The 72,089-nt window shown below is 44.2% G+C and overlaps 1 protein-coding gene across 1 annotated transcript; it reads right to left on the bottom strand.

Annotated features, from left to right (window-relative positions):
* Positions 1 to 18,419: 18,419 nt before the first annotated feature.
* Positions 18,420 to 69,368, bottom strand: Ngf (nerve growth factor). The gene is made up of 3 exons (XM_051199206.1): positions 69,291 to 69,368; positions 24,966 to 25,089; positions 18,420 to 19,319 (listed from the first exon to the last, which is right to left on the bottom strand). The coding sequence occupies exon 3, from the start codon at positions 19,305 to 19,307 to the stop codon at positions 18,582 to 18,584; it is 726 nt and encodes a 241-aa protein (XP_051055163.1). The 5' UTR covers positions 19,308 to 19,319; positions 24,966 to 25,089; positions 69,291 to 69,368; the 3' UTR covers positions 18,420 to 18,581.
* Between the last annotated feature and the right edge of the window lie 2,721 nt (positions 69,369 to 72,089).

Genomic DNA, 72,089 nt, shown 5'->3' with positions numbered 1-72,089 from the left:
GGGGCAAATAGGGGCAGTAGCAATGGCTTGTATGTTTTGTGAGTCTCTTGACCAAACCTGGTCAACAACTACAAAAAGAGTTTCTCATGCCTGATGTTGGGGGTCTTACTAAATGGTCCTTCGCTTTTGGGGGGGAACATCATCTGCCTTGATGGGAAATTTTTATTTAAATTATAAATGTATAGCTGGGCATTTGTGGCACATGCCTTTAATCCTAGCACTTAGGAAGCAGAGGCAGGTGGATCTCTGTGAGTTCAAGGCCAGCCTGGTCTACAGAGTGAGTTCCAGGACAGGGTCCAAAGCAATACAGAGAAACCCTGTCTCGAAAACACCCCCCAGAATTTATAAATGCATATTAATACATTGACTTATGTGTATTTTAGGTCCTTTAAGTAGATAGTTAATAGTATGATTCCTTGTGACTTTTCTAGGCATACTGCTATTTTGCCCTCCTTCTTTTGTAGTTATCTCCTCCTCCTTCCCTAGAATCCTTCTATTCTTCCCATTTTCTCCATCAGATAACTTGTACTCTTTAGTTGCCCTCTCTACTGCTCCCCCCTCCTCATCCCAGCAATGGCCCCCTTTAACTTTCCTGCCTTTTGAAGTTACTTCAGGATATGTACTCACATCAAAGATATGGAGCTAGGAGACTCGGGTGAAAGTTGATCTTTCTGGGTCCTGGTTACCTCACTCAATGTGATCTTTTCTCATTCCACCCATTTACCTGCAAACTATATGATTTCATTTTTCTTTATAGCTGAGTAGTATTCTATAGTGTTTATGTACTACAGAGTGAGTTCCAGGACAGGGTACTACATCTGCACTACCTATTTATCAGTGGGAGAACATTTATATTATTTCTATTTCTTAGCTACTATGAATAGAACGAACAACATGGATGATCAAGTATTTATGGACTAGGATGTCTAATCTTTTGGGTAAATGCCAAGGAGTAGTATAGACAGGTCATACGGTGAGAATTCTGCACATCACTTTCCCTAGTGGCTGTACCAGTTTGCAATCCCACCAACAGTGGACAAAGCTTCCTCTTTCTCTGAATCCTCTTTAGAATTGTTATTTATCCCTTTGACCTTTGCTGGGGTAGGATGAAATCTCAACATTGTTTTTATTTGCATTTTTAGACTTGCTATGGACATGAACACTGAGATGTTTCTTAGCCATTTTTTTTTTTTTTTATTCTTTTGAGAAATCTTTGCTTAGGTCCCACGCCCATTTTTTTTTAAATGGGTTGTTTGGTTTTATTTTTTTAAACGTTTCTTTTAGTTCTTTACATATTCTAGATATTAGTCCTCTGTCAGGTATATAGCTGTCAAAGACTCCAGTTCTACAGGCTTCCTTCACCTGATTGCTTCGTTAGATGTGCAGAAGCTTTTTAGCTTCATAAAGCCCACTGTTGGTCTTAATTCTTGGGCACATTGAGTGCTGTTTGGAAAGTCCTTTCCGACACCTGTATCATGTAGGGTCCTGCCTGTGTTTTCTTTTGGAAGTTCAATTGTTTAGGGTTTCACACTAGGTATTTGAGTTATTTGGGTATCTGGGTGATTTATTTAGAGTTAGTTCTGTGCAAGATGATAGATACAGGTATATTTTCGTTCTTCTGCACAACTTTTTGAAGATGCTTTCTTTTTTTTTTTTTTCCAGCGTATTTTTTTGGCATCTTTGCCAAACCTTAAATGGCTAAAGTTACATGTACTCATGTTTTGGTCTTCAACTTTGTTACATTGGGGTATAAATGTTTGTTTTGTACAAGCACTGTATTTTTATTACTATCTATCTGTAATATATCTTGAGATCTTCAATGGTGATCTTTCCAGCATTGTTCTTTCTCAGGATTGTTTTGACCATCTGGGACTTTTATGAATTATAGGGTAGTCTTTTTATTTCTATGACAAATGGAATGGGGATTTTGGTTGGGATTGCATTGAATATGTAACTAGTTTGTAGCCTCTATTGAGATGATCATGTGATTTTTTTCTTTAAATCCATTCATGTACTTTATTATTAAATTTACTGACTTGTGTTTGTCAAGTCACCTTATATTTAGAGATAAAGCCATCTTGGTCATGGTGGATAATCTTGATGGCTGTCTATATTCTGCTTGCAAGTATTTGATGGAGCAATTTTTAATCGATGTTCATCTGGGATCTTGGTCTGTAGTCTTTGTTATGTTCTTCATCTGATTTTGGTATTATAGGCATAATGGCTTCACAGAAGGAGTCTGAGAGTCTCCTGTTTGCTCTCCTACTTTTCTCTTCCTTCCCTCCTTCCCTTCTTCCCTCTTTCCCTCTCTTCCTCCCTTCTCCCTCTCTTTCTGAATAGTTTGAGAATGATTCGCTATAGATCTTCTTGAAAGTCTGGTAGAATCCTGTTGTGAATCCATCTGGCCCTGCCTTTTTATTTTTATTTTTCCAAGACAGTGTTTTTCTGTGTAGCTGTGGCTGTCCTGGAACTTGCTCTGTAAACCAGGTGGGCCTTAAACTCAGAGATCTGCTTGCCCTTGCCTCTCAAGTGCTGGATTAAAGGCATGTACAACCATGTTCTCTACACTCCACACCTTTTTTTAAGCTGGAAGACTTTTTATTACTATTTTCATCTCCTTATGTGTTATGAGTAGTTTAGGTTGCTAACCTCCTCTTCATTTAATTTTGGTGGTTGTACTGAATCTAGAATTTTTTTTCTTTTTCTTCTTTTTCCCCCCGAAGGTTTTTCCAATCTAATGGAGTACAGGTTTTTAAAGTATTCTCTTATAATATTCTGAATTTCTTTGATGTTTATTGTAATGGTTCCCTGTTTGTTTAGGATTCTGTTGATTTGGGTCCCTCCTTTCTTGGTTGTTTGGGCCAAGGATCTATCAATCTTGTTTATTTCCAGAGAACTAGTTCTTAGATTTTTTTGATTCTTTGTATTGTTTTCTTAATATCTATTTCATTAATTTCTACTCTGATTTGTATTATTTCTTGCCATTTTTGGGGTTTGGATTTGGTTTGTTCTTGTTTTTCCAACTTTTTGAGTTATATCATTAATCCATTTGTTTTTTTTTTTTTTTCATTTGTTAATGTAGGCACTTAGAGTTATAAATTTGTCTCATAGGACTGCTTTCCAAGTGACCCAGAGGTTTTGTTGTATTGTTTTTAATTTTCATTCATTCCAGGAACATTTTTATTTATTTTTGATTCATCCTCTGACCCATTCATCATTCAATAATGAGTTGTTTAATCTCCATAAGTTTTTATATTTAATTAGAGATTTGTTTGTGATCAATTTCAAGTTTTATTGTATTGTGGTCAGATAAGATATGTGGAATTATTTCAATCTTTTTGAATTTGTAAAGATTAGTTTTGTGTCTGTAGATATGGTCTATTTTGGAGAAGCTTTTGTGTGCTTCTGAGTGAAATATGCATTCTTTGATGTTTGGGTAGAATATTCTGTACATATATGTTAAGGTCAGTTGATACAGAATGCCATTTAACTCTGCTGTTTGGTTTGTGTCCAAATGAGCATTCTACTGGACAAAGTAGAGTACTGAAATCTTCTATTATTAATGGGTTGGTGTTAATTTGTGACTTTAAATCCAGTAAGTAGTACAATTTTATAAAATTGGGTGAAGCAGCATCAGACGCATATGTCTTTAAGATACCTTGTTTACAATGACATGTCTTTCTTATCTTTTATTGGTTTTAATTGGATGCCTGATTGCTTCTTGGTCCCACTGATTGGGATTTTTTCTCCATCCTCTTACTCTAAGGACTTTCCTGTCTTTAAAGCTGTGTTTAGTGTGGACAACAGATAGAAAAAAATTGTTTTTTGGTCCATTCTGTCAGCCTTTGTCATTTGACTGGAGAATTGAAACCATTAATATTTAAATTTACTATTGGAATTTGTGTGCTGTGGTCATTATGGTGTTGATTTCTGGTGTGTGTTACATTCTCAGTGATACTTTGTGTTTTGGTAATTACAGCTTTGTGCTTCTTTCCACAGTCTCTTGGGTGTACTTGGGTGTTTTCATCCTGACATAATGCTTCTTGTATTTTCTTTAGATTTAGTTTGTTGGATATAAACTTTTTAAAAAACACTATTTATATTCTGGAAAAAAATTCTTTCTCCTTCAATGATGGCAGATAGTTTTGCTGGGTATATTAATTAGTTCAAATTGTCTATCACAGACTTTTGCCTTAGGCTCTGGAATACATTGCTCCAGGCTCTTCTGGTTTTCAAAGTTTCCATTAGAAGCCAGCTGTTCTTCTAATGGATTTTCCTTTGTATGTGATTTGTGTGTATGTGTGTGTGTTTTCTCTTACAGTTTCCAATACACTTTCTTAGTTCTGTATACTTAATGTTTTAACTAGGATATGCTGTGGGGAATTTCTTTTCTGGTCTTGTCTATTTGATTTTCTGCATGTTTCTTGTATCTGTATGCATATACTTTTCCTTAGTTTGGCAAAGTTTTCTTCTATGATCTCTTTAAAGTCTGATCTATGTCATTTGCTTGGAATTCTTCTCCTTCATCTATGCCTATAACTTGAAGATTTGGATTTCTTACTGTGTCCTACATTTACTGTATGTTCCTTTCCTGTTATTAACATTTAAAAAAAATGTTCCTTGCTTAATTTGGCCTAGATTCTCTACTTTCTCTCCAAGTCTTGACATTCTATCTTCTGCTTGATTCATTATACTTATAAGGCTCTCCTTTGAGTTTTCTAGTTTGGTTATTGGCTTTTTCAGTTCCATCTTCATTTCTGTTTGAATCTTTTCCATGTTTCTATTTGCTTACCGCATTTCATTTTCATTGTCGTTGTCATTTCCCATCAGCCTATGTTTGTGTTTTCTTGGGCATTCATGGATGTTGAGGCATGGGTGTGAATTCATGTGGGTCTGTGGAAAGAAGACTCAGAGACATTTAAGAGTGAACCTTTCACAGCTGCAAGGGTCTTCAGCCTCGATGGACTGAAGCACTTTCCCTATGCCCAGGGCATTCTTATTTTTCTCAATATTTACACTTTAGCCAGTTGATTACTATAAGCTCGGAACAGCTTGAATGAGACTTCCAAAAATACAATGCCAAGTACAAAGTCTAGATTCATAGATACCACAATTTTCTGGGTTTCTTGAATCAAGTTTTGTATAGACTTTTGTATCCTTGGGTAACTCTCATAGGGAGACAAAAGGTATCTGCTCAACAAAGGATGAGTTGGGGCTAGATGCTAACTCTCTGGAGCTAGGACAGGTGTGGCCTAGTGGGGGTTAGGGCTAGCTGCTAGCACTCTGGTGCCAGACCAGCAGGATTCTGATACAATGCATATTCTTCTTAAGTTTTTTTCTCCTTGATTTTATTTTATCTGTTTCTTTGTGTCTTCTTTAAACGCCTTACATTTTTTGGTCAAAGTTTATGATTTTTCTTTTAAATTCCATGCCCTAGGTTTCATGTAGGTACTTCTCATTGGCAAACATTTTTTACAGGACTGGCAGGTTTTGAGGGGAGATGCTGGCTTGATCTTTCATATTGTTTGTATTCTTTGCAATGAGATCTGGACAGAGTAGGTTAGAACAGAAGAGACGATGTATAGGCACCATGGGTCTAGAAGTTGGAAATGGTTTAGGTGGAATAAAGTCAGGTGAGCAGAGGGGACTTGGAATAAAGTCAGATGTAGAAGATGTGGGTTCTGGTTCAAGCCTAAAGTATGGTGTTTGATCTGTCTGGGTACAGAGATTGGATATGGTAGGAGGAGCCTGTGGGTTGGGGAGGCAGGCAGGGCAGGTCATGTAGGAAGCCTAGAGACTGGTTGTGGTACAGGCAAAGGTGTCCAGATTTGGCTGGGCACTGTATGTGGGACCTGGGCTAGATCTGACAGGTTGATAGGCATGCATGGAAGGGAGGATCCCTGTGTTGTCATTCTTGTTATTTTGTCTTTGAGCAGGATAGGGGTGCTCTGGGCTGAGGACTCCTCAGACAACCTTCCCATGGAGAAACATAACAGAACTTCTGAGGACAAGACTTTGGGTGTGAATGTGTAGAAGTCTCCGCCTGTCATTGTATTCCATAACAGCTCCACCCCGACCCCAACACATGCTGTGGGCCAGGAAAGGAATGTGGATGAATCAGCAGAGCCTTGGGGTGTAAGCAGGCCCACATAGTCTCCTCCCAGTGGTCTTGGTTAATCTCCATTAGCTTTGGAGTCTTTCTTGGCCATCCACCTTCTTTTTTCAAACTCTAAACAAAAAAAAGTTTTATGAAATAAGGAATTTCACTATAATTCCACAAGGCACACAGTACACTTCAAATTTTCCCCCATTGTGTTTCTTATCATGCTTCCATACAGCTCTTTCCCTGTTCCACACCCTAGTAATCCTTTTACTTTCATGCCCTCTACCCCAGGGCCAATTCCACCTGTGGTATTTGCCTTTGTGAGTATGGCTTATGTGTTTAGCAGAGTGATCTCCAGTTCTGTCCATTTCTCTAGAGAGAACACAATCTCATTCTTTCTGGCTATGACTCCCTGTGTATACAGGCCACATTTCCCTTATCTATTCATCTGTTGGTGGTACCCAGGCTGACTATATGGCTTGGCTATTAAAAATAGTCTCATAATAGACTCTCGGGCATGCAATTATCTCTTTAGTAAGCTGTCTTTGATTGTTGGGGGTGGGTAGCCAAAAGTGGTGTAACTGGATCATATGGAGGAACTTCCATATTGATTTCTAAATTGGACAGACTATATTCACCTCAACAGTATGTGAGATGGCCCTTTGCCTGTTTCTTTACCAACAATTGTTGGGTTTTGCTTTCCTAATAGTAGCTATTCTAATACAACTTTTATTTCCATGACCATGGACAATATTGAACATTTTTAATGTGTTTGCTGATCATTTGTATTTCTCCATTTAGAAATTGTTCAGTTAATTTGCCCAACTCCTTTCCCCCCAGTTGCCCACTTCTATGTTTTCCTGCATCTCTATGTCTCTGCAAATGATGCCTCCTCTGCTAGAGATGGCCTGCCATGACAATAGCTTCATTTTCATATTTTGCCCTTCAGCTGCAACATGACTGCCTAGAACTCTGTGCTTAAATATACAGAATAAGTTTTTCTTACCTCAGTTACCATTTTCATGGTGACTTTCTAGCTGGCCTGTGAGACACAGACGTCAAAAATATGCATTACTAATGTTTTTATCTACTCAATGCAATATGTAGTAGAAACTCAATTCCATTATTAAAAGAAAGGTGATTAAATGAGACCAATAATAGAGGATGGCACTGCTTGGCTGTAAGTTTGTAAACAGTGCTCAGTGATCGTGGAATGATCTGTGGTCACATGTTGACACTTCTTTCTAATAAGGAAGAACACTGACACATGCAAAGTGTTGTTGAGTGATGGGATCCTTAGGGATTAAGTAGAACTGTTCAGAGAAAGACAGTGAAGTGTAGAGCCTAGCTTTCCTCACTGAGGACTGGTTTTTCCATCCACTTTAATCTTCTCTAGCACTTAAAGCTTCTCCTGTCTTCTTCCTTATGCTTTCATGGATGCTTAAACATTTCCTGTCAAACAAAGGAAATAAGCAAGAACCCTCTCCTTTGAAAGACAATTCCCAAGTCTGCCATTGTTCTATAAGGACCATGGTCTCATCTATTCAGGGGGTATTTGGTCTTCTCAAGGAATTGTCAGCATACAAACAGGATAGGGAATCTGCATTAAAAATATTGGATAGCTGGGCTCAAAGAACACTGGCTATAGATCAGAATTATTCTTGGTGACTGTCTTCTACTTCCTCATCTTCTGCCAGGCTTCCTCTGTATGTAATGATCTAGCTAGACGAGCCTCTTTGCTGCTTCTGGTACTTGCTGAACTCCCTTTCCATCAGGCCCTTTACATAAAACCATGGTGTTTGCTGGGAAGCTCCATCGCTCCCATCCTTACACAACTGATTGTACTCACCTCTCATTTCACATTCTGACCCAGCACGGTCAGAATCCATCATTGCCATGTTTAGGGCCTTAAGAATGTCTATTTCTAGTGTCTATTATGGCCACACTTCCACTTCCTTCTGGATTATTTTTATCCATCATTAGACTGTAAGTTCCAGATTTGATTTATTCCCCTACAAATGTATTCTTAACTTCTACACAGTCCTTGGCTTTAATGAACAAAGGAATGAACAAAAGATCTGAAGTACAACTTCTGTGACACAAAGTTCAGAAGGCTGTGAAAGGAAACCCTGGTTCAGACATTGGCAGGGAGCTAATACGGTAAGGTACTTGGTGCACAGTCAAAATGAACTTATAGTGACTGCCTTGGGCCATGGTCACATACACTGGTATACAGTTAAAATAGACCTGCAGTGACTGCTGTGGGCCATGGTCACATACATTGCTGTTATTTCTGTTAGCTTCAGGTCAGTCTCATCCTGTCTGGATTGGTACTTCTCTGGTAGCTGAGAGAAACAATCAATGTGTTGGATTACCAGATCAAGATTCAGAAAGATACCACGCCGGTGACCACCCATGTTGTTGAACATCCCTTACTTATCTTATGTTCTAACTTTTGAAAAGAGCCCAGAGGTTACTCTTCTCCTTCAGGATAACCAGAAGAGAAAGAACTTGTCTTGATATGAGGAAGAAGCAAAGCAATGAAAATTGGGGCTGGGCTGAGCCAGCATTTTTTCTCTACCCCTCAATTTGAACAGTGCCTTCTATTTCATGTTTGCATCTTCCCTACTGAGTTGGCCCTCAGGTGGGCTTGTCTGGATGAGTTCCTAAAAGTTCTATTGAACTGTTCTCCTCCAGAGTTGCCATTGTAAGGGTTGGTAGCTTATACTTTGGATTAAAAATAGGGCTTTTGCTCTGCACTTTCTCAGTGCCTTCATTCTTAAAGCTTGATTGTGGTGGGGGAAAGCACTTAGCAGAAAATAGAGCAATGTGTCAGCAGATGAGGTGTAGTGCTAGACTTTGGAATATTACAGTGAGTCAGATAGAGTTCTTGGCCACCCAAATCTTCTATCTTACCATTTAGTAAGCCAGATGACTTTGTTAAGGTCAAACAATCATGGAAAAAATGTAAGAGGGAAGAATCTTGGTTATAATAGTAAGAACCAAAAACAAAATCAAGGGTATTATAATATACTGTAAACTCAAAGTGGAAATTTAGTGTGATGTTGCAACTTGGAAAGTCTGTGTATTGTCAGTCTGTGTTGATGGAAATAGGTATGCTATGTGGTTCAAATTAGTTAATAGTCCAGTTATAGTTAGAGCTGGTCAGTCTGCAGCTAAAGTATTGTGTTTCCTTCTGGACACCATATTTACCACATTTTAAAGGAACAAATTAGAGTTTGCCCAGAGAGACTTGGTCAGGATAACAAAAGGTCTGGAAACCATTATACAGGGGACTGAAGGACCTGTTTAGTCTAGAAAATACTTAGGTGGGAGACTTATAGCTATTTTCAAAGATATGAGCGTAAGTCAACTCCTGCACTATCCAGAGAGTACTCCTGGGACAGCAGTGGATAAATGGGCAAAGATGTTGGAGAGGATCTTTTAGTTCAAAATGATGAGAAACTCACTTGATATGCACTATCCAATAGTGGATCAGGAATGGTCCTTTTGCTCAGCACTTCATATTCTTTCCTCCCTTTTGCCTCCCCTCCTAAGGGCAAGAACTTTGAAGAATTCTTTTTCTTCTCTAATGACCACATACATCTACCCCTTCCATGCCACTGCACTAGAACAGAAACTGAAGAGTTGACCCCTTCTATGTAATTAACAGATAATATTGACAATTAGCACTGTGAAGAACACTTTACAGATCTGACCCTGAAACTGATAATCAAAGGATCTCCAAAATGACAGGTGAAGAAACAAAACTTAGACAACCAAGCAGAGGCATCTAGACTGGTCTTCTGGAATTCTGCATCTATACTCTATTGTCCTGATCTCTCTGCCTCATTTGTCCCCCCCCCCCCATCACTAAAATACACATCCATAAAAAAAGTGGCATGTGGATTGGTAGTCTGAAAGAATAGGTTATTTTCCTAGTAAATGAGGGAGGAAGAAGTCAGCATGTGGGTTATTGGGTATGTTGAGCAGTGGGGTTAAGTGTGTCCCTAGGACCTGGCACTGCTTGTCATGGTGCATGGTGAACTATGCAGTGTTTTTATGAAGAGAAAGCAATTCCCAGCTTCATCTCACAGTTCCTATGTATGGTAGGCCGTTTTGTTGTTTTTAACTTTCTCATTAATCTGGGGTCTGGTTATTCCGTTTTAAACATGTCTTTATTGCTTCAAGTAGGACTAAGCCTTACACAATGAATAAAGTAACTGAAAAAACTTATTCCACTTGAAAAAAAAAAAGGGAAAACACTTTTGTGACTCACCCAATATAAACCACAACCCAATAAAGCCACGATTAAAGTGGATGTCTACTAAATCTCTCAATGAATGGGGTTTCGCTTTCTGTTTTCACGAGTCATCCGAGTCCTTTGATGTATGTTGGGCCCTCTTGCTCAAGGCTGTCTGTTCTTTCATCACTCTTCCTTTCCATGAATCTCATGCCTGGGATTGCTCAGCACAACCCTGGCCAACAAGACATGGAGGGAAGGCTTCCTGGAACACGTGGGACAAAGTTAGGAAGATGACCCAAGTGAAGGTAAGCCCAGAAGAAGATTAGCGGCAAGCACATGGCTTTTCCAGCTGGCCTGCTTGCCTGTGCTGACTCCAAGGCTGCTGGAGTAAGTGATTGACGCCGACTGGGAGGGTCTTTTACCCATATTTTTGTCTTCTGGCTCTTACTCTCGGTAGAACCACTTTGTAAAATTTAAAACAACAGCAGCAATGGCAGTGAAACTCCAGTCTCTGAAACAAGACATTTCCCCAGAAATGTGTATATACCTGAGGCTTACAGCCCATGGTACCATTTACTTCCATGTAAACCACAGAGATTCTGGGTGATGTTAATACATGACTTCTGGCACACACCGGCGTGTTTACATTGATTCTAATGCTGTGAGAAACTCTTAATGCAGAGTACTCACTGGCCTTTGGGTGGTTTCAATTCTTTGCGGTATTTTTTTTTTTTTTTCAGCAAATCTCCTCTTAGGGCAGTCATAAGGCTCATTTTTTATTGTGTTCATGATCTCTTACCCAAAATAGTGATATTTTTATGTACTGGATCAAAGAAAGATTGTGATTATAACAGGGACTATTATGAAACCAGAAAGGAGCCAACTAAAGAGGGAAGGGATAGAGTGGGTTATTTTTAAATGGCATTCTTCAAATATGACTGACTGTAAATAAACTGTATATTGCCCTTTGAGGGAAGAGCCTGAAGTGGAAACACCACATATGGCCATCAGGAGGCCTGGTGTGGGGCTTCTGAATGTTCCAAGTGACTCTAGATATGGCCTGGCCATGGGATTCTTCAGCTTCAAAGGAAGGGATTTTTCAGAGCACTGGAAACTACTTGTTTCACAGATTGAAATGTGGCATTTTTCATTTTTACCACTATTACTGATGTCTGTAGAAAAAAGTTATGTAAACTGCCCCAGGCTCAGGGCAAACAATCCCTCTGGGAAGCTATAGGATGGTCCAGCAGTCATCTAAAACAGTGATAGTTCATCTCCCATCATCTTGAAGATAACCTGAAAAGAGGGACTTTTTCAGAATTGTGTGAAGATGGAGAGCCTGGACCATGTTTCCATGGTGACATTCTGTTTGTGACCAAGTCTTTTGTTGCCCCCAAGTAGGACCTTGCTCGGTACTATGCAGAAGGTTCTTTCTCCTCACCCACACTGCTCCCTACACCCTGCTTCTGCCCGCTTCCCTTTGCTATGAGTTCCTGCTTTGGGGGAACTCGGTTGTCACCCTCACCTCCACAATCTTCCTTTCTGACTGCTGCCTTTCCAGGAAGGACAACAGAGCTGCCCTTGGAGGACATGGGCTAGTAAATTTAAGATGCGAGTCCCAGGACTGCTACCTAAGTCCAGCTTAGACTCTAAGAACTACGGAGAATGAACCTGACCCAAGTTCCTAGGTGAGACCTGAGGACCAGCCCACTGGGAGATCAGCTGGGGTCTCAGGCCTGGCTGATCAAAGTCTGGGCTCTAGAACAACAGCCCTGGCATCATCTGGTGTGTTTAGGATGCAGGAGCTCTACTCCCAGTCTCCACTTAACACATTAGACCTCTCAGTGCTTTTGGTGAGCATAAAATCTTGTGAAGTACACCTCAGAGAACCCGAGGTAAGGTCAAGGACCTAGTCAGGGTTGGTTGGGGGATTGGACCTCAGTAGGGTTGGGAATGAGAGCAGGTCAGAAGGAAACAGGGAGAGAAACAGGAGGGTGCAGGGGTGATGACTGCAGACACCAGGAATGCTTGAAGCTGTCTCCATGAGCTGTGGGTATACAGTTATGTAGTATGCAGGTATATCTAGACTCTCAAAGGGGTTTAATTCTCCAGTCAGCTGGGACTGAAAAAGACAGGGGCCCATCTTACTCCTCCATCTGTTCCAGTCCTGCCATGACATCTCATACCTCCAAGGAATGTACTCATGCTTTGTTGAACCAAATAGGCCCCCCCAGGAGCCCCACTAGTCATATATCCTGAGTTATTGTCATAGACAGTCACCTTTGATTCTGCACCTCCCTCGGGAATCTCCTAGTGAAATATCAGTGCTTGGGTGTTTCCTCCAGCACAAGTCAAAGCAAAACAAAATACCCTGCTGGGTCACAGCAGGTCCAGCACCACATCCCCTGAGGGTTCAGGTGGTTTCCCAAAAGAACTCATCATGAGAGTTGACCTGCTCATCTGTGATTTCTGCAAAAAGGCCAATGAACCCACTGGCTCCTACGATGGCTGTCTGAAAAGTTGCTGCCCAGGGGCCAATCCAGAGGTGCACTTTGTACTTGGAGAGACAGAATGGCCAGCCACCTCGAAGCTTCAGGAGCGGGCCCTGTGCACAGCAGCCTCCAACCGGCAAGAGTTAATGCTAAGGTGCAGCTGCAGGAATGCGAAGCTGGAGAGCTAGCTCGGGGAATTGCTATTGCAATCAGAGGACAGCCCAAGTCAGAGTTCCAAAGCCCTTTGAAGGGGTGCCAGCTAGGACACATGTTTCCAATTATCATATGCAATCTTGAGGCAGTGTGCAAGCTGCACTTTCATTATGTCAAAGTGAAAGGAATGGCGAGGGTGAGATAAAGCGGGGAGAGGCCGCCAGGCCGGAGACTGCTTCACATGGCACCAAATGTTAGCCCGGGCGCAGAGTGAGCCTTCCGCACTGTCTGTCCGGGAGCCAGAGGCGTGTGGCTCCTACTCTGAGAGTTTTTCTTTTCTTTTTTTCATTCTGAGGATGGAGGAGACCCAGCTGACATAGTCACAGGAGACCCTGTCACTAGGAAACTTGACCATCTCTTTGGTATTGGGTCTCACCACAGGTAAGATTCTGTGGAAACTTCACAGGGACATCCACTGCGTCCAGCCACAGGGTTTCAGGTCATTTCTTAAATTTCTCTGAGCTTTTTATTTCCACGAGGAGTTGGTTCCTTTGCCAATGTAACTCAGAAGAAGGCATGAACAAGGATAGCTCCTTCTCTCCTATCTATGGTTGGCCATTCCTAGGCTGGGTTTTGTCTTTTTTTTTTTTTTTTTTTTTTTTTTTTTTTTCATTCTGAACCAAGTCCTAGCCCAGGAGATCATTGCCCTTAACTTTGTTTTTCAAACACAGACCAAGACATTTTCCTCAAAGAAGTCTCCCAGGCTTATCCCTTCCACACCATTTCCCCTTAGGACCAAGCTCATCATTTGGAATGGCTATTTGGCTCATCTGTGTGTTACTCTTTTAAGTAAGTAAGAGGCATGGGAAGGTAGAACGTATACTTTCTGACTTCTTCTTAGCTCTCAAGAGTTATTTACACATGCATATTCACATAATTACACATACAGTTTTATGTATGAATATGCCTTTACATATTATATTTACATATGTCCATTATTCCCTTGTTATATGCAAAACTCCTGCTGGACTAAGAGCTTTATAAGATAGCAACAGAGTTCCCATTACCACCCTTGTTTTGCATGTAACAGAAGTGACATTTAGAGTGATAAGGAGCTTGCCAGCACCATTCAGCCAAGCTAGTGGTGAGGCCAGGCTTGGGCTCTGACAGTGTGATCACAATCTTCATAACATGTTCCTCCAAAAGCTACTCAGATGTCTCCCATGCTGTGTACCCAGGAAATGTCACCTGGACTAGTATTCCTTTTATCGCTAACATAGTGGGCATGCAAGGAGAGGAGACATGGTAGGGCCGGTGGCTGTGAACTAAGCTACTCCTTACCTGCCCTGAGATTATGCTTAAGCAGACACTTGGCTGCTGCATGCAAGATTGGGTCCTGGTGTGGAAGAGGCACCGCTGGCATGCACCCCTCACCAGGAAGCAGGCCTAGGTTAGAGGAATCTCCCCAGGTCTCTGCTGTGGTTAATTCTGGCCAACTTTGGCCCCTGGGCTCCCCGAGCCTCCTCTGCAAGCCCAGAAGAACTCTGGGGAGGTCAGAGATTTTTAGTCACCAATCCAAGTAAAACGCAGCAAAACACACTCCACATGCTTGACACGTGGAAACTCTCAGAGCCAGCGGTTGATAAATGTGCCAACCTTGAAGAGTAAACATCCCAGAGAAGACAGAGCTGCATGCAAGCCTTCCTGGCTTCGTCAGGTGGTTATGTTAGCTTCAGAGCCTGGAGGCTAGCTCAGAGCTAATCTGTACAAGGTGTTGAGTCCTGTGCCTGGTACACAGTGAGTAAACTCTCAGTAGGTGCTAATAGGCAGATCAGTACCACTCAATATCACTAGTGGAAGGAACCAATCACATAGTTATAACAACATTGGCAGCTGATGAGCTTACTTGCCTCATGGAAAACCACCCCACCACATTCTAAGGACCTTCTAGTGTACAACTGACTCTAGTTCTCAAAACTAGAATTTGTTACGCATTTCTTAAATGCTAGCTACATACATACATACAAATATATGTTCACACTGCCCTCCACACGAGTTCCATGGTATGTGTGCTAAAATAAACCACACACACACACACACACACACACACACACACACACAGAGAGAGAGAGAGAGACACAGAGAGAGAGAGAGAGAGAGAGAGAGAGAGAGAGAGAGTACATTTAACAAAAGAACCACACACAGAGTACATTTAACAAAAGAACCTTGCTTAAGGTAGTCCAGTCCAAATTCTCTATGTGATGTCAAAGCTTGGCTCTTTATCACTACTCTGGAGCTTCTGGAGCCTACATATGATCCCATGAACCCAGATTCAGGCAGGATCTGCTGAGGGCACTGCCTTTCTGCTTCTCCCGTTCTGAACCCAGCTGTTCACATCTGTATTCCATGATTCCCACTGAGAAGAAGACTTCTCTATCCAGTCTGTACACCCTCCCATAAACAAACATCCAGTGAACCCTAGCATGGCTGTTCCTCTCTTAAGGCAGCACAGGGTTGCTCATAGCTGTGGCTTCTGACCCTTGCCCAGGACTTAACCGGTTTCATGGCTTTACTTCATGCTCACAGTCCTGTGATTATTTTTCTTTCACAGATGCCCAGCATAAGGGGATCTGCACTTTGCCAGCATTTACAGATAGGATGGAGGGAGCCAGCCCCAGGACTCAGCTCTGCTGTCAGCATCCCTGAAATTGTCCCATTATAGGGGCCTGCTTTCTCTCCACTTGGGGCAGCTGATGGCTTTAACTCTGTGTGGCCCAGGGCCTCCCACTGTTATGTTTCTGCTTTTGGTAGGAGGACTATAAGGTCAAAGCCCAGGGCAGGCCTCTGTGTTCCAGATAACCTGTGCTTCCCCCTTGGTTCTGCTTTTCTTGTTTATTTCTTTCTCCCCAGAATACAGGACAGGCATCCTAGACTTGGCAGGGCCTGTTCTCTATCCTATACTCCTGGTCTGAGGCAGGTGTCCCTCACAGGGTTTAAACTTTGGGCTATACACCAGTGGTTCACAGCAATAGCCCTAGCCATTTGGTGGTCCTGAAGACCTGTGACTATCTCTGCCTTCTGATAGCAGTGCAACCACCTTTGGGTGAGGCTCATGTTCCGACTAGAGGCGGGGAAGTCCAAGGGGTAAACGGGGACTCTAACTAGAACCAGAATACCCAGTGCAGTCTGTCTGCTCCTGGAACAAAGAGAGGTAGCAAAAAAGGATCTTAGAAAGAAAGGCTGGATTGGGCCAGCAGAGGGGACAGCTGTGCTAGTTTTCTGGGGCAGGTCAGAGGATGTCTTCAGATGGAAGAAGGTGCCAAAGAGAAGAGGGAAACTGAGGTGGAAAAGTCATAGGAAGAAATGGAGAGAGGAGCATGGGATGGGCTGCTGCTTCTGCATGAACACAATGGGACATTTGGAGCTGCCTTTTCATTATGCTCAAGTCATTGGGAGCCTGGCCATGCAGTGACCTCTGGGGAAAGCCAAGACAGACTGCTATCTAGAACTCCCCCCACACAGGGAAAGAAGAGTTCAAGCTGTGGAAAGGCCCTGGCCTGGTTTGGGTTTGGACTGCTCACACTAAGTCCAGCCAAACTGATAGCTCCCTGTGCTGTGTGAAAACTTCAGCTTCCGCATTGTGTCCAGTGTTTGCCTTTGGGGGAGCAGTGGGGATGGGCTGCTCTCTGTTTCTATCAGTAACTGTAGTACATCTTTCCTGGAAATGGGATGCCATCAACAGGTCTCCATTAGCCCTGGTAGCAGGCCAGGGGAGCCTTTTTCAGATATTCCAAAGAGTCTGGCAGAACAGGGCATTGCTCTTTATGAATGGCTTTGCTCTGCCTAGAAGCTTCCAGAATGTTGCCCTCATCATCACTGTCCTCATGTCTAGGACTTAGCAGGTCTGTGTGGCCCTAAGAGAAAGCCTTATAATCTATCTGTTCATGAGAGAGACCTGGAACTTCTGAGGCCATGGAATGGGAACCCTGCATAACCCACAGACACAGGCCACTGGGAGGACCCCCTTTATCTGACAGAACATCTCATCAAGGAATGTTCTGGTTAGTGTTTCTTGAACTTAAATCTTTATTCCAACCGCAGTAGCTGTGAAGAACAGCCTATTTCATCACACTTTTAACCTAATCAAATGGTTCTCATCCCAAAGTTTGCTGAGTTTCCAACTTGCCCTAGTTGAATGAGAGTGGGGATACGGCAGGGCAGTGATGGTTGCAGAGGAAATTAACGCAACCTGTTCCTTTTTTAGCCAATGGACATTTGGGGATAAATTTTAAAAAGCAGAGTAGGCATTATCATCTTTGAAGGAGAGGTATGATCAAAAATCTCTGTGTGATGCTTTCTACTCTAGGGACAAAACTGAGGCTTGAGGGAAGCAATAACAGCAACAAAACAAGATGAAGGGGATGTTGACTACATAGAGCTTGGCCGTACCTGCTCCCTGGAGGATTCTGCTGTCTCTCTGTGTTACCTTTGTTGCTCTTGGGACATGGTCCTGAGCACATTCTGCCTTTCTGTTTCCTGTGTAGAGGAGCAGAAAGCAGCTGTGCCCACTCCCCTCTCCCCTTATCATCCTGGGGTGTTTGTGTTAGTCTTGCTGCATTTGTCTTTATCTGTTCTATCCCAACTCTCGTCTCTATAGGTCTTGTGGTCCCAGCTAGCTCTGGCCACTCATGGAAAGTATCTCAGGAAGAATAGAAAGTTTCAAAAGTTCACTTCTGACTGGTCACTGGCTTTCTAGTTGGAAGCAGATGCTGAGGTCCTAGTTCACTGACAGTTGCTGTTCGTGGGTGGCAAGAAGTTTAGAAGCCTTACTGTTTTTGTGGGGCATGCCTTTCTGCAGGAAGCCACAGGGGAATAGCAGAGAAGCAGCCATCATGCTAAGGTAATCTTAACATGAAATCAGATCTGCCATGACAGGCCCCAGGAGATGATTTTGTTACAGCTCCTTTAGACTGCCCACCTGACAATAAGCAGCCAGAAGGCCTTTCAAGGGGCCATCACTTACTCACACAGGGAGTTCCCTGTATCCTCTGAAGACCAGCCTGGGCCTCTCAGAAAATGGGAGACCACCTGTGAACATAGCAACCTGCTTTCTGGCCAGTCTCAACTACCCTTTCTGCTCAAATGAGGCAATCAAGGCTCATGGGTCTTTGCCGTGCAGTAGATAATCCCAGGATTTGGTAGACTTGGCTCTGGAATGTAGACCAGAGCCTGCAGGCCAACTTCCCTTGCTAATCATGCTGCACACTGGGTAGTGTTTGAAACCAGTTAGCCTTCCCTGGAGCACTGCTGGCTGGGCATGAGGGTTGCAAATGGGCTTTGGAGCAAGGAGAGGCTGGGGACAGTTCATTCCGCACCCTCCCAAAACTTGTGGGTGTTCTTACTGAGAAAAAGAACTCAGTGCGGGTACACAGGATGCTTTGAAAATTTAATAAATAATGACTTTTAAAATTGTATAAACGATAAATTACCATGCAGTCCTTATAATTTAAAATAATTTACAGGCTGAGGTAGGGAGGGGCCCAGGAGGATGTGGAGGGGGCAGGTGGGGAAGGGGGCTGCAGGCTGGTCAACCTCTTCTTGCAGCCTTCCTGCTGAGCACACACACACAGGCTGTGTCTATCCGGATGAACCTCCAGGCAGCCTGCTTGTCGTCTGTTGTCAGAGCCTTGACAAAGGTGTGGGTTGTGGTGCAGTACGAGTTCCAGTGCTTGGAGTCAATGCCCCGGCATCCACTCTCGACGGGATTGGGGGCTCGGCACTTGGTCTCAAAAAAGTACTGTTTGAATACACTGTTGTTAATGTTCACCTCACCCAGCACTGTCACCTCCTTGCCTTTGATGTCCGTGGCTGTGGTCTTATCCCCAACCCACACACTGACACTGTCACACACTGAGAACTCCCCCATGTGGAAGACTGGGTGGGAGGGTGAGCGCTTGCTCCTGTGAGTCCTGTTGAAGGAGATTGTACCATGGGCCTGGAAGTCCAGATCCAGAGAGTCCGAAGAGGTGGGTGGGGGCTGAGTGCTAAACAGCACACGGGGTGAACGGAGTCTCCGTTTCTTAAACAGTCTGGGGTCCACAGTGATGTTGCGGGTCTGCCCTGTCACACGGGCAGCTATTGATGCATCAGGGGTGCTGCGGGCTCTGCGGAGGGCTGTGTCAAGGGAATGCTGAAGTTTAGTCCAGTGGGCTTGGGGGACGGAGTCTCCTTCTGGGACATTGCTATCTGTGTATGGTTCTGCCTGTACGCCGATCAAAAAAGCTGTGATCAGAGTGTAGAACAACATGGACATTACGCTATGCACCTGGAATGACAAAGGCAGATAGGTTACTTGGGAGCAGCGCTAAGCACTGTCAGGATGGCGTCAGTCTCCCTGGCAGGGGCCCTTCCAAGAGGATGCTAGGAGTTTGTACTGGTAGGCTGTGGGTGAAGAGATCGTGGATGGGTACGTAAGTACAGCAATTGGGAGACTGAGAAGGGGTGCTGTCAGCAGTCACATAGGCAAGGTTGGCATTAACCAGAGCAGACTGTTTGTTGGCTCTGTTCTAAGAAGCAATCCTGAAATACTGCATAGGAACTTGGGGTCTCCCTTACAGAGTCCTTTGGGCTCTCTGACTGCCAGCTTGGAGAGTAGTGTTGCCTACATCCTGAATGTGATTCCCTTGGGAAGATTCTGGAAGCACTGCAGGGAACATGTCCTGAAGCCCCAGCACTGATTTTTTTCCCCTTCACACAGCAGGTCTGAACCGAAGACTAGACTTGTTTCCACAAAGACCCACACTTAACTGAAGATGCTGGGGGCCATTCGGGTTAGGAACTGCCATCTTCTTTTGCATATGAGGAAGCCACAGGGAATCAACTAACAGCCTTAAAGCCAGAAGGTAGACCAGAAGGAGAATCGGAAAGCTCCCCCACCAAGCCAGTCTGCACTTCTTCCATCCTCTCTCCATGTCGCTTTCAGCTTTCATCATTTAAGCAAGCCCTTTCTTTATATTGCTTGCTTGTGGGTGAGTAGAGAACAAACGCCAGGCTCTTCTGGGCTCGCCCTGGGCAGCACCAGAGTCAGCTCTGCTCTGGGGACCAGTGTCTTTCCCATATTGAGCACCAATCCACATTTACAGATGCAGATCAAAGGCCACCTCCTATGTGAAGCTCCTCCAGATCCTGGTTGGCCCAGAGGAATCTCCTACACAGTGTTTTTCAAGCCCCCAATTCAATCCTTTCTCTCATCTTCCTGCACTAATGGGTCATTTTGCCTCCTCCTCTATGCTTTCAGCCTGGTTTGTATGTTTCCTACTCCTTGAAGTTTCTCTGATAACTCTAGCATAAATGTTCTGTCCATCTGTCTGTCTCTGTCTTTCTATGTGGGTATGAGTGTGAGTCTGCATGCCATGCATGTCTATTCTTCCCTGCTAAATATATATAAAGGATAAAGGGCCTTAGTATTGGATCCGAGAAAACTGAATATTCAGCCCAAATACTTGTTAGCAGGAAAAAAATGTCGTTTAATCCACTGCACTTTGGTTTCCTTGTGGGCAGTAAACAGTGTTTTCCAGGGTGAATATTTGGATTCAGTGTGTGTTGATTCTGAGTAATGGCATCTCCCTCTTAAGACAAGAACTTTGTCTTTTTTAGGTCTACCGCTGGCTGCTTACTCTCTGAGCACCTTCCATGCCTGGGTTTTCATAGCATGTTGTTCTTCCTCTCTCAGACTTCTTTAAAGCATATATTTTTCCACTTCCAGGCTGTGCAGTCGTAGAGGGCAGAGCCATGTCTAACCCACCCCAGTGACAGGTGTCTCCATCACCATGTGAACAACTCTCTTGTCTTTCATGCCACCCTGTGTCACCTTCACCTGGTGACGTGGGTATTCATTCACATGTCTGTCTCTCTCCCTGGTGGTGCTTTAGAAGTCATGTGACTTCCATTTCAATCACTGCATGGCCATGTACAATGTCTGGAATGTTACAGCTTCTCAAGAAACATAAGGAGGATGAGGACAATATTGAATGGAGGTGTCAGAGAAACCCACTCTTTGTTCGCTTTCCACTACAGACACTGGTCTTTTCGAGGGTGCCCAAGGCTAGACATTGCCTTCCAATCAGCATCCAGCCAGGGAATTCCATACAATACTGTGCTTCTTGGTGGGATCCAAGAAGGAAACAACAACATTCTTTTCCCTTGGGTTCGTTTGAAGAATGTTTTTGTCGCTCTACTTCTCCAGCCACCCATGCAGAGGATGAGGCTCTATACCTGAGGATTTGATTCCCCTATTAGATCTCATGGCCAAAGGTCTGGCTGATAATTGTCCTGCCAACTCTTAGAGGACTGATCATTCTTTTGGCAGCTAATCCAGCCTTTTATGTTTGCTCCTTTTCTTGTCTCATTCCTTTCTTCTTGGTATATATTATCTTTCATCAGGTGAGTTAAGGCAGAAGACACAGAACTGAAATCCATACTTTATACCCAAATTGCTAACACCTGTTAGAACTGGATATGGAACTGAAGGAAAGCCTGCCTTGCTCCATGGTTCCCATGGTCTCTTCCTGTGGCCTCAGCTGGGGAAGCTCATCCTCTCCTGAGGGGATTGCTGATGCCCATAGCTACATCCCTCACCCAGCTGCTCCCCTGGAGTATTCTCTGAACCCCCAACTGCTCAACAGTGCCTTTCCATAGATATTGGCAGTCTCAGTGCAAGACATCGCTGAACAAAATCTTCATGCTCAATCCCACTATCACTCCATCTTTGTCTTCTGTATCAAAAATAGCAGCCCAATGTTGGTCCACTTGGTGGTTTCCAAAGTAGCTGCGCAGTCACTCTCTCTATTGCTCCTGTTTCTTGTTCTCCTAAATGGCAATCTTCACAGTTTGCTTTCCTAAATACTAGGACCATTATGCCTTCATTTGCCAGCTACAAACCTCTGCTCTCCCTGCACTCAGTTCCTAGCCCTTCACATTGTCTTCTGAGTGGTCTTTTGAGTTCTGGGGAGTAGAATTCCTTGATGCTGTAACTTTCTTTCCTGTCTCACTTCTGTGTCCCTGGTTCAGGGTGTGGACCTCCTACCTGATGTTCTAGACCTTCACCTCCCTTATTTCAGTGCCATGTCCCCCGACTTCTCCATTAAGCTTCTTAATGCATTGCTCTGACCTAATGACCTTGATCAAAGGAGCCAGCGGTGAGCCCTTGCTTATGGATTGGAATGGATGGCTGAGCCTGGCAACAGCTCCACTTCCTTTAGTTACCTCGCATTTCTTCATTCCAGGCACAAGAGCTCCTGGCCTAGCTCCCACCCTGTGCTAAGCCACCTTGCCCTTGCTTTGGGCTCTTCCCTCCAGGTATGCTCCTCCTGCACCCACTGGCCCCTTTATACTCTCCATATCTTCTGTGAGAACCCATCCTGTTGTCTCCCAACATCCAGCTTCAATGGCATCACTCCGGTGGCACCTGGCTGTAGGCAGAGAACCTGGTACACTGTCTATTGGCAGATGTCTTCTCTTATCCTCTCTGATGGAGGGGAGGCTCCTCATAGACAGAAAACTATCTGCCCACTGCTCTTGCCTTGCCATCTCTACCTCCAGAAACCACCGTGTGTAGAGAGATGCCTCTTTCCTTTTGACTTCCTTGACTCCTCCACCCGAGTGTTGACATTTAAGGTGCCTATAAACCCTGACTTTGATATTTTAAGGACTTATCAAGTTTTCTATTCTGTTTTGCATATGCTCATTCTACACAACAGACTCCGTGATGTTTGAAAGGTCTAATGATATCTGTACATTTGCTGTTGGGTCACCACATGGTACCCACAGTCCTTCAATGGCAATAGAGATTTGCATTATGGACAGATAGTTCATTAAGAGTTGAAAATGTCTCAAACAGACCTCTTCAGTTTTTGATTAAAATGCAATTTTGGGGAAACCATATTGATTTACTTTAGAAATTATTAGAAAAGTATTATAGTAATCAGTAAATACAGAAGAAGGGAGGAAAAAAAATCCACACTGCTTCCCATTCCAGTGACACAATGCATGGGGTAAGAAAGGGTGTTCTCTCCTGGGATGAAGTGAGCCGGGGAGTTGATTTATTTATATTCAGCTTTTAAAGAAGATGACAGCCCTCCAAGTAGCTTCATGGCACATGTCTGAGTGGGACAGTGAGCTTGAGAGAGCAGCTAGGGTTCACGTGAAGGAACATGTCCCGGTTCAGGTGTAAACATTCTTCGTTTTGTCATGCTCCTATCCATAATGGAGGTAAGTGTCTAGGAAAGAGGAGACTTCCATAAGGCGGCTTTGATGAACCCTCCATCTGGACCCTCTCTCTGGCTAGCAGAATGTTCTATGGATTAACAGCATTCACCCTCATAGTAGGAGACATTCCTATCTAGGAGAATAATCTTTACACAGGTCTGGCCCTACCTGACTAGGTGATGAAGCTGCCAGACAGAGCTGAACAGTTGATCCTAACTAGTCCTTGTCTCCAGTTGCTAGAGGCCTGCCAGCCAGCCAGGCCTGCAGAGGCGTGTTATAGAAGGGAGGAAGATAAATCTGTGTTAGAGAGAGGTGTCAAGAGCTAATCACAGTTCCTGGGCTAGAAATAAGGTCTATGAACCTGGGTCACGAGTTGTTGGCCAGAGAGGAAATACTTGTGACCAGCCTCCCCCATCTTGCTGGCTACAATCTGACAGAGGGCTAGGGGGTCACTTCTTGTTTTATACTTGGCCTCTACTCTAAATGTAAATTGGCTGCTGTCTTCCACTTTAAGACTTAGGAGCTCTCAGCTGTTGGAGCCCGTGTGGAGTATAAGAGGAATAACTCCCTAGGGAGGGACCCCTGAGGTGTCCTTGGATGAACACAGATGAGCAGTGTCAGAACAGAGTTCAGCACCTCTGCTGGCATGCCCACGCAGCACTCGTGATGAGGAGGCACAGCTGGGAGATGACTGTCAAACTTCCAGGCATCAGATGCACCTGGAGGTCTGTTAAACTAGACAGTGTTTTCTAGGTGTAGAATTTTTGATTCTCTAGGCTTAGAGATGGAAGAAACATGTCAGACGAGTGACAGATGACACTGATGCTGCTAATCTGGAAGACATATTTTGAGTTACTAGACTAGCCTTAGGGAGGCTTAATGATTTGGGGTAATGTAGCCAGGCATCCTGAGATGCACATACTCTCTCCAACATCCAAAGGAAATTCTCAGATTCTGCCTCCATGGTACCACAAATCTGTACACAAAGGAACACACTGATGTTTGGCTGTGTTTATGTCTGAGGATCATGCAGACATCTATGATCCTGACCCAAGCATGTCTTTATCGAAAAGCACATAATATGGCCATGATGGTGACATTTGCCCAGAGAGTTCTAGAAGGTTCTAGACCCTGTGGTTAGCTGGCATTCTTCAGGACAGGTGTATGAGCTAAGGGCATAGGGAGAGAATGTGCTGGTCTCAGGGTCACAGCTTATGTCTCATCAGTCATTGCAACTACCCGGGAGTGGGGCTATGCTCACCCCATTTCATGAATCACTTGATTCTGAGAACCTGGTAAAGTAGAATGTAGAGCCAGGCCTGCCAGTGTCCAGATACGAAATTCTTTCCTACTCTTCTAATCAGACACAAAGAGTGACCATAGACTTTTTGTCTTACAAGGTCACCTGCTTGGACTGCTCCAGGGAGTGTGTGGAGGGTCTGTCTGCTGTTGTCTCTCTACTCAAGCACTTGTATTATGTGACTCGAAATGTGTTCCTAGGAGCCACAGAACAAAAGGAGTTCTTTGAAAAGCTCCATTGTGGCAGCGTCACTAAGAGCCTTGGCCTTTGACTTACTGCCCCATCAGGTCTGATTCCCTTTCCACAATCTATGGAGCCTTCCTAGCCATGTTTCCCTGGGAGCTCCCAAGCCTAGCAGCTGCAGAGCTAGAAGTCACAGGAGGTGGCTATCCCACAGGCACTTACCTCAGAGTGGCCAGGATAGAAAGCTGTGTCCTTGGCAAAGCCTTTAGTGGGCCCAGACACTGAGGTGAGCTTGGGTCCAGCATGCCATCCAGCCCCCTGGACTGCACAACCACAGGCCAGAACTCTGTGGGGAAGAGCTGATATTAGACAAGTTACCAGATTTCCTAGCACACAGGTAAAAACCTGAGCCCCAGACAGAGGGGAAAGAATATCCCAATAAGGCAAGCCCTATATCCATAATTCCACCATTTTAGCAACATTGGAGCTCAAGAAGGAGCAAGAGTCTAGTTGTCAAGATATCCAGAGCCCTGGGCTTACACAGCCTTAGTCTTGTATGGCCCAGGGAATGCACGGCCCTGCAGTGATACTTGCTTTTACTAGTTTCTACCTGGACACAGTACGCAGTAGGACTGAACCTACTGTAGTGGCTTCCAGATCCATACTGGAGTTCTGCTCCAGTGATACCTAAACTAAAATGAAAATTATTTTGCACACTGCTCAAGCACAAATGTAGTAAACCCAGCTCCATCTAGCCTTTGTTATGCAATATTACAAATGCAAAGTCCCGACAGTTCAAACAAGCCAATTCTATGATGGAAATACAAGATAAGTAGAGGAAATGGGACAAACTGACTACTTGACACATCACTTGGATCTCTCACTTCTTTCAACCCAATAGATGCAGGTGCTCCATCCATCCGTCCGTCCATCCGTCCGTCCGTCCGTCCGTCCATCCATCCATCCATCCATCCATCCATTTCCTGAGCATCTACTATGTGCCAAACACTATTCTTGGTGCCAGAGACACAGCAGTAAATAAAGCAGGAAGTTCTTGACCTCTATTGTGGACCTCACAGTCTAATATAAGTAAATAACTTCAGACTGTGCTCGTGAAGAGAACAGGTATGGTGTGGTGAGAGAGACAGGAGTACAAGAAGCCACATGGACAACGTGCTCAGTGAATAGTTCTTGAAGAAGCTGCCCTCAAGTTGATGACAAGGTGTGGAGGATAGAACATTCCAGGTGGAAATAAGGGTAAATGCCAAAGCCTCAGAGATAAGTCAAAACAACCAAGCATGAAGAAAGAGACCTGGGAAGTAAGCTGGAGAGCTGGGACGATCTGAGCATTGGAATGAAGCCAGGAGCTACAGTTGCATTCCTGGGGCAGATGCGGAGGGAGTGGGGGCCTTAAGCAGGACAGTGACACAGCCGTTGTGAAGGATGGTGGCTAAATGACTAAGTCTGTGAAGCAAGTTTGTAAAGAAAATTCAAGAATTGCACATTTGCCCTGATTGTCCACAACCTTCTTCCAGCCATGCCTTGCTTCACTGTGACCCACCACTCCTCCCTTTCTACTGTGGTAGGAGATGTCACAAAAGCCTTCCCCAAATACACCTGATTAGGAAGAGGAGCCTGGTGGAGGTGGGAGGGACCCTATGGTCTAGTCTGTGTTGTTGGAAAGCATTTTTTTTTTTTCTGGGATGTTTCCATTCCTCTTCCCTCCCCACCCTGCTCACACCCCTTTGTGTTTCAAAACTAACAGAAAAACCTTTACACAACTGAGAATTCAGGCATGGGAAAAAAAAAAAAAAAAAAAAAAAAACCAACCTGACTCTAATGCTCTTCAAACAGGAAGATTCTGTGACAAATGATATCTCAATGCCCTCCAGGGTTGAGCTCAGTCTGGGGGAGGGAGAGTGGCATGTGCTCTGGGGTTTGGAGGTGAGTGTTACTGGCTTCATCACTCAGGGGGAGCTCATCAATTCTCACCCTTCTGTTGGGGGCTTGGCTGAACTGCACAAGTTGCATGGTTGGAAGCCATAGACCTGTGTCCTGACCCAATTCCCTCCAATTCTTGGGTAAGACATCACTCAGAGTGTCTCTGTTTTTCACCTAAAGGAAAAGTTGCTAGAACAGATGACAATTCAGGTTGCTCTGACCTTAGTTCTCTGTAATTCTAAGACAGCATGAGTAAGCAATGTTTCTTCCTACCCTTACATTGAAGTTCATTAATTTCATTGATTAAACACTGACATTTCAGGCCCTGTGCTAGGTACTAGGGACATGGAGAGAAATAAGACATGATATTTCTTATAGAAAAGGTTAGCGGAACCTAAGTATTTAAATTAGTGTGACAATCAGGGTGTATATTACTCATGATAGGGAAGTATAGTGGACCTAGGAACCCACATTGTCCATTCAGGCTAGTCAGAGTCACATACTCAGAGATAACATCTGAGCAGGATGCTTTGGGATGAATAGGAGGTTTATGCAGAAGAATGGAGACAAAAACCACTACACAGTCTTTGAACACAGGAGCTGGCTGGAGGTCTGACAGTGGAAGAGTGACAGGAGTATGTGGCAGTCTGTTACATCAGCAAAGAATAGTGAGTTTGGCAATCCTGTGGCCTACCCACTTACTTCCCACAACACACACAAACTTTTAATCCACAGAACAACCAGAGAAGGAAAAGAACTCTCTGTAATTATTCTAGATTTTTCCATTATTGGATGCTTCTAATATAAGTGATTAGAATGAGAGAGTCTGTCAATCTAAATTATATATAGGCCACCATTTCTCAGTCTTGCTATCTTGGGGAATAGAGTACACACAGCCACAAGTTTCCCAGCTATATATCCGTAGTCATTTTCCCAGATAACCTTTGGTGCACACCAGTCTGACCACACCACAATGGTGCCTGCCAAATGGCTGTATTTGAGGCTCCTTCCAGCATCTTCCGTGCCCTGGGTCTTCTCTCAGAGGGTGCTGGTATAGCAGTTTGCTGCCGGAAAGAGAATTTCCTGCCAAGAATACTGACTGACTTTCATAGGTGTTGTTGCTTTAGTCTCATTCTAGGGAAGGCTGGAGCTCTAAAATTAAATCCAATTTAAATATTGCCAATTTCTAATGTGAATACACCAGGGGCAGACAAAGTACATGAACACCTATTTTTAAACCCCTGTTTTCATAATTACTTAAGAAGACATCAGATGGCTCTCACACTTTTGAGAAATGTATGGAAATAGATCACAGCTCATTTATAGAGCACCATGTGCTCCTTCTTATAGAACACAATGAAATACTATTGAAATCAGGCATGCTTCTGCTAGACCCTGACCTGGACGGATGCACTAAAGCAAGGTACTGCAGTATCTTAAAACTTGGTAAGAATGCAAAGGGCAGGGCACACATCCTGAGTGCTAGAAACAAGTCAGCTTGTGATTTAATAACCCTGTTTATTATATTATTATTAAGAATAACCAGGTTCAGGGCTAGAGAGATGGCTCAGTGGTTAAGAGCACTGGCTGCTCTTCTAGAACACCTGGGTTCAATTCCCAGCACCCACATGGCAGCTCACAACTGTTTGTAACTCCAGTTCCAGGGGATCCAACATCCTCTTCTGGCCTCCATGGGCACCAGGTACCCATAAGGTTAAGTGCACAGACATACATACACACAAGTAAAACACTCATACATGTAAAAGATAAAAAATAAAAATTAAAAAAAAAAAGAAGAATAATAATCAGGTTCCATGCTGGCTTTCCTCCATCTCTAGCCTGACTGGATGGAAGTCACCTGGGAGACTGAAAATGTTCCTCTGGGTGCTTTTATGAGGGGATTTCTAGAGAGAACTAATTGCAGCAGAAGATCTGTTCTTAATGTGGGGGCACTTATCAAGGGCAGGTCCAGATATAAAGAGGTCCAAGGAAAAATCATTTGGGAAGACCTGCCGTCTGTTCATCTTTCAGGGTAAGTATGTCTATCACAGCTGCATGCTCTCTGCTGACTTCAGATGTTGGCCTCTAACATAGATTCTGTAGCAAACTTCCATACTTTCTGGTTTGAAGTCCAAGCTTCATGGGCCAAGAAGTTTACCTCTCTACAGCACTGACTCCAATCCTGGCCAACTTTGAAAACCCACCACGCTGTCTGCATGCTGTCTCCAAGGAGCCTGTTTCACTGGTTTCCACTGCTGCTTGCCCATGAGGTGTTTGCAAGGATCCCTAGGAGAGCCAGATATAAGGCCAGAGCCAAAGCCACTGATGCACAGGAGGAAGAGGAAGCTTGGCAGGGGCTTTGATGAGTCAACTAAGAGCCACTCAGTATCACCAAACTAATATATCTTAGAAAATACAAGGTACATGTTGTAAGCAACGAGGAGACATGAGAATATACCATGCAGATTAGGGGAACATGGTCGTTACAACCCCTCATTGTCTAGATATAAGCAACAGCTGTGAATTGGGAGGTTTTCTTTTTGACTTTTTTTGAGACACTTGGAAAAAAAAAAAAAACTCTTCAGTTTTGGAGCTAATGGTGGTTTAGTACCAAAAAGTTCAAGGACTGTTGGCTGACATTTTTTATTTCCAAAGATTTGGGGACACTTAACCCAAAGGACCATACATCTCATGTGCTCCAAAGAAGCAGTGACCAGACCCTAGAGTAGCTTACACTGTTTAAAGACACCAGGGGCAGCATCCATTTCCCTCCAGCCTCCACCTGGGTGAGTTCTGAGCAAGGAAATTTCCTCTCTTTTAAGGTCAAGCATTAGGAACGTGTTGTTTGGGTATAGTACGTTTTGGTGCTGCTATTTTTTGTTGTCATTTGTTTGTTTTTGTTTTCCATTGCTATAATCATTCTTCTTAATTTTATTCTCTGTCCATCATTTATTTTTTTAATTTTTTAATTTTTATTTTACATATCAATCCCAGTTCTCCCTCCCTCCCTCTTTCCCTCTCTTCCTGTCCATCATTCTTATGCTGAATCCCCACACAAAGGGAGGTTTTTTATGCTGTAAATCTGTTTTCCTAATTCTTAGCCTAATCAGACATTTTCTAGGGAGTAATATGACTGTAAGGTTTGCTGACTAGGAGTTCTTTTGTTCTTTTTATTCTTCTTTTTTTCTTTAAACAAATTTCAGTTTGGGCCACTTTGAGATGACTTGATGTCTTTTAACTATTTAGTGGTTTTGGCAGGTCCAATAGGAAATGGTGCGTCTGGCACCAAGGGCTTAGGAAGACATCAAGGTTCAACAGAACTGTTATTCTTTTCCATCAAATGGCTTGATGTTGACAATTCTCAAGTGTCTTGTCACATTTCTTAAGGAGAACTGGCCCCATGGCTCGCTGGGAGATGTTGAGGTAAATTACAAAATCCGTCTCAGCTTTTCCCCAGAGCCAAGCGGATCTAAGAAGATGCCATTGTGGCTGGCTGCCCTTCAGCTTTGGCATGAAAAAAGCATTTGCTGCGACTGTGAGTAGCCTTCTATGTTGTGTAGCTACCCAAAGCCTGTATCGTGTTTACCTGACTATAGTGATTCATGAGCTCTGTAATGGACAATGCCACAGAGAGGCTTTCAAAGTACAGCCAATTACAGGGACATTAGTGTGGTAGATAAGCTATCTAAACACAAAGCAGCCTTCCAGGCCAAAGAGCTGAGGGCAGAAGAATGTACTGCAAAATATAGTTCATATAGCCTAGCCCATCGGCTTGGTAATACTAATAATATATCTATAATCTATGTTTGAGAGCCAAAAACAATCCAATAGTTTTGCAAACTTCTCTGCAACCTTAAGAAAACATCTCTTGGTTCCAACTGGCAGATCCTTAAACCACAAGAAAAAGATCTATTTCAACTATGCTTTTGGTCTTTTCCTGGTCTGTTCCACGCTTCTAACTATGCACAGACAGCAGCACTTGGAATAAAGGGGACTCTGGTTGCTTGGAGTCTAAATTTATATTCAATAATAACAGTCTCCAGGTCACGGCAGATCATGGATGACAACCTGGGACAGAAGATGTCAATGAAAACAAACGGGACCAGTGAATATTAACTCAGACTGGAGCCCTTTATTCCGTTTGCTTTATAGGAGCCCACGTCCTCGCTTCTTCTAGACTTAGCCTTTTCCTCTCAGTGTGTGGCATGTTTTCCGAGCAGTAGGATGAGAAATGTTACAACACATGACTCTCTAATGCAAGTCAGATGTAACTCCAGGAATTAAGCTAAATATCCATAGCTCTGCTAAGATCAGGAAAGATTTGGGCTTAAGAGATACAGGGGGAGGGTTCTGAAGCCTTTAAAAGACAAGGCAGCCCTCCCTTCAGTCAGGCAAGGATAGTGGAAAGCCTAGAGTCTTGGATGTTTGGAGGATTCTAGCAAAATGCCACCTTAATGGGTAAGGTATCTGTGCTGAGGGCATTTCCATTTAAGAAACTGGACTGTGGGTTCACTGTAAGAATTATTAAAATTAGTCACCCCATATTCAAGAAAATAGGGATTACAAATGCCTGGGACCAAACATCACAGTGGATACCTCCTCACAACTCTGGAGCTACAGCTGCCACTGATCTTGAACCCCCTCACTCTTCTGCACAGACATTTCCTGGCTTGTCTACTGTCTTCACACCCAGAAAATCCCACTCAAGGCATGAAATAGATAACCGCCAGGTCTGCCCAGGCATGCCACACATGAAGAGCCTCAGTTACCCCAGGCTAAGATAAGCGCTTGAAAATGAAGAATTGATTCCCGGGTGTGTTTGTTGGTGTTGGTGTAGGGGTGTGGGGTGCTGTTTCAGCTACTTCCTGCATCTGGCTTCAACACTCCAGTCCCAAGTTGTGAACGGTTTATGCTAGAGAAGGGCTCTCGGACATCCTTGGACTGTGTTAAGGAGATTCATCTAACTCCGGGTCTCGGGAGGAAAGGTCAGGGGTGATGAAAACCTGTTGCCTGCTGAAGTCACTTGACTCTCATCTAATTATGCTCTAAATAGTTCCCATCTTCTAGTGTTTCTCCTTTTAGGGCTTATTTGACCATGACAACATGAGCAAAAGGAAAACTCCACTGAGGAAATTCACTCCAGAACCAACAAGAGAACCACAGAGACCATCTGCCTCCAGAGGTCCAGAGCATTGTGGGTAATTAAAAATTCCAGAGTGGAGGGCAGTTTCCACATTCCATCTAAATGTGCATGTGTGCACACACACACACACACACACACACACACACACACACACACACACACATTTTGTTGCTCCTAAGGAACTACTTTGTGTGATAAAGATTCAGAGACAGGGAAACTAACTCTCTCTAGCATCTGTGTAAGTCTGTTGCCTTAACTGCAGAAAGATGCTAGAGTCTCACATTCACTTGTTTCAGGTATGAAGCTGGTTTCCTTTCAGTGCTACCAGAACAAAAATCAGAATAAGTATCACTTCCACCATGAGTGGAGAAGATTAACAGAATAAACACTTAGCCCACTTCATAACACCCAGTTAGTACTGTAAATATTACTTTCTTCTTTCTAACATTATTAATGACACTTGGCCAAAATAGGGCAATGACATATTGGCGGATCTAGGTGTAGAAATGATATGCAGTGTCCATTCTATGTCCCTTTCTGGCTCTCTCCTGTGGGGGACAGTGGTGGGGGACCTGTGGCTCTGTGACCCAGTTGTGATTGGGGTGGGTGGCGACATGCATGCTCAGTGGGACTGAGAGACTGCAGAGCAGTATTTGCAGCTGTGTGGCAGTGGGCAGCAGTCAGCCATCTGCCAACAGGGTGCTTAGTAAGAAACAGACACAGTTGCTTTCAAAATGATGCCTTTTCCTCAGCTCTGTCCCAGTCAGTGGGAGGAAGCTGCTCCAGTTATCGCTGAAGTTCCATCAACAGGGTGACCTGGGATGATTGCTAGAACTTGCCTAACACGGTAAGGGTAGAAATATCTTTGCTTGGGGTAATTGCTGCCTTAGAGGGAAGATGAGTCACAAGAGAAGGCACCAGAGAGAGCCATGGTCAGAGTCACAGTCATTAGAGGCTTGGGACAAATTTAGGCTCCTGCTGAGTTTCCAACTTCTTGAGAGTTTAGGTGTATTTTTATCCACAGGGATGTCCTGGAGTAGGCATTTAATGAATGTTTATTGAACAAAATGGAAAACTCTTCACACATCTGCTCTAGTTTATTCAACCAAAGTGAATCATTATTTTACATTATATTGGGAAATAAAACATGGTCCGAACCCACAATTTCTAGACGTTGTGCACTCTGGCGATGTGCACTCAGGAGCATGCTTCATTTGTGGGCTGACAGGTGTAGTGCTGATGAACTAGGGTACAGGCCCTCCTTCTGCCTTCATTGCAGAAGTGTACTCAGGTGCTATGCAGAACAAGCCCTTTCTCCTTTCCAGTGTGCTTATCTTTCTTGTCCAGCATTTCGCTGGAGAAGGTTGTACTTCAGAGTAGCCACTGGTTGTGTTATGCAACCTAGTGGTATGGGCAATCCCCTCATTGTTTAGTTATAACCCAGGAGAAGATGAAGAAGAGAAAGTCCAGTGCACACGTATGTATGCTGGTGGGAATTGTACATTGGTAATGGAAACCAGTTGTTAGTGTTTCATTTCTTTCTTTGTGAATCAGCCAAATTCCTAGTCTGCTGCTAAGAAAGCTGTACCTCAAAGGCCTTCCACTCATGCCCCATGCCTGGTTTAAGGAGTGTCACCCTGGTCCCCAGGAAAACAGATACTTCAATGACCTTTGAACTGTTTCTACCTTTCTTATCTTAGACCTAATTTCTGCACCTCCAAAATAAAGGATTAGGTTTTTTTTTCTTGTGGGGGTTGGGGGTTTGGAGGGTGGGGAGAAGGAGTAAAAAAACAAAAGTGAAGAAAAATGAAAAGTAAAACAAAATCTCAACAAAGTTCCAGAATTTTACAACTGGAAGAACAATGCATGCCTAAACATGTTTATTTTGCCTACATTGTCCCTGAGAGGAATTACTTCAACAGACATATGAGGTGGTTCCACGCAGACAGAACTGTGCTGAAAATGCTGTGCCATTGTGTTTGTCAAGTTCTAAGATCCAAGTGATTCCCCTTTCTCTATTCATTTCTCAAACCTTTGACAGCATTTGGTAAATCAAGTCTCTTATTCAGATTCACAGAGCAAAGAAGCACTTTTTCCTATAGCCCAACCATTGTGACCACCACCATCACTACCATGATCATCCCACCATGATCATCCCACATGACCACCATGATCATCCCACATGACCACCATGATCATCCCACATGACCACCATGATCATCCCACATCACCACCATGATCATCCCACATGACCACATGATCATCCCACATGACCACATGATCATCCCAGCATCACCACCATGATCATCACAGTGTCACCATCATGATCAACCAAACATCACCACCACCAACCCAAACACTTCTTGACAACCATCATCAGTTCATTACTACTTTCTTATCTAATACCAATTTATTAACATGCTAGGGCACACGATCCTCTAGGAGACAAGCTTTAAACTTGCCTTGGGGGATTATCAAGATCAGGTTAATTGAAAGGTGAGGAGATCTGCCTACTTTGGGTAACATCATTCCATTGGCTAGCATCCTAGGTTGCACAAAGAGAAGACAATCTGAGCATAAGCATTAATCTCCTTCTTCTTCCTGACTAAAGAGACAAAGTGACCAGCTGTCTCATGTGCCTGCCACCAGGACTTCCCTGCCCTGAGGCATGGTATCCTGAAACTGTTAAGACAAAATCAATGCTTCCCACCAAAATTGCTTTTGTTGGTGTTTTGTTATAACAATGAGGAATGTAGCCAAGACAACCACCACCCAACCAACATTGCCACTTTAACCATTTTGCCATCACTATTTCTAATGCCACCATCAACAACTCTGTCACAGTTAGGATAATCGCCACCATCACTATTATAGTCCCACCATCTCCCCCAAGATGAAGAAGCTTTTGGAGCTATCAAAGTCTGATAAAAGTTCCCTTCATGTGTGCTTGGCCAGTTAGCTGCCCCAGGAGGAGGCCCTCAACTCTCCTTTCTTGTCCTTTATTCCATCTGGTCATTATGATGAGTGCACCAAAGTTGGGTCTGAATTAGGACTGGTGGGAAGGGGAAAGAGTTAATTTAACATGTTAAGTGCCTCACTGGTTTGGGTTGTGGGTTACAAGTAGACCCATCTACACTATTAGTGATAGTTTCTGTGTATTACCTGCTAATACAAAGGGCTTCCTATGTAAGAATAATAAAACTCTTCTGAGGTCAACGTTTCCCCATTTTACAGAAGTCAAGCTGTCACTCAGTGATAACCTCTTGCTACCATGCCACACCCTGCTTCTATATCTGACCAACTCAAAAGAGGGGACTTTTCTGCAGAGTGTTGATTTCTGCTGCTGTGATATGGGTAATGGCTAAGTTGAATTTTGTGTATTTTCTTTCCTTAAATTTGCCCAACTTTTAAACAAACAAACAATGTAGAGCAGGTTTCTAGAATCCTGTGATTGCTCCACTTCTCTGCCATAAGTGTTTCCTTGAGGGAGCCCAGAGTACAAATTCCCTCTTCAACTAACAGAAATAGGGTGTGGGAGGACCTACTATTCTGATAGAAACACAGTCATGGAAGATTGGTGACTTACAAATGTTCAGTTGTGCTTTACTGACAATGTTATAGAAATTAGGATGAAGCTATTTCCTTTACTCCTACAATTTTTTTTAAACAAAATCCCTTTTCTGTGTTCATCAAGAAAAACCACAGGCAATGAGAGTTACTTGCTCTGGGCTGGGGATGTGACTCTCTGTTGGTTGGCTTTTTGGGTGTGAAGATGAAGCCAGAGACTGGAGCCAAGCAGAGTCTGCTAATATTTCCATTCATGGACATGCAATAGCAAACCATTTCATACATTTACAGGAAAGCATCAAATACAATATCTTTGTTGTGCTTAATCAGAACCAGAGTAGAATGCCAGGCGACAAGAATAGAAATTCATCCTAATGATTTCATTTTTAGTTCAAAACATAGTTTTTCCCCTCTATTTGTCACTGTCTAAAACAAGAAACCACCAAGCAGTGCCTTTGGTTTGAGGGGCGAGTGGAAAGCCAGAACACGGAACAAAGCAAAGCATGGAGACATTGAATGGCAAATGACAAAGCAGAAGTGGGTCAATCTGGATTGTTGAATTTACTCCCCCTGTTCATGTAAAACACTTAATCAGGAATTAACTGTCCAGGCTTTGTGCTCTCCACAGTTGAGACCTCCTTTAATAGAAGTAAATCACAAATAAAAAATTAGTGTTCAGTTCCCAGCCAGATTTTTTTTCAAGGAAGATGTAGATGCTCTCATTATTAGCAGGTGAAATAGTCCTTTCCAAAAGGGAAAGGTCTAGAGAACTACAAAACTGCTGCCAAATAACAATTTGAGCTTCCGTAGAAAGGCTACCATAAATGCCATTCCGGGAGAGTGAGATCAACAACTAACTTCTCCATGGAACCCTCAACTAATGCCTGTTGGAAACAGGAGCAAACACCCATACATAAACACTGAGTCGAAGTAGAACTCAGATGCAGATGGAGAGGACAAGACCAGGCGTCAGAAACACATAGAGACAGCTTACCTGAACAAGGAGGAGCTAACGGGCCACCAGACTGATAGCTGGGAAGCCAGCATGGGACTGACTCAGGCCCCCCTGAATATGGGTCTCAGCCAGAAGGACTGAGCAGTCTAAGGGACCTCAGACAGTGGAACCAGGATGTATCCATGGTGCACAAAAGGACTTTGTGAACACATCCCCCATGGAGGGATAACTGCCTTAATCTAAAGACTAAGAATCTCATACCCTGAAAAACACACAGGCCACTTAACAGAAGAGAGAGTGCTTCCTTTTGACTTGCCATATTGGATTGAGTGGATGGCTTTACATTAAATATTACATTGCTGAGCACACAGCAAGTCAGTAGTGTTCATTCCAAGCATTCATATTGTAAAAACTGAAAGTTCAGCTAGTCCATCAGCTTGCTGCTTCTAGAAACTCACTAAAAGAGATTTGGTAATGGTCTTCTTTTGGAGTCCCACGAACAGTGAATACAAAGGTGATAATCAGAAGGCTCTTTAGCATCGAGAACTGGCTGTCACCTACCAGGTAACAAATGGCATGTTGATAGTCACATCAGAAAGATACACGCTGGTTACTAACCATATAGCTTGGCTCTGTCTCACAGGCACCATGGGGAATCTGACTAATGCTGGCACGAGATGGCCCTGCCCCTGGTACTAGATCTGCTGATTTTAATTAGTGGTCAGGTTAGTTGGGGCTGATTCCATATCAGGGCTAGAGAGAGAGTTGCCCATCTCATTTCCCATCAGCTTGGAGCCTGATGAGTGTAGTGGTGAGAATGGATGAGTCCTGATCAGATGGAACCAGATCAACCTGGCACTCAATATTTGGCCTACTCTTAGGAAATATAATGTCATCATAGAAGGAAACCGAAAAACGAGGAAGAGCAGGACGGAGCAACAGTAAGAAGCAATCAAGAGATATGGAAATGTTCCTTTAGTAAATTGTAAGCACACACATGTGAACATGAGCTTGGATCCACAGCACTCATAAAATTCTGGGTGCACGATTGCATGTGCCTAAAATCCTAGTGCTGTGGATGTAGAGACCAGAGGATCTCTGGGATTTGCTGGCCAGTCAACTTAGCCAATAGGTGAAATCCAGGTTTATTGAGAAAGCCTGTCTCAAAATATAAGGTAGAGAGCAATTGAGGAAGACCCCCTGCCATGCATCTCTGGCTTCTACATATTTGTGCATAGGTACGCATGCACACACACATACACGAGCAGTTAAGAAAGGAAGAGGTGAAAGGACCACATCAAGAGCAGTGTGAAGAGTGGCAGAGGGGAGTCGGCGCCTCAAGAGAAGGCTGGAGAACGAGATCCAAGGCTCTTGTTTTCTTGTTTGAGAGGCAGGACCAGAAGGAAGAAGATTGTCCTGGAAGAGCCACCAGAGAGAAGGTGAGTCAAGAGCACTGGACAGGCTAAGGAAAGACTTTGAAAATGAAAGAGAAAAAAACAACTGCACAAACTACAAACAGATCCACACTCCTTAGCCTGTGAAATGTGATTTCTGAATGTCCCTAGAGGAAAGGCCCAAAGGGTAGGTTATCACAGCCATTCATAATAAGTAACAACTCTGCCAACAAAACCAAGTTTTGTTGAATAAACTTCTGGTAACCTTACAAGACAATCTTGGTGATGTTTCAATGAACAGTCAGTCTATCACAGTGTGAGCTCTGCTGGAAAAATTCCAAATTTGAGCCCAAACCCAGTGATAGCATTGACTTGGCAGACTGATGTCATCACACAGGTTAGGGGCAAGGCCACGTTCCAGACACACAGTCCAGCACAAAAGCCCTTCACCCCAAGGCCACCGGACTGAATGAGCCAGACTGGCCTCTAAAATAAATGAGATTGTGTGACCTCACCATTATCTGCTTCAGAGAGAATGCTTTGGAAAGAACACATGAGCGGAAAGGACAAAAGGACATCAGGGGAATTCGGGTTTCCCACTGATGCTTGGGTCCAGCTGGAGCTGGTTACAGTGTAAACTTTGTTTAATCAAATCCACTGTCATTAATAAAACTCAAAACCAAATCCAAACAGAGATAGATGAGGATGTACTTGGATTTCACATTGTGTTTGCATCACAGTTTCACCAGGTGCCATCCATAAATCTAGGATGCAGGCTGCCGGAGCAGAGGCTGCTGAGAGGCCATCTCAGGAACCCTCCACCATGTTTCTGAGCCACTGCCATTTCCGTGTCCCTATCACTGATTCTCAGGGCTGAGAGAAGCATAGGATTGTCTCAAGATCCCTTGTTTTTCTTTCCCAGGGTGATGAGTGTTCATGGACAACCAGGAAGTTGCGGCAATTAGAAGGCACCCTGGGACAAACATGGCTGGGATTGGGGATGGTACATATTTAGCAAAGCTGTGAATAGGGCAAGGGAGAAGAGCTTCTGTCCATTGTTGCAGGAGGGTTGAGTGGGCAGAACTAAAAGAGAGGAAGGTGCTACCTCAACTCCACTGACATTCAGCTAAGAGTAGCGAATACCTGCATGAGATGGATAAAGGTAATAGCTCTGTTTATAGAGTCAAACTGTGTGCACATAACTACATGGAATCATAAAGAATAAACATAAAGATGGGAAGAGGAAAAAAAGAAGAGGGAGGGATGGGAGAAGAGGAGGGAGAGAGGGAAAAGGAAAGAAAATGAATAACATATCATTCTATCAAATGCTGAAGGCAGAGACTTGAATATACAAATATACATTATTCATACAATACATTCTTCGATTGGAGTTGGTTCCCATTAAACCTTCATCCTGTCTGATATTGTAGTTAATGATTAGTATGTTTTCGACAACATTTTTTTTTTTTTAATGGCAGCTGGTACTCAGCTGAAGAACTGGTCCTTTCCCATAATGGAGATAAAGTGAGTAGGTTGGACTTACAATGCCGTGGCCCAGCCTGGACCCTCCTGAAGAGTGTGCAAGGTAACTTTGGCTGCACTTCGCAGACCTCTTCTATTCTGACTTAGAGTGCAGCCTGGCCACACTTGGTAGAACGGGACTACTAGAGATGTCCTGTTGGCAGAGAGGATGTGTAGATGATATGCAACAGAAAGACAGGAGACTGTCTTGTGAGTGGAAGATATCCAATAGCTTACAACCACCCACCCTTTGCACTCTAACAAGACCACTTTATTTTGCTAAGTAGATCAGCTCACTGGCTGACTCGTAGACTAGTAAGCTCTGTAGCTTAACCCTAGTCTTGAAAACTAAATTTAGATGGATGCCTATGGAATAGATGGACTTGGTAATAAAAAGTTAATCGTTAATTTAAAAAAACTGAAAGGAAATAAAATTAATAATTGAAATAAAGGACCATGAATAAATTTTTATTTCTTATGCTGTTCTATATTTCATACATGTTTTATTATAATATCCCATAATTAGCTTAATCCAAACAAAATCTTTTAAGATAATTTTATAATTTCATATTTAAGCTATAAATGTTCATGGATTTTATCTGCGAGTCCCATCTTTGAGATTTTCATCTTCATTGGGGGAAAGTTTTGCTCCTTTGTCCTTTTTCCCCCACTAGAAAATTTAAAATGCAGAAACAGACACTAATTCTTCAGTCAAAGGACAGGTAGTTACTTCATGGAAGTCTTTTTCATAAGCACCTGTGCAGTTATTAAAACTGTGCATTATGAAAACTTCGAGGACAATAAGCACAAGGGGGCACTTGTAGTTTAGTACAGAGTCAAGAGCGTAGAGGAGAATATGTGTGAAATCATGGCAGCCAAGCAAATCACGTGACATAGGAATCAGGCCTGGAAGTTGCTGTATAAATGAAAACAGTTGTACTGAGTGTGAGAGCTCTGAGTGAGCCCTACCCGCCATGCCTCCCTCTTTCTCCAAGTGGCTAGTAATGTTGTTATAATGCCTTCATAATGAAAATAAGGTTCATAAGCCTTTCCATATGTCTTCTCTCTGGTCTCTCAGGCTCAGGACTATACCAAATATGTTTCCCCCTTTAGCTTTGTCCCCATGGTACCTAGCTGGGGCTGCTTCATTCTGAAAAGGCTCAGACAGTGTTGCTGAGTAAGTCACCAGGTCTATTTGATGACTTAAGATGGGTTTGGGTGGAAGACATACTTACACATCTGTTTAGGCAAGTTACAGTCTTATCACAAGTACAGTATGAGTCATTAAAGAATGGCCACAGCGTGTGTGGATACATTCCTTATATTAGAGCATTCTTGAGTGCATGAGTGAAAAGAGCTGTGGGTGCAGGCTTCCGTTCATCTATTGCTGACTTAGGCTGTTCTGTTCTCCAAAGCTCACATAAGGTTTGGATATAAAATACTAGCTCCTGCAGATCTGTTCTGTAGAAGGGAAAATTGGAAATAAACCACCAAGACAATTGTAGAGCATAGAGTTTGGCTGTGTTCATTCCAGACATCAGGGGAAGGGCTGCGGGGGAAAGGAACGTAAGGGGAAAGGAGGAGGTGAAGGAGGAAGAAGAGGAGAAGGATGAGGAGTAACCTGGGTACTTAATGCATGCCTTCTATTTCCCAAGCATTATTCTAGGACATTTCTTTTGGGTCTGGCTCACTACTGCTTGCCCCTGCTGTGGAGTAGGCATTTCAAACCTATCATATAGATTTGGAGACTGTGCTTTGGGAAGATAGATAACTTGACCCAAGCCATAAAAACTGGAGAGATTTATCTGCTTGTAAAGCATTTAAAACAATGCTTCCCATCCATCCATCCATTCATCCATCTTCTCTCTCTCTCTCTCTCTCTCTCTCTCTCTCTCTCTCTCTCTCTGTTGTTTGTTTTTATTTTTGTTTTTTGAGACAGGGTTTCTCTGTATTGTTTTGAAGGAACTAGCTCTGTAGACCAGGCTGGCCTCAAACAGAGATCTGCCTGCCTCTGCCTCCCAAGTGCTGGCAATAAAGGCGTGAGCCTTTCCATTCTTACAGTGCGAAACCAATGACTTATCCATAGGATGAGAACTTCACACTATTGGTCTAGAACAAACTTTAATTTCCAGGATTTCTTTTGTGATTCTCAATAAAGAGAGATTCCTACCCCAGGGGACATTTTACAATGTCTGGAGACATCCTTTCAGACCAGTAAGCAGGTAGCTGGAGCACTAAAGGCATCCAGTGGGTAGGGCTAAGGATACCACAGACTTCCACTAACACCCAGATAACTTTTTACTATAGAGAATCATCTGACCCCACATGTCAATATGAAGGCCATATTGTCCTTTCATATGGGAACCCAATGGAAACAATTCCCCTCTAAATTTGCTTCCTTATTCACTTATGAAATTAAGTGTTTGTGGCTGTAAAGAATCCTTGAGTCATTAAAGCATCAGAGGTGCTTAGTGGCTGTACAATTAGAAACCACCCAGTGCACATAAATCAAATAAATGTGCATAAAATCTGGATGACAATGCCAAGTTACAAATCTAAAATTTATGTAGGGAGTTTGTAGTGAAATTGCCAGTAAGAAATTAACAACTCCCCAAGTGTTACCAATTGTGGCTAACCCTAATCTGTACTAAATTCTGCAATGAATAACTAAATGTTCACTTTATTCCCAAGATGCCCATACGTACAATCAGAGGCTTGGCTATTCTCTGGTTACAAGGTCAAATTGACTATGTGCTCTAAGTTCTAACACTTTTGCTGTGTTTGTGGCAGAGTAATTGCTTCTGTTTGCTGTGGCTTGTTCTCTAGAGGGGCAGTGGTACATTGATTTTGTTACTTCTGTGGCATTGAGATGATTCTAGAAAACTAGAACCAATGAATTACTTAATAATTCTGTGGTCCACCATCATCTTATATGCACAGGACTGTGCCAATGTTTGAAAAGGACTCATCATTTCAAAACTTAAAATAGACCAGTTCAGTAGTTTAGTCTTGAATCAAGCCATAAGTATCCACTAGTCATCATATTATATAGCTATTCCCGGCTAAGAACCCGAGGGAATGAGGACAAGTGCAGGTATGAGTCTTGCATTTAGGAATAAAATCGTGGAGACAGGGTAAGAAAAATGCATAGGAATGGTTAGCAAACCACTTAGGTTGTAAATGAAGAGCTCAGAAAAGCCTGTATCATATGATAGTGTGGCTAATGTGTGTTCATCTTTCCTATTACACTAACAGCTACCACCAAGCCAGGACTTTGATATTACCTTTTTGTTTGTTTGTCTTGGTGTCTAGATAGGATCTGGCCTGTAGAAGCTAAGAAATGTCCATGTAACAAGCCAATGAATGAACAACAGACAGTGGACACCACAGGAATGTCTGCCCAGTATTTCCCATGCTTGGAATATTACAGAAAAGTTCTGTTAAGGTTTTCGTAGGAAGCATCTTTCACAAAGACTCACATGTTGAAGACTTGGTTCCTAATGGACAGTTCAGTTGTTGAGAGATAACTGAACCATGAGGCTCTGTCTCCATGAATGGATTAATCCATAAATGGAATCATAAATTGAAATTAATAAGAGGTTTTTAGAAAGTTCTGGAGATAGGACCTAGTTGGAAGGAGCAGGTCATCAGAGGTGTGTTCGTGAAGGTTAAGGCTTGTCTCCGACCACGTCTCTGCTTCCTGGGTACCTCATCTCCACACACTTCCACCTCCATGACATCTTTGCATCAGATCCAAGGCAATGACTCTAACTGACCTTGGAATTCATTTTTGAAACATTGAAATTATGCTTCCCTGTCAGCTATTTTATCACAGAGATTAAGAGGTTGCTAACACTAGTCTCATAGTCAAACACAGTTAGGAATTCCTGGGTTAGAGAGGGCTTTCATTGCTCAGAGCCTCCCATGCACCAGCTACCACTGGCCTTTTAAAGATTTCATCTACTTGAAGTCAAACTTATTTCACATGAGGTCAGCTTATTTATTGATAAGAACTTGGAAATGCATACTTGAATCAACACATCAAGAAATTTGCTGTGGCAATAATCTAAATCATCCAAGAAAAAGTGTGGTTTTTTTTTTTTTTTTTTTTTTTTTTTTTTTTTTTGCATTGATCAGAGCTTGGGGAAAAATATAGTCTTATATTATATACAAAATTGCAATCTTTGGATTTTCTGGAGAGAGGGAGAAAGTCTGTCCCTCTCAGCCAGGTCAGCACAAAGGACAGACAGGTGGCTTTTCCTGTGTTCCTTAGGCAGCTTTGATGGGCTTCTTCTTTCTGGTTTAGAGAGCTTTGCTTTGACCTGTTGCAATGATTTGAGTCCCTGATGCATATTTTGAAAAGTTCTGTTCAAGACTTTTCTTAAAATTCTCACTGGGCTTGTAGTTTTGTTTTTTAAAAATGTCATTTGCCCTAAACCACTCAACTGGGCTTGGTGAGTTCTCAGCAGAACACTGGCCCCAGACCTCTGGGGTGATCCAAGACAACTGCAATTCATTATTCTGTAACTCTGCCTGCATTCACTTTGATTCTGGTGGGCTTCTTGGCAGTTTCCAACGATAAGGGTCAGGGGTGGGCAGTGACCCGCTTAGCAAAAGCAAAACTCCCTATCATATCAAGTTTCTTTACCTTGTCCTCTCTCTCTCTCTCTCTCTTTCTCTCTCTCTCTCTCTCTCTCTCTCTCTCTCTCTCTCTCTCTCTCTCTGTGTGTGTGTGTGTGTGTGCATGGCTGTCTGTCTCTCTCTCTGTGTGTGTATTTTGGTTTCATTTATCTTTCAAATGTACAATTCTCTTTCTTCGTTTTTTTCTCTGATCAACTTTTAAAACAGGTCTTCCATATGCCAAAGGGTTTTTATTAAAAGACAAATATGTCCCCAAATAACTGATGATGTGGAGGGTTGAAAACATTCTATTGTCATCAGGACAAAATATAAACAGACAGTGACACGTTTTGTTAATTATTTCTATGTAAGTATTTGAGCCTGATGAAATAGTTGAATGCAGAGCTAAGTCATATTTTTTTTTTACAAGAAGCTTTGATTTTAAGATAAATTTGTAAAATGATTCAGAGTACGTTGTGTTGTGTTTTAGCTCCACTGACAACACTCAGTTCTTTGTAACTCTCCTCCTTCCAAAGGAATCAGTTAGCTGGAAAGACCCTATTATAGCAAATCTCCCCAACACCAGGTGTAAACCCCAGGATGGCATTGTGGGAACCCCCACCAAACACAAATGGGTCAGTTGCCAAAGTCGAGGGACCAAGTTGTTCAACTCTAGTCAAGTGCAGCAGAATTGGACAGGAGCAGAACTCTTTGTGTATCTGACTCATTGTGGTTTGTCTACATGGTTCTGTGGCAGACAAATGACATAAACTTCCTTTTATGACAAACCCTTTGACCTTGGCTGCTCAGACCCAATCAACTCTTTGGTCACATTGGCTTCTGTCTCTTTCCCCAGAGCTTGGCTGTGCATGTTCAGGCTCAGCAAAAGGTCACTGCAGACAGCCAAAGCTATTGGTGCAACACAGCTACCTCCCACTTTTTTTTTTCTCAAGAGCTGTGTCCCAGGTTTTAATGGAACCCAAGAACTGTCTTTTAAAATATTAACTCTTGAAGTGCAATGCTTCTTGCAGATGATGTGTGTCATGGCTAGTTTTATGTCAGCTTGACACAACCTAAAGTCATCTGAAAGAAGAAAACCTCATTTGAGAAAATGTGTCCATAAAATCCAGCTGTGGGACATTTTCTTAATTAGTGATTGATTGATAGAGGAGGGTCCAGCTAATGGTGGGTGGTGCTGTTCCTGGGTTAGTGGTCCTAGGTTCTATAAGAAAGCAGGCTGAGGAAGCCATGGAGAGCAAGCTAGTGAGCAGCATTCTCCATGGCTTCTGCCTCAGCTCCTGCCTACAAGTCCCTGCCCTGTTCAAGTCCCTGATCTGACTTCCTTCACTGATTGACTATGTGTGGAACTGTAAGCCCAATAAGCCCTTTCCTCCCCAAGCTGCTTTGGTCATGTGTTTCATTACAGCAATAGTAACCCAAAGTGCACTGACTGAAGCCACAAAATTTGTGACTAGTACTTGACAACTATTTGATATAATCTAACACTCGTGTAAGGAACACTTGTTATTCTGCAAGTGCACCAAGCTTGAGACCATAGGGATTACAGAGGTTAATGATACTGACCTAAGGGGGGCATTGGTAAGTGCAATCACTCAAGTCAATCACGGTAGGAAAGTACATTGCTGACTCACTCTCTCATCATTTCCATACTAAGCATCTACTATGTGCCAAGGCATTCTACTAGAGATGTGATACACCTACTATGTGCCAAGGTATTCTCCTAGAGATGGGATACACCCACTATGTGCCAAGGCATTCTACTAGAGGTGGGATACAGGTATGAACATAACAGAAGAGTCCTCTGGTTTCAAGAAGCTTAGATTCTACCAAACAACACCAAGCAGTAGACAGCAAAATGCCAGCTGGTGATATGGTTGGAAAAGGCAGAAAAGGCCAAGTAGAGGAAGTTTGTTAGGATTACAAATTGAAAAAGTGCTAATTTGGTCTTTCTGTGCTGTAATGGTTACAAGGAGGCTTGAGTAAAGTTCTGGAAGGGAGCAAAGGCAAGAGCTGAGAATCATGGGCATTCCTCTACCGCTCAGGGAGAGTGGTCAGAGGTCAGATCTGATGGGAAAGTGGAACTGACTCTTACAGGGTACTGTAGTCCTGAGTTTGGACTTTATTATGCAAGAGGTAAGGGAGTCCTGAGAAGGTACTGAGCAAGACTATGGCACAGCCTGGAGTATTTTAAAGGAAACACTTCAACTGAGTGTGTAGAATGGGGAGCAAAGGATGGCCAAAGCAGCTCCTGCTATGGTCTGGGTGGATAGTGACTGCAGTCTGCTGTAATGACACCATAGGAGAAGAAGAGAGCATTGGGTATGGGATATGTTGAAGGAAGAAGGTCAGTGGGAGGTTCTGATGGACTGTGACGTGCAGGGAGGAGAAATTGAGGGGAACAAGATACTCAAATGTTCCAGCATCTTGCTAGATGGAGGGCATATTCACTGAGGTGGAAATCACTGGGGAAGGAGCAGTGTTGAGAGGCAGAGCTTGCACTGGGCAGGTTAAATTCAAAAGCTTATACATTCACCTGGCTGCATTTGAGACAGCTCATGTTGAGCATATGAGTGTGAGGATGTGGCTAATACAGAAATTTGGAGTTAAGGAAGAAGTCAAGGGCTGCAAATATAAGCAAAGTTAATGCACAGCATTAACTTTATTTGGGAGAAGACTGAAGTACTAGTTTGCTGAGGTTCACTGGGCAATTCCTTTCTCATAATTTTTAACTGTAAATTAAAGTATCTTAAGTCTCCCCTCCCTAAAATTCCCACACCTCTGCTGTGCCTTCCCTGGTAAATCTGTGGGAATGTTTGGAGGGCAAGGACTCTGTTATTAAGTTTTCAGTTTACACTGTTCAGCATTTACTTGGTACATCAGAGGACCGATCAAGCCATTATCAAGTACCTGCTGTAGACCCAGGGGTAGGCTACTGCTTGTGTGATGTCATAAGATTATCTAGGAAGTCAACATCATCATAGATTAGCCAGGAGTAAGACCATCTATCAGAATGGGAAAAGGGACAAGCATCAAGGGCTGGGGCCAGTTATGGCTTGGCTTTCCTGTGACATTGGGCAAGGTGTCTGTAAAACGACCTTGGATGATTATGAAGGTCTTGTCCAGTCCTCACTACCTGCCATCTTAGCATAACAAAGGGTAGCTGTGAAGAGACTGAAGAGCTGGCAGAAGCTAGAGGACCTTGGCTGGGGCTTGGATGCTTATTTTGCATTCATATATATCTCATAGACTCAAAAAATAAGACAATTGAAGCTCCCTCCCCCCACACACCACCGTCTCCTTCTCTTAAATATTTCTTGAGCACCTAAGTTCAGATCCCCAGAGCACAAGCAAAGCTGAACAAAGTAGCACATATCTCTAGTGCAGTGCTCTACAACAAGATGAGAGATGGAGGCAGGAGAAATCTCTGGTAGCTCCTGGGCCAGTGATCCTGCTATGCACAGCAGTGAGGAGCAAGAGAGACTGTCCAAACAAGGCGTAAGGTGACTGACAGTCATGGTTATGCTTAGACCTCCACAATGCGCATGCCCACATCCACAGATGGGTAGGCACGCGCACGCGCACACGCACGCGCGCGCGCACACACACACACACACACCACACACAACAATACAACAAATCATATACGCACATTTAAGAATTAGATCTTGTTATTATCTTTGAAAGAAGATAAAAAATGAAACATATATTGAGTATATCCACACACACATACATGTATATATTATGATAAATATTTTAGATGCATCATCTGTCTTGTTGCTCACAATGGACCTGAGCCATTTACTTTTCATGGAAAAAAAAAAAAAAGGAAACTAATGGATTTCCTTATGTAAATCTCCAATCCCAATCACTTAGTAAACTTACTCTAACAACCTTTTACCCAGTTGCTATACTTTTAATTTAGAAAGAGCAAAAGAAATTCAGAATGATCTAGATTAAAATGTAAAATGCAGAGCTACTGAATTAGTTTGTTACATCTCTAAGATAACATTTTCTTGAAATTAAATTGAAATACTGGAATAAAGTACTTTATGTATTTCCATGAGACCTTATAATGATTTATGGGTAAGTCACATATTTGATGATTAAATGTAAAATTCCTCCATTAGCCTTATTGTCATTCATTTTAATGCCATATTGACTTTTCTTCCAATCCTTTCTATGGGGGAGATAACTAGTATTAGCATTTAGGAGACATTCTTGCACAATTATCTGTCATATTCAAGTTTTTATTCAGTAATCACCCTTTATCGGTTCTGAGACAGCCACCCCCTGCCTTATAGCCTGAAACATTGGTAATGCTGAACCTTCTACATACTATGCTTTTCCTATATTTACATAACTATGAAAATGCTTAACTTATAAGTTAAGTCAGTAGGAGACTAACAATAGCTAAAAATAAAATAGAAAGTTATAACAATATACTGTGATAAATTATTCTCTCTCTTCCCCCTCTCTCTTGCTCTGTACTATACCAGAGTCCAGTGTGTACCAGAGCACAGAGTACACTGTGATGCTGTGATCCAAGGCCTGCATGACAAGATGAGAGATGAAGTGAGTAACCCAGGTGTTGTGACACTACATCAGGCTTCTCTGTACTCCACATACTCATGGCAGGACCTCAAAAGTAACCGATAATCAATTCAGTACCAGGTGACTAACAGGTAGGGGTAGTCTATACGGTGTGAATATGCCAGGTAAAAAAGATGATTAATGTCCTGGCAGGATGGAGCAGGATTTTATCGAGCTACTCAGAACAGCATGCAATTTACAACTGAGTTGTTTATTTCTGGAATTTTCCATTGAATACTTTCAGAAAACTGTGGTTGACCACAGATGACTGAAACCATGGAAAGTGAAACTAGATCAAGGGGCAAAGGTGCTGCTATGGCTATCTATAAGTGCTCTGTTTGTCAGAGGTCTTGCCCCTTCACACTGTGTGCACAGAGAAGGGAAGTAGGCCTTTCTTCCTTGTGCTTGCCTGCTAAAAAACACAGTTGTCAGAGCATTTGAAGATGGAGGCACAGCTCTTGAAATTTTCTGATGGGGCTTTCACGGAGCCACCATCTGTTCGTAGGGCAGTTCTGAGTGTTGTGCATCTGATTTCAATAAGCTAGAAGAATAGTTCCATCCTCCAGCGCATTAGCAGGAGGCACATCTGCTCTGCCTCATGCCGCAGAAGCCAAGAGAGAACTGGTCTGGTGGAGCCTGTGGTCCAACTTGACAACAGAAGACAGTAGTTGCTGTTGGATCCTCTCCAATCCCCATGGAGGTCACGTTTTTGACCCTGAGCCTTTGGGATCATGGAAGCCAGGCTGGTATTGTTCTTTATCATTAGTCGTGTTGTCTTGATCAGGAAAAAAAAAGAAAACCTCTGAAGTCTGGACCCAGAATTCTCAAGTCTGGAATTCCTCCCACACATGGAAAACAAGACTCAGTCAAGGAAACAATGCCACTGTGTTTGTCACCCACGCATTTTGCCGTTTAGGGATCTGATCACAGAGAATAATTTGTTCTTTATCAGCGTGATCCTCACCTGGAATTGATAAAGAGTCATTGCTGAGCCACAGCCCAGGGATGCCAGCCAGGTGACTATGTGGCAATAAAGAAAACACTCTGGCTCTCTGTGTAATTGGAGATGCATCCCTGGCCCTGGCAGGAATCCCCCATTTGCTGTAATGTTTGGATAATTATCAGCAATAAGATGTTTTATTGAACAATATTTGGACAAGGAAGACAGAAAACTAAACAAGCTAATTATTTCGATGTCAATAAGGGAAGTACCCCTTCATCTTCAGACAATGAACATTTCAGCCATCCCTAGGCAACTAGAAAGTTGGTAACAAGAGTGTCACCTTTCTTTCCCCAAGGGCTGAGCTCCTCAAGATACTAGTGTGAACTCAAGTTCTTCTTCTCTGGCCAGCAGGGCCTTCTAAGGTCAGGACCACACATAATCATTGTGTGGATTAGCAGGCTGGTTCAGTCCATGCCAGGGGCACAGTTTGGAGATCAGACCTTTTCTTGTCCCTTTTACTTGATGCCTTGACAGTCTGCACAACAATGATCTGTGATGGGATTCTACTTTGTCTCTCCATTTGTGATGGGACAGGACTTTCCTTCTAGCCTATTTGCTGACTTCTTCTCATGCCTGGACAGGGAAACTCCAATGAGTAAACTTTGCTAAAGAGTCAGGGATGCCTGTGGATGTCAGGACAGGGTCAGGGCAGCATGCTTCAAGGCACTGTGGTAGACTACCAGCACAGCCCAGCAGAGAGGAGCCTGGGCAGGTAGGGTGCTCTTCCTATCCATTGGCCCGGCTGCCTGGCTCACTACCTACCCTGTGCAATCTCTTTTCCTATAGACTCCCGGCTCTGTAGTCATACTCTCTTCCTTGTTGTCTCCTTCAAGAACACAGAATCCCCAAACAGCAACCACCATTACATCTAATCCCCAAGCCACCCCAGCAGATCACCACTACCCCTTCTCACCCAACAGCTCTTGTGTTGGAGAGATTTCCCACTTCCTACCTTGAAGCCTGAAGGCTCATGCTTCACGATCGGAAGAGACGGCCTTAAAGATCAGGGGTCAGAAGCTGAAATGCTGCCTGACTATTCCATGAATTTGCTTGAGTGGAAGCCTACTGGAGATGCACAGGGAAAGCACAAAGTACTAACATATGCACACGTGTGTACATATACTTGTATGCATAGGTGCATGCACACACACACACACACACACACACACACCTACCTCATAGGTACCACATCTCTTTGAAACAAAGGCACTGTCACTGCAAAACTTACACCTCTGGGGTGGCTGCCCATTCTTACTTCCTGATAGCCTTCAGGAAGAACTCAAAACTGGCTTTGTCTTTTGGGTCCTCTATAGCACTATGACAGTAGTGAGTGTCCACAGGTGGTAGACTCTGTTGTTTTAAAACTTTGTCATCACATGTTCTCTAACCTGTAGCACCCACTCACGCACGACTACTTGTGATGAGGGATGAAGTGGCAAACAACAGCTGTGCCATCTCCTGTCCTGTTTCCTCGGCTGGCTGGGCTCCCAGCCCTGACTCTTGTGCCTCAGAAACCCATGTTGTATCGAGGAAGAACAATGTCAGCCTGGAAGCTGTAGCCAGGCCCAAATTCCTCAGGGGTCACAGATCGGCCTGGCTAAGTATCTCACACAGCACTGGGCAGGCGTGGGTGGTTGATAAATATCATTAGGTGGCAAGGGGGTGACGAAGACCACAAGAACAGGCCCTTTCTTAGCAGCTTGGTCCGAACTTGTTAGGATGTCCTGGATTCTAGTAGAAGCCAGATGCCCCAGGGTCTGAAATAAACAGCCCCAAAGCCAAAGGGACTTGTTGACAAGAACACGCACTTGTGTGATTTCGGCAGGAGGGAGATCAGGCCTTTGGCTTAAAGGACAATGTTCGTGATGCCTATAGGTGGGAAGCAGGTGGTGAGGAAGAAGCTTCTGGAGTACTAGTAAAGCACCTTTCCAACCCTGGAGAAGGAGGGGGGGGAGCTTGAATCTGTGACACCTGCAGCTTTCTGTGGTGTAAGAATATCCACTGTGGCCAATTTCAAGTTATCATGTGACCTCGCAAAGCCTGGAGATGGTAGAGAAGTGAGCAGGCGTCTCGTGTGAGCCTCCTGACAGCACTGATTCACGAGAAAGCATTTCCGGGGTGAGAAAGAGGATTTCCCTTCATCATTGGAGCAGCTGTCTTCCGCCTCCTTCTGCCCACCTTTCAGATACTGATGAATCATGTCCTCTTTCAGGAAATCTGCTGCCATCAGAAAGGACACTTTGGGTTTCTTTGTGGCATTAATGATCGCAGATTGCCTTGTAGACTGTTATCTAAACCCCATCAGAAGGTCAGGAACTGCATCCCTTTCTCTAACAATGTCATGTGTGTTCAGATGAGCTCTCCACACAGAGTAGTTGGTGAAAAGAATGAGAGGAAGAAGTATGCTGAGACCTGGGGTGGCTCTGCTATTCACACTGGCCTTAGGCCAGGCATTATTTTCCCACTAGCTTTGGCTGTTTTCCTTTGAGAAAGATAAGGAGGACCCACCTCCATGAAGAGCACCAGGCAGGTATTAAACACTGTTAAAACTGCACTTCTTCTGCACTGTAAATAAGCAGAGATACTATGGGGCAATTTGACTCCTTGTTAGTGACCGTTGGACTTGTCCTAGCTGCCATATTGCTGTAAAAGCACTACCAGTCTGACTGTTACCGGTGATAATCTAGAACATGCCATAGTCATCTTGAAACAACTATGCACAGATGGCTCCTGTTGACGAAGCCCCAGCCAGGGCTGTTAGCAACAGTTTGTATCAGGCTTTTTGTTACGGCTAGCCTTCACTGAAGATGTCTCTGTAGCCTAACAGAGAGACTGGTGTGGGGTGCTAAAAAGCAGGGTATGATAGGTCCAGTAAATGGCTGTGATCGGTCCAAACATCCATCCATCATTAGGTTATAGAAGCAGGTTCTTCAGGCTCACTTGGTGAGTAGCAGGGTGAATGCTCTCCTGAACTTCTGGCATGGCAGCATTAGGCATAATTAAGCTTCTCTCAAGTGTCTTCTCTTGTCTACCTTTAGAAACATGTGTGAACTGTTTCTACCAGGTACCATAAGAAGCAGCAGGAACAGCACAGAGGGGTAGCGATGGCAGCAGAATGGCCACGATTGTTCAGTAGTGCAGGTCACCCTGTCAAAGCTGCAAGGAAGATGACAGCTTGACAGCAAAATCTGTCCTTCAGTGGTTAGGGAGGGGCAGCACTCCATTGACTTCCCCAGCTCTCAACATCTTAACTCCTGAGCAATATGGTGGGCACCTTGGTGTAACCCCCAGGCATTCTGGCTCCTAAGTGGCCCCAGCAGGTATCCCAGACCATCCCAGCCACAGCTGATTATGGAAGTCAAGCAAGCAGCTTCCTGCAGGTGCACTCCAGTCTTCAGGGCTAACAGTTTGAGACCAGTGGCTTAGTTCTTTAATACTGGCTGCTTTCTGATACCCCAGGCTATAGGGAACTGCAACACTAGGGGACGCCACTTACTGCTTCTGCCTGCAGGTAGTTGTTGTCAGCTACTAGGAATGGAAGGAAAACAAAGTTGCCAGACAGCAGCCCTGAAAGAACAGCTCTGTGCACACCCATGATTCCTTTATGGCTAGAGCCAAAGAACTTTCAGTTAGATGATGGGTGACATTTTTTCCCTATGAGCAAAATTACTGCAATTCTTCAGTGTTTGCAGTTGTCTCTAAGACAGATAGATGGTAGATCAATGAATGGATAGATAGGTAGGTAGGTAGGTAGGTAGGTAGATAGATAGACAGACAGACAGACAGACAGATAGACAGATGAGGGCTAGATGGTCCAGGAAGCATGTGTTGGGGACAACAGCATCTAATGAAATGTTTTTTCCCACTGTTTTTCATTCTTCATCGAAGAATCTACCTGATGCCCAACCCTGTGGTATTAGTTTGTGATTCTTTCTCTCAAATTTTAATATCTTCTTTGGAATTAAAGTAAAAATAAGAAGTGCGGTTGGATGATAAATCCTTTAGCCCTTTGTAGGCAGTTGCAATTCATTAATACCCATTTGATGTTTAAAACCCAGAACAGTGTGTGCACACAGTAAGGACACAACAATTCCTGGTGAATTATTGGGGTTAAGGCAGATAATTCCCCTGCAGTACAAAGTATTTATAATCGCCAATTTTGATAGAACCAAAAAGTCCCTCCATTTTAACGCCTGCTTAGGGACATGGGCAGAAACACCCTCACATTTGTTTTGGTAGTTTTCATCTGAAATGAGAAACCCCATGATTTATTTCTATGCTCAAGGGAGGTGGATGACCAGAATTCTTTCTCTGTGTTCTGGTTCAGCCCTCCCTGGCAAGGCCAGTAGAAAAACATAAGCCTTGGCTCCTTGTCCTGTGCTGGTTGCTGAATCAAACTTCCTTCAGAGGGCATAGATTCCATGCTTTTGAGCCCACAGAGGAATGAGGAGTGAGGGTTAGGAGATCAACCTCCAAAGAAAGGGAAAAGGCTGCAGGGCATGCCATTGCTGTTCCATGAGACATAGCCGCCCGGAGGCAGGTGGTCTCTATATCTCTGAGGATTTCGGTGGCTAAAAATGCCCTAGGAAAGGATGAGACCCTTGGAGTAGAGGCTGTATAATCTTTACCTGTGTGCTGGGTCTGGGCAAAGAGGTGGCTGAAGGCCTGGGTGTAATAACAGCAGCAAGAACAAGACAGAAGCTCTTTGTTGAGGCTATTGTGCTGTGCTAACAATTTTCTAGGCACTGTTGTCCTTATTCATCACAGCAATATTATGATTCCCATCTTACAGATGGTGTAACTGAGGCTTACCAGACAAAGAAACATCAAGTCATGTGCTGAAACGTGGACACAAACCTACAATCCTTGTTTGGAAATTTCTTCCCATCCCCATTCATTTCCTTTACCTTAAAAATATCTCTAGCTCCAAAGATTTTTCAGGACTGATGTCTGCCTTTCACCTTCCAAGATTTTATGAATATAATGAGGAAGGCAGCCATTTGTTGAACCGCTTTAATTCGCCAAGTACTAGACTGAGTACTTGACATTATGTGACCCCTCTCCTTTAATGATTTTATATAAGAAATATTGTGATTAATGCACTTCCACAGCTCAGGAAATAAGATTCAAGGAGTTTACATAATTCATTTGATGGTACACAGGAAAAAAAGAGACTAATATCGACCTGCTGGCTGCTCTGTCAGGGAATGCCCTGGTGAGTATATAATGGCTGCTTACAGCATATGCACATCTCTCCGAGCCTTTACCAGCCACATTCCTAGTATGAATGAAGGCTCAGAGGTTGTACATTGATGGATAAGTTTGAAAGCATCAAACCTGTGTGCACCAAGAAGGAGACAGCCCGATGACAAGCTGACAGACAGGCTCTTGTGAATGAGAAACCACAGTGATGTATCAGGCTCTGGGGAAGCAGAGATGGATAGTTGTCCTGTGGGGATGGGGCCTGTACCTTCTGAGCCTGAGGGTGACAGACAACCTAACTGTCCAACCCCACAAGGCACACAGTGCCCAGGCAACTATGAGACCATGTCTGAGGGAAAAATCTATATTTCTATGGACTGAGTCAGGACTAAATTAGACATGAGTCTTCCAACACATCTGAATTTCATCACCATTATATCACTCTTTAGACCTTGTAAATTTTCATAAGAATGTTTTTTGATAGGTTGGAGTAAGCTGTCTCCATCTGAGGTATGTTACTTTAAATCTACATTAACAGACCAATAAAACGAGGTGTTGGCCAACTAATCCCACACAGTCACCTCCTCCTCGGAAGTATCCTGGCAACAAAATCAACCAGTTATGAGTACATGCCCCAAGGTGGCTCTGCAAGCAAGACCCTGACCACACAATTTCTTGGATAAAATTTTTGGATAGCTGGTGCTGTGTGTCCATGGTTAGCGCCCTTCTTCAGTGGGGACTCTACTAATTGCCAACCCCAGAGTTTGCCTCCCCTAGGATTTGGGCCCTTGGACATGTAAGCTTGATCAACTCTTTTTCCAATTTCATCTTCCACAAGTGTCATCACTATGAGTTAGTTCAGAGAGCTGACCTGGATGGAGGGGAAGACACTCTACCCATCATTGGCATGGTCCATCACTACCCCATGTGGTGTTACTGTCCTGGCTGTTACACTCCAAGCACAAGTGTTGAATAGTGGATCCAAGCATTTGGAAATGTTATTCATACAATAAGTCCATATGCTACCAATTCTGTAGAGGTCAGGGTGACTTATACAGTGCAGATCTCTGTCTGGATGCCCTCTCCTCCTCTGCATTCCTAGTGTCTCAGCTGCAATCCATCCCCTTCATCTGACTCCTTGCAGACAGGTACCAGAAATGCCTCCATCCTTTCTGTGATCCTGGAACAGTGGATCAGAGGCTCTTCTCTAGAGACACCTGCTCTTTGCTGGGGCCTTTCCTTCCCTCTCTCCTAACCACCCAGAGCTGAGATTGCCCCTGCTGCTTCTGATTAGCCCCTCCACCCATTTCCTGAGTTCTCTCTCCAATGGTGTCATGCACCTTCAGCCTCCAGCTTAGCTTTTCAGCCTTTTAAAGGTTCAAGTCCACAGCTGTCTCTAATTTATAAGAGAGCTGCCCTCAGACATGGCATCTGAGGGGGATATTGTTGTCAAGTACTGTTCCATTTTAGGACATTGCATCTAGAGGGAAAGATGACCCAAGAACTTGCAGTGTAGTCCATGGCCACATCCTCAGACAGCTGGAGATCGCTGTCACTAATTGCTTCATTTTCTGACCTTCTATATCAAGCCACAACTGTGCCATGCTTACCAATTATTTGTTAAACTCATCTGGCAAATACTGTGTGATGAACTCTTTGATGAATACAGCCAATCCATGCTCATTCTCTACTCTTTTGGAAGGAGCAGTAGAAGAAGGAAATAATTTCTAAGAGTACTGTGAAATAAAACAGATGGCAGAAGGGAGTGGCTGGATTTGGTGGGGATGGAGACAGATTTCAGATTAGAGCGATTAGTGGTTAGTGAATGACATCTAGGCAGACCTAAATGATAAGCAAAGCTTACCATATACAGATGGGTGGGTATGAGTGACCCCATGGGCAGGAACATAACCTGTCAGGATCCTGAGATGCTGCACACAGTGTATGAAGTCACAGCATGATCATTGTAGTGATGGTGTGACAGGTAAAGTCAGGAGTGACAGGAGATACTGGGGACATCTAAATGACTCAGTCAGGCTCACTTAGACACCAATTCTTCCCACCAGCATTACTGGCATTTGGAACCAGACCCTTCTTTATTTGGGTGGACTGCCCTGTGCACTGGTGATATGACTATTTAGCCCTGTCTCTGGTCTCTAGCCAATGGATGTGGTAGAATTCCTATTTTGTGGATATCAAGACTGTTTGCAAGTATTGTAAAATGTCCCTATGGGAAGAAAATGACTTCTAGTGAAGGATTCCTGCCATAAGGTCATGGCAAAGACATGGCTTTGAAACCAGGTCATATAGCCCCAGGTGGCTGCAAACTATGTAGCCACAGATGACCTTGAATTCCTGACCCTCCTGCCTCGACTTCCCAAGTTTGGGGATTGCAGGTGTGCACCAAGCATGTGGATTTTAGTCTATGCATATGGAAAGTGATTGGAGACTGAAAAAGACCACAGCAGGATTTCCACCTACAAGGGGTTGTGCTAGATGCTTCTACGTAAAAATGAGAGCAACAGAGGGGGGATACTAGGGGTGAGCAACAGTGGTGGCTCAGACAAAATTGGCAGCTGCAGTGACAAGAAGTGGCTAGACCATGAGGGTGATCCAGTGAGACTTATGTGCTAACTGGTTAGGAACAGTGAGGAGTAAAATAGAATTAAGAACAATTTCTAGATTATTCTGTGGGAATAAAATAAGACTAGGGGAGTGGCTTGGGGGGGTCAAGTATTCTAAATATGAGATGTCCATTAGCTAGCCAAATGACCATGCTTGTAAAACAGAAGAGTCTAGGGCCCAGGGGAGAAGTCCAGAGCAGAAACAGACATCCAGGATCTTAGGCCGTGTTTAATGATATGCAGGATGACATCATCCTGGAAGAGAATGGTCTGGAAAATAAAGAGGACCCTGAAGCAAGCTCCAGGGACTCAGGAAGAGCCAGAGAAGGCAGAAAAGGAGGAGACCCATGAAGGATAAGGGACAATAGTGACTGTCTCCAGGTCATCCTTGCACCATGGTCTCATCTGCTGAGATGTCCTCAGCCAGGCCACCAGGTACTTAGGGAATTCCTCACACTCATCTTTGTTTTGTTGCAGTCACAGATGACTGACAGTAGTAGCCTCTCTTGACCCTTATCTGAAGGAGTCATGTGTGCTAGTAGCCTACTCTATGTGTGGGGACAGTGACAATCAGGCAGCTACAGCAATGTATCCATCATCATCTCTCAAGCCCCACCCCTGGATCTAGAACCTGGTTCCTTCTTATGGCCTTTCCCTCAGGGTCCTTGAACTTTGGCTCCCAGGGCCTGCTTAATGCCTAGCTCACTACCAAGGCTCCACCCAGCCACTACCAGAACACCCCACTACTTCTCAGGCTCCTGGAGGTGCTGTTTCTACTGTTGAGAAGAACAGTTGCTCATCTGGGGATAGTGACACCCAACGATGAGCAGAGTCGACGACGTCTGCTGGAGTCCCACTTGCCCCATCCAGGCCTTCTCTTCTGGCCTCTGCATCTATAGCTTAGTTTCATATATCCATTGTGAGGCCCAGGGACTGCTGGTAAATATTATCTTCATTCCTTCGATTAGGAAGCAGGCTTAGAGAAGCCCTGTGATTTGCCCAACTTAGATGGTATGTGAAAAGAACAGAAGGTTTTTATAAAAAAAAAAAAAAAAAGAGTAAGCACTAACTTCCAATCTCTTAAATGTTGATACCAAACTCATATTATACCATAAATTTTCTTTCATATGCAAAGTCTTTCCCAACTCATAAAGAAAATGCTACAGGCAGGTTTGCTGACTTTTCTCCAGCATCCATGATGCAGGTCAACATTCTACCATCATATGTAAATCTACAATTGAAAATCATCATCAGAGTTGGAATGGCCAGAAAGTAAGCATTCTGCATACCATGGTGACTTACAATGACTTTTTCCCTTTAACAAAGACACTTTATAAAGAACATTTTCACACACATTTGCTTCGTTATAGGATCCATGCTTCCTGACACATCTTGCTCTTTTTTTGGAAAAATTCAAAACTCAAGGACACATACAAAAAGAAAATAACCCACCCCTAACATATTTTTCTTTCATTTTCAAGATCCAGGAATGCTGACGCATGGGCATGACATCCAGAGTTGGGCTTTGGCGTCCGGCCTCTTCAGAGGGGAAACAGAAAGATTGCTAAGGGTTCGCGCTTCCACTGTGGACAGCTCAGAAACAACACCCTTGAATCCAGATCAAAAAGAAAAGGTAATTTGTTTCATTCTCGGTGGCATGTCATTTCTGGAACAGATAATTCCATTTGTCATTGCAAGTTTTAGACAAGGCAGAAATCCACTTTTTCTTCCCTCCTTGTGGCACAGAAGAAGTCAGATGTCATTTACTTTATCCTAAACCCTGGTGCTGGAGCAAGGAGCTGAAATTCATCTTTCTGGCCTGGCCCACTCCCATCCCCAGGTGCTTGGCTTGCTATTATCCACCTGCTGAGGGTGAATCTGGGTCCTACGGGACAAGTGTCTCTCTTTTTCTATGATTCTCATTTAAAATGTGTCTTTGATAGTGCCATTAGTTTTTCAGGGACTGATGTGTGAGTGGTAAGAAAAGAGTTGGGTACCCTGTTGGAAATCAAAATTACCCTAAGGACCAGGTCTGCTTCCTTCTGCCTGGCTGCCCTATTGTCCTGCAGCCTCAAACTGCTTGGAAAGAGTCAGTGTCTGGTCTGGACAGGAATGCAGCCTTTGAGATGTCACAAATAATCCTCCTTGAATCTTGGAGCTGAAAACAGTGCCTAGAGGAAGAGCATTTTACTAGAAGAGCAGGAATGAGCCCCAGGGGAACAAAGAGCTGGAGCTAAAGGAGGAGAGCAAGGCTTCTACAAACAAAAAGCCAGGCAGCCTGTCACCACCCAACTGCCCTCAGGGCCACATCTGCCAGGCTCTCAAGGAAATTGGGACAGCCACCTTCCTGGCTCAAGAGTCCAATCACAGTAGGGGTCGCTCTCTCCTGTGCTTTCCCCTGGGAACCTGAACAGCTAAGGTCAAGAACCAACTGTTGGTTGGGCTGAGGGCAAGGTTGGGTTTTTCTTACCCGAAGATGTCACCTCCAGTGTCCACATTGACCTTCCATCTGCTTCTATTTGGAGTGAAACATAAACCTTCCAAGTAGGTCATGACAAAAATCTTCAGCCCTCTGTCCTGATTAGGGATTTCTTTAGATATGTGACAACTAGCAACATTGCAATGGTGTTTCAGCCCTGTTATCATTTAAATATATGTATTGAGGCAAAAACATCCATCCAAAGTTACTTCACCTACACTAGAACCAAAGTGACAGGACTAGGAAAGTCCACAGCATCCCTCTGTCCATTACCAGTGACAGAGACAGGTGCCTGGTGTCTCTCGTATGATCACTGTCATGGTCACATTTAGGGGAACAGAGTCCAAGTCAGATGGCTGTGCACATGTGAGATGGAGTAGCTGGGGGGAGGTGAGATTATCCTCCGTGCTTCTTTGCTAGGTTTGTAGAGAAAATGCAAAGCTCAGGGATAAAAACAGCTCTGATGAAGATGAGTGGTCACAAAGCAGAAGACAAAGCAAAGGATAGAGGAGGATGAATAGGAGGAGACAGGAGGAGAAGGCGGAAAGGAAGAGGAGACAAAGGAAATAATGAATGGAAAAGAAGAGGTAAATGCTGAGCTACAGAAGCCTCCGCCTTGCAAAGGACAAACACAGCACCAGGTATTTGGTTTACTTTTGTCCTAATCTATGCAGCATCTCTGTGATGGGCCAATTATTCTACCTTATAGGATCACCAACAGTTAAAAAGCAAAGTTACCCAAGACCACACAATGAATGCAAATTAACCCCAAAACTGTGTGTTTCAGAGCCCTGCCCTTTCCTACAATTCTAACACTGTCTTCTATACCTGCAGTTTTCAATGGTTTTCTTTTTTCCAAACTATAGTCATAGTTTAAATAGAAAACACTTCCCATTATTAGCCAGTCTGAAGACTTCCACATGTACAGGAACATAGAACTGAAATAGCAATGATGCTATTTCCAATGTGTATCAGTTTTTAAATCTTTTACCCAAATCTACCTATCCATCCTTCCCCCTGCCTTCCTCTCTCTTTTCCTTTCCTTCCTTCTCCTCTTGCTCTCATCTCTCCTTACCTCCCTTCACATTAAGAATGGTACTTCTAAATTTATCTCCCTGTCTGCCAACGAACGGGTCTCACCCTGTATTTTGAAAAACACTCTCCTTCCACTAGTTGATCTGGACTGTTTCTCAGCCTTCTGTTGGCCTGGGTGGATATGGGCAGGGTCCCACCGAAGCACATTGCTAATTGTGTACTCTGACCATCCCTCTGCCAAGGGGACATCGTTAATCAAATATCTCAGAAATTAGAAATATCTGACAAAGCCACTGCTTGGAAAGGCGTCAGCCCAGAAAACCATCCAGAGGACACAATTGCTGATCACAGGCTCCAGTGGGTGATATTTTAGGCAGTTGATGTGTGCTTTTCTGCAAAAGAGACTGTTTCCTCTGCTTTCAGAAACTAAAGAATTCATCTGCTCCATCAGGCCACGTGCGGTCACCACTTAACAATAAAAGCTAAAGACAAGAAAATGCCAGGGTTGAGGAACTCTATTCTTCCACAGCAAGAATAGAATAGTCTCTTTCCATTCCCAGCATCTGAAATCGGGCTGTTTTTAGGGGTGTGCTCCTCCCACCCTGGCTCAGGATTTGGGGATGATTCTGTCTGATGCTGAGGGTCAGTGTCTGGGTTGGCTGAATCAGATTAAGTCATGGAAAGTGAACTCCAGGTCAGGTGTGGCTGAATGCTAGTCAAGCCGGATGAGCTGGGGTCTGGTGACTTCACTCTAAGAAATGTGCGCAGTAATTGAGAAAACATGTTCCTGTGATGTCCTCACGCAAAAATCCAGATTCGTGAATCTTTTTTCTTTTTTTTTTTTTTTATTCCTAAGAATTCCTTGAATATTTTCTGTGCATGTCTGTACAGAGTCCTGGGCAGAACTTTATATATATATATATATATATATTGCCATGGCTTTTAAGAGGTGGGGTTCTGATGGAGGGCATTGGGCAAGCAGTCACAGGCCTGGCGAGAAGCAGGGAAGAAGAGAGACAATACTTCTTGTGCTTTCAGGGGCAGAGGAGGCAGGACAGCCTGGGTCCTGGGAGAACAGCTGGCTGGATGCTGGATGCTGAGAGGGACCCTTCTGAGTCAAGCCAGTCCTGTCTTCACACCACTCTCAGGTTCTAACAGTTGTCCCAACACAAAGCATTAGCAGCAAAGTGCTGATGTCAAAGCTTTGTTGCTGATAGCTGGTGCCTGGGCTCTGTGGCTAGTACTCTGATTGCTTCTCACAGATGAGGGAGCTGAGGCTCACTGAGGTTATGCGATGTGGTCATAGAACTCAGAGAAGTTGGAACAATACAAACCCCATTCTGGTGGGTTTTGATCCTGGACTTCCATAAAACCCCACAGGCCCTCCAGAGCCTTCCGGTAGTCCCTGGCGCTTCACATCTGTTCCCTTTTGGAGTTGGGATCCCACAATTTGTACTTTATCAGAAGATAAAAGAGCCTTCTCACAGATTTTGTTTGAGCCACCAGGACTTATTTTACCCTCTAGGACTGGACACTGAACCTAAGGCCTACCTCTGACCTCTAACCCCTCTTTACGTGTCATTTTGAGTTAAGGTCTCACTGAGTTGCTCAGGCTGTGCTTGAGTTCACTCTGTAGCCCAGCCAGGCCTTGGGCCTTTAGTTCTAGTATCTTAGCCTCCCAAATAGCTGAAACCACAGGCGTATGTCACCAGGCCCAGTGTGGTGGCTTGAATGAGGATGTCCCCCATAGGCACAGATGTTTGTTTACTTGGTCTCCAGTTGGTGGTGCTGTTTGGGTCAGTTTAGAAGATACGGTCTTTCTGGAAGAACTATGTCACTGGCAATGGGCTTTGAGGTTTAAGAGCCACAAGCCAATCCCAGATCACTCTCTCTGCTTCCTGCTTGCTGTTGGAGATGTGTGCTCTCTGCTGCTGCTGTTATGCCTGCTGCCACTATCATGATGGATGAACTCCTATTCCCCTAGAAGCATAAGCCAAATAAACTCTTCTGTAAGTTGTCTTGCAGACAGAAAGGTAATGAATACAGCAGGTTTACAGGGGACATTTTGACAAAGAGAAAATGATACATTCAAACTCAAAATTTTGATTATCCAAACACTTGTAAATTTTGGCTCCACTGGATGTGCACTCCTGCAAAATAGTAGGTGCCCTGTCCCCTCACAGTGGGGCGTGTTGCTTTTAACTTTCTGTGGTTCCTAGCGAGCCTCAGGAGAGAGTTTTCTCTTGATCCTTATTACGGAATTATGTGTTTGTCACACATCCTCCACAGTACCCTGCTGTGAGGAGCATATTAACAAAAAGACCAGCTGAGAGAATAAAATCAAATGGTGACTGTGGAGGCTGCAGCTGCCTATCCTGGCCTACATCTGGGAGCGCAGCACGTGCTCAGCTGCCATACCCTTTTTCCCCTTGACAAAATACTTAGGATCTTAAACATGCAGAGGAGTTGTTATACAGTGAGGGGAAACAAAGCACCTCTAAAACTGCCAGAAAACATGGAGATTCTCAAGAAAAGCATTATTTCAAGAGAACGGTCTAACATTTTCTGACAGCAAAGTCTGAGAAGTTTGGCTCCAAAAGAAAATTCCAAACGAATGCCCACCGGCCTCATTTTGCCCAGATATGATGAGGAAGACAGAATTCAGAAGATAAAATGCTTGGTTGAAATTCCATCAAAGTGAGAATGTTAATTACGCAAGTTCCCTTCGAATCCAAAGACACAAATGAGTAAATTCCTAGAGAAGACTTCAAGGCCATCAAAAGATCTCTTGCCCCCAACACAGCAGAGTGTAATAGCCACAGAGACACATGAAGCTCAGAGGAGGTACTGCCCATCCTACCCGAATGACGGCACCGCAAAGGGAGGTCTGTCTCCCAAGAGTCCAAACCCTCTTTACCCTCCATGTGGAGAAAGAGCTTAGGGAGGGGGGCTCCTACTGCGCCAGGCTCTTTGGTGTTCCAGCTACACCATCCCAGCAGGGTACAGCAGCCAGACCACAGCAATGTGGACTTTGTCCACAGGGGAGGAAACTGGTCCTTTGGGCCTCTGCTCTCCACAGAGTGCTGCCTCCTTCTCTGATTAATCAGCTGAGTATCTTTCAGGCAATAAAAAACCAGTATGCTGTCTTTCTTTTTTAAGTGGATGTGTGTGTGTGTGTGTAATTATTTATATTTTTTGTTAAACTCATGATCATAGTACAGAAGAAACCTGTCCCTCTTGGCATCTCCCACTCTCCGTGGAGGATTCAACACATGGTTATTCACAATGATGAGGCAGTACCTCCATCTGCTGACCTCTGAATGAGGTCTCCTCTGATCCAAACATGGGGTATTATTTCACCAGACTGAGCAGAGAAGAGTTGCAGGTCACGTCATGAATAACGATGCTTAAACTATGGAGCTGGCTGTGAGCCACAGGACTAATGTGACACTCTCTCCTTCTCTAACATGGGCAAGCTGAGTTCTTGCCTCCACCAGGAGGGACGATTGTCTCTGAGCTTTCTTAGGAACAGCATGTAGAGCACCAACCCTCACTACTGGAGGAACAGCCAAAAGAAACAGGAAAAATCAGCCTTGGCCATGCATTAATGTTCTCTCCCATTCCAATGACTTAGAGGTGAGCAGAGAGTATGTGCTTCTATAATATCCTCCAAGATAGCAAATACCTTGTGGTTACCGGGAAACTATTCCAGTAGCAGTGGGTTGTAACTGCTCAGCATGGGATAGCTTCTGGGCCAAACTTGGGCTGTGCATTCCAGTCAACTCCATAGCCAGATTCAGCCACTCATCGGGATTCTACCTGCAAAAGGCACCCAGGCTGTGCCAAAGCTTCTCAGGCTGCTAGCTTTTCACGGAAGTCCTGACTGTCTGAGTCTGACTCACACCCCTACCAATAAAAAGACTTGCTGCACGTGCAAAAGGTTTGCCAAACTCTTGGGCAATTCAGAAAGTATTGTAGGTGGCCCTACCTGGCAGATTTTGTCATCAGCTTAGCCTCATTTGTCATCCTTTAAATTCTCCATACCCCACTACCCACCTCTCTCTCTCTCTCTGTCTCTCTCTGTCTCTCTCTCTCTCTCTCTCTCTCTCTCTCTCTCTGTGTGTGTGTGTGTGTGTGTGTACATGTGTAATATCAGGTGTTTTCCTCTTCCCTGTTTACCTTATGTTTTGAAGCAGGGTGTCTCACTGAACCTAGAGGTCACCTATTTGGCTAGACTAAACCCACGAGCAAGTTCCAAGGATTCACTTGTTTTTGCCTTCCTGGTGCTAGAATTCCAGGGTCATGTCACCATACCTGGCTTTTGAGATGGACTGGAGTATGGGACTTTGGTTCTCATGCTGGCACAGTAAGCACCTTATCAACTGGACCACTAATCTCCCAGTCCTCCTCCTCTTTTGTTCTCATTAAGAATTGGCCCTGAAATCTAAGCTCCTCCACTTTAGTTTTCTCTTCTAGTTCTACTGAGTTTGGGGTAAGTAGAAAATGTGTGTTCCAATACATTCTCCAAAAATATTCTTTTTATCCATTTGAACTATAAATAAACAAGAGGTTCAATTTTTTTCCCCAAGTGAAATCTTGGGACAGAGGTGAGGAGAACGTGAGCTGTTCTATTTGAGAATGCTACAAGCGCCTGAAGCAGCATCCCTCCCATGCAGCATCATTGCATCTCATTTATCCTCACAGTTTGGCTCAGTGTATTCATTCGCTATCAACATGTTCTTGTGTTATATTAAGTGCTGTCAGTGTCAGGAGTAAGGGGGACAAGCCTTCCTGCTTTATGGAAGACACCTCCTACTGTGGAAGCATAGTCCCTCTGACAAAGAAGGGAAAGATTTCCTTCAGTGCTGGGATCTCCCTGAGCAGGCAGTCTGTCTGTGCTTTCAACAGCATATGGGTGAGGAGGAAGGTGTCCTGTCTTGATACCCAGTATCTTTCCCCCATTCTTCCTGTTGTTCTTCTCCATTTGCAGTGAAATCCCAGTCACTGTAGGCAGAGGGTGGCACCTGGAAGGATCATAACACTGAGGTCCCTCAGGAGAAAGAGACTGACTAGGGCTTCTAAAGTCCCACTTCTCTGACTGCATCATAGATGCCTCAACAGAAAGGCCTGGAAGCATGACCTTTATCCCCTTCCCAAGGGAAGTCTTAACTGGAAGCACCCTTTGCACATGGAGGCATACTTAGCTGCCATCATGACTTCTGACGTTTAGTAGGTAAGGCAGGGACTCTGGACTTCCTGCATGTGTAGAGTGGTCACACTTAACCAAGAATTGCCCAGATGTGTCAAACCAAGAATTGCCCAGATGTGTCAATGGCTCCATTGACAAATGACATCATGCGATACACTAGTCAGATTTCACGAGGTTAATGACTTGCTCACAGTCACAGTCTGCTGCCTTTCCATCTTACAACTGAAAACCTCCATTGGAAGATTACTCAAGGTTAATCAAGAGACCATATAACCTTTACATTTGATTCTCCCTATATCACAGTCAGAGGTCAACACTCTACAGAAATTCCTCAAAAAACATTCTATTGTCCACAGAACAGCAAAGAAAACATGATAGCCCCAAGCACCTGTCCTCTGTGGTTGAGTCTCATTTCTCCAGTTCTGTCTAAACTGTGTGACTGAAGGTCTATTCCCTTTAACTCAGACAGGAATATCTCCACCCCGTTGGAAGTGATCCCAAAACCTCACTGTCTCTATTTTGTATAGTGGTCTCAGAGTCATCTTAGTCTGTCTATTTGGGATCAGAAATCATAACTATATCCCCACTGTCAAGAGGCAAACATCCCAGGAAACGGTTAGCAAGGGTCATTCTTTCCTCCTTATTTATCTGGCTGACATCACTATGACACAACACTAATTCCCTCATAGTTAATCTTAGACTTGGTGTGTAAGATCAAAAGTGACAGTCAAAGAAAGAAGAGACACTTTCTGGAAACACAGGTCCTTGTCTTCTTGGATAACTGGAGACTTTGTGCATACTCTCAGCAAACCTTCTACTTCCTGACTGTGGACAGCCTGCTCCAGATCCGGAGGTGCCTGGAAGTTCTTATTAGGAGGAGGCAAATGGCCAGGTCTTTGGCTGGGTCTGTTAGTGCTGTGTGGTGTGTGGGCACAGCTCGGTTACATTCCTAGCAAAGAAGGGCAGTAGCTGTATTCTCTGTGGTTTCCACCACAGCTAAGAAACCCTGTGCTCCACAAGTGAGCAGCTGTCATGTTCAGCTCTTGTTTAGAAGTGTATGATTTTCTCATCAGCTGAATCTCAGTAACGATGAGAAATTTCCCTGGGGCTCCAGCCCTGCCCTGCCCTGCCCTGCCCTAGTCTCCATGCTGATGTTGGCAGCTGGGGCCCCTTTCTGGTCCGGGCACAGAGTTCTCCCTGGAGGAGAATGGAGAGTGGAGCCTCATCCTCTCCTCTCACTGACCTCAGGAAATGGGGGCTGTGAGGTGGGTGAGAGGAGAAAGTGAAAGCCCATTCTTTGCTAAAAGTTAAAAAAATTGACAACCAACAACATCAGCATGACTGTCCTAAACAAATAACTTTGAGATGAGCTGGGCTTTTTTGGGTGGCTGTCCAGAGGTGACATGGATTTTAACTGGCTATCAAACCCTCCACATCGCTCCTATAGCTCTGGGCCCATGCCCCAGAGACCCTGACTTCCTATATGTGGTACCCTTAACATTTTCTCTTGGAGGCTTCTCTCTGCTTTTTTCCCACCTGCCCAAAATATTGGGGAAAATGATGAGGGAAGGAACAGAAGAATGTGGCATTAGCTCCATCCTCCTTCAGCTACCCAGTTCAAGGGACATTGAAGTCTACTGTATGTCAGTACCAGCCATGCTGGTCTCAACCCCAAGACCATGTGCCTCTCCAGCTGCTTGTCCCCTGTCAACCTTTAGGAATATTGTCTATGATGAATTAGTATTCAGATGGCCAGGCTGACACATGCCTTACTCAACAGATGAAACCCATCAGGCTTAATGTGGCCTGTGACTCTGAGGAGAGGGAAAGTTTCACTTTGTAAGGAACCATAGCACTAGTCAAGAAGAGTGGCAGGGGCCAAAACTGTACGACCTTGTCAACCAATATAACACAGTTTCAGGAGTTCGAGACCCTGGGGAGAAGTTATGGGGGGGGGAGTTTCCATGGCCCTCCACACCAGTTAAGCTTGCACAGTTCAGCTGGCTATGCCTATGGGGAAAGTGGATTGGCACAGGCAGAGAGTATACTGGAAGGATGGATACAGGGCAATACATCAAGTACCTTTTCTCCAGGGCTCCCACTGGCCTCCCATGACAGATGGGACAGAGGCACCCAGGAGAGCAGTATTTTGGTTTGCAGCTGGGAATGTGCACTGAGTTTCCCTTAATACCCACAGCACCCAAAAGACTTTGCAGTAATACACTTTAATGCACGAAACACCCATAAATTATCTTTCAAACTGCTACAATTTCCAGCCTGGAATAACTTGGAAAAACCAGCCTAGCAAGCAGGCATTTCTTGAATCTCTGAAGTAAACCTGACGAAAAAGGTCAAGCCAAAAACACCTTCCTTAAGAATCTCAGAAAGTTTTATGAAAGCAAGAGCGTTGTAATCAAACGGAGCTAACTAAGCCACATGTTTAGGTTGGCTTCAAGTTGCAACACCCTGACCCCGAGTCCTCTCTCTCCCTCCCCTGCAGCTTCTCTGCCTGAACCCCAGAGCGCCCGCTGCCCTTCCCAATGCTGGGGTATCAGTCTCTGCCACACCTGGCAGCAGACAGCTGAATTTACTAGGTGATCCAAGCAGTGGGGATGAGCCTTGAGATGCCCAGCAGGCCCCACCACCGGCCCTAGTGCTCGGGACCTCGGCACTTGGAACCCAAGCTCCCTGAATCAACCCCTGGCACCCACAATCTATACTCTGAGTCCTGCGACAAGCACCGAGTCTAGCGTCCCCTGGGTGGCTGTTCCTCTTTCCTAGGGGCAGCGTGGCGCTCTCGGGACTCTGTGCACTCCCCAGGCAGCGCGCTATGCACTCACCCTCCACCGCGCCTGCTTCTGCTCCGCCACCCCAGCGCGCTCTGCGAGCGCGCATCCCTCTCTCTAGCTCTCTCTAGGCTCTCTTGAGCGCTGTCCCCTTCCAGCCTGCAAGGCAGTGCTGGGTTCTGCAGGCGCCAGTGTTGACTTTGGGACTTCTAAACATCCTGGGACAGGGAATCTTACAACCAGAGAGACCCTCACTCCCTTCGTCTCCCTTGCTTGCCCATGAGCTCGCATCCCTACATCTACTCCGAACACTTCTTTCAGGTCAGGGCTGCATTTCAACCCACAAAGATCTCGCCAGACAGGGATCCATGCACACTATTCCAAGGAGTCCAGCAACCCGGCCCGCCGCACCGCGCTGCACCCCTGTCGGGGTTCGGCTCAGCGCTGCCTGACTCACCGATGCGCTCCCCTCCGGCTCTCGGCGCTCTCTGCTGTGCTCCAGCACAGAGCTGCTGTAACAGGCTTCGTGAATGTATTTAGCCCCTCCTCCCTGGCTCGAGTCACACCCTCTCCAAATCCTGCCCCCCACCCACCCACCGCACCCCTCCCTCCCTCTTTGCCCCACCCCCACTCCCAGCCCCACACCTGCTGTGACTGGACCCAAGGTACCATACTGCAGGGGTCCTGGGGACAAGGGATGGATAGCTCAAGGAGAGCTGGTGGGACCTAACCAGGAAAACCCAGAGAAGGATTCAAACCTTCTGAGGACAAATGAAAATGCATCGGGTTCACAGTGGCAGAGGGAGATTTTTTTTAGGGCACCAGGCAGGATACCTGGTCCGGCATACCTACAGGCAGACAGGATGAGCAGGGCAGAGTTATTTGGCAGATTTAGAAGAGTCCCTTCACCTTCTGTCCTGGCTCACTGCCTTGCTAGCTTAGGTCTCCTTTGGTGGTTGGACATCAGGTGCTCCTCTTCCTGCAGATCTGAAAGCTGAAGGAACATCCAGGAAGCTCCTGGGATTGGCAAGTACTTGTGGGTTATCTGAAATCAGGCAGAAGCAGAACTAACTAGAATATTCAGACAGGGGTGTATCTGCCTGGGGTCAAAAGGAAGAAGGTCTTAGGTGTCCAGATACCCTACTTACACAGCCAGAATTAAGGCCTGGGATTGCAGGAACCTCCCAGGAGCTCAAATCCCTCCAATATTGTAGATGGAATTGTGTCTGTATGCTGTCTACATTTTTCTAGATTTGGGGTCCACAACTTTCATCAGCTTTTAAGAATTGGTGAGTACAGGCTTAGAAGAAGGCCAAGCCCTTTGCCCCACCCCAGACTCCACCCCAATTCCCTCCCTGTCATCCCCTCTATCCACTGGGGTCTCCAGAATTTCTTGGAACTGATAGATTCAGGAGCTGGCAGGGGCCTGGTCATCTGAGACCTCCCTCTCCCAGTATATTCCTACCTTATCTCTTCCCCAAACCAATAAAACAGAAATATACCTAAAGTCAGATTTTTTTCACCAAGTGTGCATCAGTAGTTGTAATAAAGATCTCTGGAAATTCACACACACACACACACACACACACACACACACACACACACACCTTTTGCTGGTTGAATTTGTGAAATGACTTTCCTTCCTTTGAAAAAGCATGTTGTATGCCCCCCCCCACACACACACACACTGCCTCCACCTTCATGAATGGATGGAAGGAAAGAATGCAGGAGAGAGGCAGAGGGAAGGTGGGGTAGTGGAGTACTGAGTTTTCCCATTGCTGGTGACTTGCCAGTACTGCCCAGGCACAAATCATGCTCCATGCAGCTGGGATGTAGCAAGGCAGAGGTTCCCAGTAACAATTTGAAGAGGCCGTTCATCCCCATCGGAGGACACTTGGATAAGGAAAGGCTCTGGATTTGGACTCCTTTCTGTCTTCGCCTTTTTTCCGTTTCTAGGCACTCTGAGAAGGATGAAGGAAGAGGAAAGGGCTGGCATTGGAAGTGAGTTTTCTCCTTTGCTCCTGTGGTCTATGTGGTCCAGTCACAGTCTGGTAGATCCACAGAAGGGGAGAGACCAGGGGCCACCAGAATGGCAGAAAGCAGAAGTGGCGTCATGGGCATCATGGCCATTGTGGTCTATTAGAAAACTTATCATTGTTAATCAAACAACTAACAATTTACTAACAATTTCCAGACAATACAATACATTTACCTAGTCATCATTTCACATTTTACTCTGCTTTTCAAGCTCCAGTCCCATATAATAACTGCCTGTGATTTTAGGGGTGAAATTAAAAGTTACAGAATAGCTCAATTTGTTTGTTAAATGTGGAACTTTTGTATGTGTCCTTGTGGTGTCACCTTGAAGGACAAAAGGATTTGAGGTACTTGTTCTTTTTCAAGAGAGGTATTAAAAAAATAAATAATAATAATAATAAAAACAAAGTACAATCTAAGCCCAGCTGTCCCACCTGCAAATTTTTGATCATATTCTAGTGGCATACTCTGGTTTAATAGGAGGTTTTCTTGTTATTGCTTTTTGTTTGTTTGTTTTGCCAGCTCTAACTAGATATGCTTGAGTTCTTGAATTTGAAGGATCTTGAGCAAGTAAAACTGTGTAAACAGTGGTTTACTCCTGTGCTGCATTCCAGAAGATAGCTGTGATACCTGCCGCCACTGTTGTTTCCACGATGGCTTGGTTATTAGACCCCGACAACACTGTCAGTCTCCCCAGGACCTAGCACAGGGACCTGATATGCATGTTGGATCTGAAAACGGTGAGAGCCATCCATCCATACTGGGCTAGTTTCCAGCAGTTTTCATAATAGGTCAGCCTCCATTCTAATGACCATAGTCAGGTGCCTTTTCTTTTTGCTTTTACTGCTTTCATGAAGGACTCCAACAGAAGCATCCTCATGGGTCGCTGAGAGAGGGACTTAAGGTCTGGACCAGTTACATTTATAGGAATGAAAACCAGCTGAGAGGGCAGTGGCCAGAAGGCATGGTGCCACAGGCAGAGAATGAGAATGTTTTGATGTACTAGATTTTCTCGAAAGAGCTTTTTATCCAGGGTATCAAAATAACCAGCAGCTGATGCATTTGCTGACTTGGAGGACAGCTTGTGGTGTGTACAGTAATTGTTGTTATTTCTGAGGATGCAGAAGCCGGCTGCCATTGAGAACCTCATCAACAGCAACACAGCCTGGCACAGACAGACAGACCTCCTCTTTTGCCTCTGCCTCCTCACTGCCACACT

The sequence above is a fragment of the Phodopus roborovskii genome, unplaced genomic scaffold, assembly GCF_943737965.1.
Source record: "Phodopus roborovskii unplaced genomic scaffold, PHOROB, whole genome shotgun sequence".
NCBI classification, from domain to species: Eukaryota; Metazoa; Chordata; class Mammalia; order Rodentia; family Cricetidae; genus Phodopus; species Phodopus roborovskii.
Note: the sequence above shows the minus strand (reverse complement) of the source record. Positions and strands in the feature narration are given on the sequence as shown.

Excerpts from the sequence above, each read along its gene's own strand:
- Ngf (XM_051199206.1), bottom strand. The coding sequence starts at position 19,307 with ATGTCCATGTTGTTCTACACTCTGATCACAGCTTTTTTGATCGGCGTA.